This window comes from Gastrolobium bilobum, unplaced genomic scaffold, assembly GCF_033153095.1.
Source record: "Gastrolobium bilobum isolate Gb01-03AN ecotype WA unplaced genomic scaffold, APGP_CSIRO_Gbil_v1 utg159966, whole genome shotgun sequence".
NCBI lineage: Eukaryota > Viridiplantae > Streptophyta > Magnoliopsida > Fabales > Fabaceae > Gastrolobium > Gastrolobium bilobum.
In genome coordinates, this window is record NW_026899538.1 from 13,674 (window position 1) to 83,817 (window position 70,144).

The following is a 70,144-nucleotide window of genomic DNA, read 5'->3' on the forward strand; positions in this document are numbered from 1 at the left end:
AGAAAGAGACATCTCGAACAAGTTTAGTGGAAAGTGAGTAATATTAAATTTTCTTCTGTTTTGGCTTCATTTGTTAGTTATTGGTGAGTAAAACATGTACTCACTCTGCCCACTTTTTTTTTAATTTTTTTTTCTCTCTTCCCCATATCTTTTTTCATTTGGATTTGTGTGGGGAAGTGTTATTTTTGTTTTTGGAATTCTGCAAAAGGAATTTCCAATTATATTGATCTGGGATCTTTTTTGGCTTTCGTTTTCTGGGGCTAAGTTTTGATCATGATTTTTGTCTCCTCTACTATCTTTTTTATGTATTTCATATCCACAAGTATTTAGACACTGCCTTGTGTATAACTAGGACATGTTTTAGCAATCAATAACTAGGACATGTTTTAGCAATCAATAACCAGGACATGGTTATTGGTTATTTTGGATTAGTAAGGCTTGTTTTTAAGGGGTGCTATCAAAATTGTTTTATGAGGCTTTCCTTCTTATTTTGATGCTTACGATTATTATTCTCTGCTTTTGCACTTCTTCCTTAATTTTGTTTCACCTTATCATTTGACCAAAAATGGTACTAGTGGTAGCATGAAGCCTGAAACTTTTGATAGAAGCTTTGAGGTTATTAAACACATATATCCAATAATAAGAAATGTGTAAAAAAGCATGTGGAAATTGTACCGTATTGAAGTGTTGTTTGTACTTCTTCTCTATCTTCATCTGGCTGGGTGTTGAGGATGCTGAGTGTTTGCTTCGAGGGTGTTGAGGATCTCCTAGGTGGTGGTGGGTCCAAGTATGGAACGAGCATAAAGAGTTGATGCTGAGCTTGCCAATGCTGAAGGTACCTTAATTTAGTATATGTGTTAAATATTGATTTGATTAGTTTTTACCTAAGAAAAATTTCACTGATACAAAGTAAATTATTAATTATATTTTTATTTAATTTTTTTTGGGGTGTGTGTGTGAGTGCAGCCTGGTGGTACAAGCAAGAGTATATAATCAACGAGCTGAACATAAACTAGGTGATAACAACGCCGTGTCATGAGGAGATCTTGCCCACCAACTCATGGACTACGCGAAGGCCTTATGTACTGAAAGGCTACGCATATTCCGGTGAGTCAAAGGGTTTTTCGTGGAAACATTTTCTTTTATGTTTAACAGAGTACTATGTTCTTAATATTTCTTACCAAATAATAATAAATTAAATGTTTTATTTGTATAGTTAAATAATTGTTTCTTTTTAAGAAAGATTTTGCCTATAGAATCATTGGTAATGATAATAGAGCATTTTTGTCATATGCAGAGGAATAGTGCAAGCAGGAGAACCTTTATTGGCTAGCAAAGTTGAAAACAAAGTTTTGAATGACTCAGGTAACAACTTCAAAGAAGGAAGTAACACATCCATGCCTGAATTTAGAAGGAGCAGGTCTACCCCACGTGGAAAGTTTTTTGGTTTATCTTGAGGATTTCATGTTAAACAAACAGCAATAGTTTTTTTTAATATAAATTATTTATTTTTGTATAGGAACTACCTCTGATGCTGGAGTTCCATCTCACATAGTTTTATACAAACTTTTGAGGTCTTGAGGTTAATTTGTGCGACCATTCTCTTGTATTTGAGCATGCTTTGTAATTTAGAACTTCGTTTATCAATATATATTTCTTCAGTCATTGAGTTTTCTAGTCAACACTTTTTTATTGATAAAGTATTTACCATATTTTCCAAAGAAGTTGCTAATTAAAAAATTATATTAATTGAAACCACCAAAAAATTTAATTAAAAAAAAATGGGCTATCAAAAAAAAAATAGAATTACAAGATTTAGCGGTGGTTCTAAACCGTCGCTATTAATAAAAAATTATAAATAATTTTTTGTAATTGGTGGCGGTTTCTATACATTCAGCGTTGGCTGTATATTTAGCGTCGGTTATTTCAGCTGTTGCAGTAAACCGTCGCTAAATTATTCTACGTCGCCAGTTTCTGAGTCGGTTTTCAATTGGCCACTGAATATTTTAGTGGCGGTTTGAACCGCCGCTAAATCCAAAAAAACCGCCGCTAAATCCCACTTTTGGTGTAGTGTATGGCGTGTGTTGCTTTTGCTTTTTGTGGAAATTCTCATTTTTTGAAAGTTTCGGTTTTTTGAGAAACAATTATTAAAGTTTTGTGAATTTACTGTTGCATGAATTTGGAGATCCTGAAATGTGCCTAATTGTGGCTTTATTAGTGAATTAATTTCTGATTCCGCTTTAATGAGTGTATTACTATTATATTATTATTGTCTTTGTACAATTATGAGTTGGCTTCATTGTTTCCACACTTACATGGGCTTAGAGATCCGATATTTTAGATCTCATTTTCAAATTTGGCAATTTTTTTTTTGTAGATTACAAGGAATTGAACACAACACCCTACACTACACACACCGCACAACACCCTAAATTTTTTTTTAGTGTGAATTGGACCCAACTTTTGGTTTCACTTATTATTTTGAAATTTTTGTGATGTTGTGAATAACAATACTTCATGGCATTATTCACCTTAGTATGAATACTTATATTTATATTTGAACCCCACAGATGAGTTAGTATTAACATTTATTACTTATTAGTATGTGAGCATTAAGTATCATTTTTTGAATTTTATATTCACTGCACATGTGTCTGAAATTATTTATGTCACTTATATGAAATAGTTTTACATGGGTAGTAGGTCCCACAATTCGTAAACTTTGAATTTTTGCGGACATTTTTCGACTGTGCATCTTTTGTGAATACACTTTCAGAATAGTGTATTTTTAGAATCTTGGTGAATTATTTTATTCAATGCTAACGTGAATTATTTTTTTTAACTGATTTCCATTTTCGAAATATTTTGGATTGTTAGCTTGAATGGTTGAAGTTTTGCATCAATGGTGTTGTGAATCCAACCATTGAGCATCAAATTGCACATCTCCCAGGCGCGCCACTCTTCGGCATCATCCTCTCCTGGTTTCTTGACTGAACCGGTCACAAAACCCAATTTGTTTTTCGCCTTCAATGCGTTTTTCATGAGCTTGGCCCAGTTGTCATAGTTGGCCTCACCACGCAGCATGACAGTCGTTAACAAGAGACCTGGACTGTCGGATCCAGCCAAGTAAAATGGCGAACTAGGATCAGTTGTTTTGGACTTGCTGCCACCACCTGGTGCCATGTTAAATGAACCAGCTTTCGCACTGAAAGGGAATGCGGAAACGTGTATACTAGGATTGCTCTGATACCAAGATAGACTTGATACTTCAACTGTGTGTTTATCTCATTCATTGATAGCCTTTAAATAGGCGAACATACAATAAATGGTAACAACGTAACAGACTAAAACAAATAAATACTCTATCTAAACAGTCCTACGGTTACAAAGAATTCAAACAATATGCGTTACAAAGAATTCAAACCTACGGTTACAAAGAATTGAATTCAAACAATATACGTTAGATATAATCTCCAACAGATATAATTTCTTGGTATAAACATATACAAGGGTTGAAGTAATCCCTATATAAAATACTGTGATATAATGTGACGCAAAAGTATGCCCCTGGCACAAAATACACATCCACTACCAATCCTAATGCATAGTAACTGCTACTTAAGTTGCTTCCCTTTCTCTATATTACCGGAACGGCGGAACCATACAATACATGAATCGAAATCGCTAGACTTCAATTGCATGACTCCAAAATGCTAAGTCCGCTAAGGTCCTTTACTCCTTTTGTCACGCTGAAAAATAGTAGACAATAATTATAAGCTGCAAGATAATTGAGCCATGACAATGACCATTTAAGAGTTACAAAATTAGAATTATCATCATATTTGTTATGATAGTCTAAGCAAAACTATTAGAATGCAATACAATTTGATGAGTAAAACTATCACAATAAGTCAAAGGAAGCACTTTATATACTGAAAGACCTGATGCTTTCTGCCTCCGTGCGCTTAAGCGCCCAGATGGAGGCTTTAGCGCCCGATAACGCGCGCTTGAGCGCCCGCCTGTGATCAACACCCTCTTGTGTTGCTTCCAATTGTCATAACTTGGGCTACAGTGCTCCAAATGAGGAGCGGTTTGAAACCACGCGTAGCTAACGAAGAGATCTACAATATAGTAGAAGTTGTGAAATAAATAAGAAGTAAATTAATGGTTTAAAAATGGAATAAGAACATGATGTTAAGCTTGATTTATCTGATTCCGCAAAGTAATATGGTTATGATCACGCAATTGGATATTTTAAATTCGGCGTCGTTTGAAAAAGAAAAATTTATCCAGATTTTTAATTGAGTCAATGTGATTGTAACTGCGCCTAATATCATAATGCGATGTTAACAAACTGGTTCTAAAACGGGGTGTTACAATGTTGATAACATATACTCTGATATATGCATTTAATAAATAATGTGTCAGAGAATAAAATAAAAATTCTTATTTTTACCACTTTGTATTCCAGGAGAACAAATAAATCGATTTTATCAAATGTTATTTTCAATTATTTCTATTCTCAAGACTAAAAGACTAAACATAAAGGAAAAAATAAATAAAGAAAACTGTTTTTGGGAATGTTGTTATCCAAGATCATAAAATTCATACCTTCAAATGTGAATGTGTCCATTGCATTGAGGTGAACCACAGTAGCAACTATTACTCCCAACCTTGATAATTCTTCCCTTGCAGCAATTATAATTATAACTCAGCTCTCTACCAGCAGCTATGTCCTTTATAGCAAACAGCACTTTGTGGGGAATGCTCTTTTCATTGTGACCATAAAAAATATCATGGACATGGAGATTAGGAGAACAACTGTGATTTATAAATCTTCCAATATTACCACGTCTTGTTGCATCAATGAAGAAGCCCTTGCCATCACCTGCAAAAGCAGACTGCAATTGTTAAATGAAGTCCGAACACAAACCAGAGAAGATATCCATCATAAACATACCTATGTTAAATATATAGTCATCAACCACAAGCCTAGAACCCGCTTCTCTATTGTGATGAACTTCTCCAATGTACTCACACACAAAGCTTCCAGAGGGAACGAAAGATCGTGTTCTAACACCCCAACCCTTCAATTCTGTTTTGAAGATTTCCAATTGGAACTGAATACCACACTGACTTACCCGGTTGATGCAAGATTTGGAGCACTTACAAGAAGGGCCACACTCATATATAAGGGATGATTTCATTTGAGAATCAAGTCTTTTGTTACAGTCATAAGGTATTGTTCCACCATTCTTAACAATGCAGCCACATTTTTTAAAATCCACACATCCATCTACACAATCACATCCATGTAGAATTGGCTGGTTGAATCTCTCTGAATAAATGATATCGACTATGTAATCAAATGATGGAGGTATTTCAACACAATCTATTGATGTGACCAACCGAATAGGAAACTTTTCTTTCCCCTTTGACACATCATTCACACGGACAACATCCTTTTGGGCTGCACAACCTTTAGATTTGTTTCTCTTCATTGGAGTAGAACCTGCAAATCGCCCTGAACTGCTATCATTCTGCATAATCACATCCTTAAAGGAAACACAAGTTGCGGGTTGCTCTAAAATTCTATTCATTGTAAACTTGAACACAAGCTTTCCAAATTTTCCTCTCCCTTGTGTCATCTTCTCCACTAAATATAAGCCATCATAAATATAACGGCAGTTAGAATCGCTGTTACTAAATGTGTACATCCCATCAAATCTTGCACAAGCCTTCATCAATATAACCCTCACAGGACTTTTTGCATCCATGCTATTCTTCAAAGCAAGATTTCCTACTTCCAATTTCTGATCATGTGGCAAAACATTACTTGATTTACTTCTTACATCAGGGTTCCCTCCGTGACCTATATAAACCAAGGAACCGCAAGATTTTATAGCATTAGCATAGCGATGAGTTACAACAATGCTTGTGGCCAGTGAGTTTGTACCCTTCCCTATGTAATCAATACCACTTGAAAACTGACGATGGAGGCCAATAACATTGAGTTCAGCCCTGTATTGAAATTGGTCACCAACTTCAATTCCTTTGACATGTCCCACTTGCTTTTTAGTGTCCTCCCATTGATGCTTCTTCCGCATTAACATTGCTGCTTCAGTCAAGGCTTTTGTTTTTGGTTTCAAATGTCCAAGTTGTTCTGCTTCGTATTCACTCAAAAGTTTGCAAAACAAGTCCCTATACACCATCAATGCTTGTTTCACCTTTGTGCGTTCCTTGGAACAAGAAGCAGATAAAGGAAGAGGTTCCTCACACATGATTAATTGTGTGGTATGGGACCCTTGTTCATGCTTTGTCCTAAATGATTCCGAGCCATCCATTTTCAAACACCCTGTTTGCAAATAGAACATAAGCAGAAATACCCATCATCCAAAAAGTACAATTACATAGTGAAAAAGAGTTCAAAATACAGAAATACGGAGAAAAATCAACACTTGTATATATATGTGGTGAAAATATAGTGGGTTTTAGAAAATGAAAGAAAGTCACTTTTTGGAGAGAAAAAAAAAAAAAAAAAAGAATCCAACCAGAACATTCAAAAGAAATAAATAAATAGTGGGAAAAACATGGAAAGAACCATGAAAAAAAAATTAATACAATCAGCGGTGAAGTGCTGCAATATTTGTCTTAAAACCCATTAACAATTAAAGAAAAAGGTAATATAACATGAAACAAATCTCTGGAGAGTGTCACCCCAAAAACTCAAAATCCCAGACCCCCATGTTTGCGTTGTAGACTCAAGAGTCCCATACCTTACCATAAGTTACCCACCTTCAAAACATTGGAGTTTTTTTTTTTTTTTTTTTGTTATTATTGCTCGTTACGAAGAAAACTCAAAAAAAAAATATTCAAATCTGGTTACATGTTAACTCATTGTCATGCTACCCTCTGTAAATATAAAATTAAAAAAAAGTTATATTTACAACCTATTTTCGTTTACAACTTCTTACAATCATATCTTAACTGTTGATTTCCGTCAATCAACGGTTAAGATTTTCGCAAATTAAATTTATTAATTAATTATTAATTCACAATAAATGACAACCGTTGATTGACGAAAATCAGCGGTTAATATATGATTGTAAGAGTTTGTAAACTATTTGGATTGTAATATAACCCCTCCCTATAAAATTATGTTATTTTTAATAAAATTATATTATTTTTATATATATATATATATATTTTATTTAATTTTATTTTTATTTTAATCTTATAAAAAAGAAAAATGATAAAATATATTAAAATAATTTAATTTCATTAAAAATAATATAAAATTATGTCTTTTAAGATAACAAACACTAAACTCAAAAACAAAATATAAGTTATTTTGCATTGGAACAATAAAAATTTCTTTTTAACATTTTTTTATAAATAAAAAACAAATTCATTATTATAAAGGACAGGTTAGAGAGAAAAAAATAGTAAAGAGGTGAAATTTGGTTCTATTAGTCCCATAAATACTTGAGAATGGCATTTACTTGAGTAATAACTTTTATTTAAAAAAATTATATTTATTAATTTTTCATAAAAATTATATTTACTTAGGGTTTGGGATATAGAGATATAGGTGAACTCTGAAAGTTATTAAACATTGTGGTTTAACTAAGTAAAATTGGTTAATTATGGGTAGAGAGATCATTCACATCACAAAATCATATGGAACATGAACTTAATGATTTATAACTATGTTGGCCATAGAGATATCGGAACTAGTATACATGTATTGTTGGTGAGAGCCCTTGCATGCATTAGTGTTCTATTTACTGATTGGATGATTGTTGTAGCATTGTGACTGCATTACGTGAAACTGCAATAATGGAAAAATTGATCCCAATCTACTTTTGAAACTTGAAAATCTTATATTATTACTGCATTTTTTTAGTTAATTATTAATCTTAGCTTATTTTATTTCTTAATGGTTAAGTTAATCAAAAAATTATTATTGTTACTTATATTATTTCACTCATAGGCGTAACTTTACTTACTCTATGTGAGATCAATACTTGGACTCACACAACCACTTTATTACTTATTGATACGTGCACTTGCGTACTTGTGTGATTGATATAATTAATTACAAAATTGCACAACGAGTTTTTGGCGTCATTGCCGGGGATTATTTTAAATCTATTATCTTTTTGTGAAGTAATATTTAATCTATTCTTCTTTTTGTTCTTTTTAGGTATTCCAGCTAGTTTATGAACAACCCTCCAAACTAGCCAGAAGTTGAATTTGATCCAGAGATTGAAAGATCTTTTCTAGCAATGAGAAGAAGGTAGAGACAGAACAAAGTTGTAGCAGTACCCAGAACTGTAGACATGGAAGGAGAAGGATATTTTAATGAAAGTTTCCTTTGTAGGCCATGAACATAAAAGAGGGAAAAATTAAATTTTTTTATGCGGAAGAAGCAACCTTTGCCCACCCTTAATCATGTTTAACCCATGAATCATACAATAGACATGTTAGGATTTAAAGTAGATACCTTTATTCGGATTATTATCCCTGATCAAATGCGTTCTTGATTTATTCTTCAGACTTGAAGAGCACAAGTCCTCTGATGGAAATCCACACCACCTTGTTGTCTTGTAAGAGAAGAACACTTCTTCGAAGAGATTGGATAGTTCCTTTGGTTATTCCAAGAGAGAGATAGCAGCCACACTAATGTGTGTTTGGCTAAGGTTTCAGTGGAGAAAATTAGAGAAGAAGAAGAGATACAAAACTAAGGAAGAAGAGGGGCTATATATAGATGAGGCGACTCATTAACCTAAGACTAGGTCAAATCAGCGCCCTCATCAAATCCCAATCTTATTGGATAATTTCCTTAATTTTATCCAATCAAACCAATTGATTGGTTTCCCCAATTTCAGCCAATTAATTTAATTAATTGGTTTCCTTAATTTTATCCAATCAATCCAATTTATTGGTTTCCCAAATTTTAGCCAATTAATCTAATTAATTGGTTTCCTTAATTTTGTTCAATCAATCCAATTGATTTGTTTCCCTAATTTCAGCCAATTAATTTCATTAATTGGTTTTCTTAATTTTGGTGAATCAATCCAATTGATTTGTTTCCAATCAATTTAATTGATTTGTTTTCTTTATTTTCTCCATCTTCAATAAATCTAATTTAATGACTATTTTTAAATTCCAATTTTAAATTTGAAATTTAAAATTAAATTTAAATTAATTTTATTTAAATTCAAATTTCAAATTCGAAATTAGAATTCAAATTAATTTTATTAATTTAACATTTAAATTAATTTTATTAATTTAACATTTAAATTAATTAGGTTACATCATGGATCAAGTTCAACTTGACCCATGATGCCACCTACTCTCTCTTGGCCCAATATGTGGGCTTTTTCAACTTAGGCCCATTATGCCTTATTGGGCCCAAAACACATATGCTAGAATTCAAGACAACTTAAGGTGTTTGTGTGCGACCCATCAGGCCCAACATAGCCACTGACATAAATGGGCTTGGGCCCATTAGGCCCAATCCATCTAATGACAACACAGAGCACTGGCAATGCTTTAGAGAAGAAAGGGATGGGTCAGAAGCTGAGTTGCAGAGGGAGCCATGAACATGGACTCTTCCGTGCTGTGCAGCATGGGGACCTTGAAAGTGTTGCAACTTTGTTACAGACACACCCAACTCTTATGCATCACACCACTGTCTATGATAACCACTCTGCTCTTCATATTGCTGCTGCTAATGGCCAGATCCAGGTGGGCTTTTCTTCCCTCTCTTTTTTCTCGTTTCGTATTGTTTCTTGTCAATTTGTTTTGCTTACCCGATTGGGTATTCATTTTTGGGTCCTTACATTTTTCTTGTTTTTGTGGCAAGTTGCAGATTATATATAGGCTTTTGGATGGATCTGTGAATCCAGATGTGTTGAATCGCCAAGAGTAGGTAACTTTTTGCTGTTATTCCCATTATTGCTCATATTTTGGAATGGATGAATGTGGGTTCCACTTCAAAGTGTTCCTTTACTTATCCTTCATTGCATTGTGATCGATTCAGACTCCGCTTATGTTGGCAGTAATGCATGGAAAGATCGCCTGTGTGGAAAAGCTCCTTGAAGCTGGTGCTAATGTATGTCAAGTTTCCCCTCATGTTCATTCAGACTCACATTATTACCTAATGTGACTATTAACTAGGGTATGAAGTTGTGAATTGTTGCTCACATGTGCCTAATGATTATCCTGCTATCTATGATGAAAGTATTCTGCCTATGGAAATGTTATGATGGTAACTCTGTTATGAAAAGAAATGATGGCGTGGCAGTATGGCATCAAAAGTACATGAAGTATATGTTATGATGATGATGATATAAGCATGCACTTTACATCATACCGCATCTGTTTTTCTATTTTGTGTGTGACAGCATAGCATGGCATACGTGCATAAATTTCATGTTGCATTGGCTAGTAATAATATCTATATAAATATGCATACGATTGAGCACGCATCATATAGGCATACCTCGGAACCAGGGAAGGGGACACTTGGATTCAGTCCGCATAGGTCCACAGTTGGAATTCACCTTTATGGGGAGCCATTATGGAATATCCACTGTGATGGTGCGCGCACGATGGTGCTATGAGCGCAATGAAGGCATTATATACGCATTATGATGAATATGGCGTTATATGCGCACCATGATGATGACTAACAAACTGTATGAAATTTTAAATGTTGATGCGACTGCTTTATGATTTTGTGCCTAGTTAGTATTGCTGCATTACTGGTTTTGTTGCCACACTACTGAGATTTTTCTCACCCCTTTGGGTCTGCTATTTTTACAAAATGGCAGGAGGACGGAAGAGCATTGGAAGACATGATAATATGGATATTTGTTGTTATGTGCTGCTGTCTGGACTATTGCTGTTGTTGTTTATTTGATGAATGACTGTATTAAATTGAGTAGTTTGGCTTACTGTTGAATTATGATTTTATTACAGTTTTTAAGACTTTTGTGATCAACAAGTATTTTGAAAACAAATTCCTGAAACGTTTTGCGAAAATAATTTCTGAGGTTTTTGAATGCTGATTTTCTAAACAGATTTAACGAGCACTTTACGAGTTATATTTAGTGGGGCTACAGACCTCCGATTTGCTTATATTTTATATGCACGCGAAGCCCCACGTGTCTATTTTCAGATTATGTAAACGTTACAATGAAATTTTGAAAACTGGATTTTATACGAATTTTTCAAGACAGCAACGTCTTCCAAGAAAATAATAATTTCAGCAAGTTAAAAAATTTTAAAGTATACTCTGATTTTTATAAGTAAACCGATTTCAACTATGTGTTTTAATTAGGAACGTCAAACTGATTTTTCAGTACATAAAATGGTGACGAACGAACTCTAATTCCGCTTAGCAAACAACTCTCTTGGATGCATACAAGGGAGGGTGTTACACTTTGTCTCTCTCTTTAGGTATGAGAATCACCTCTCTCATATATGGAGTAATGTTCAGAACTTAAATTATGCTCTGATTGAAGGTATATCATCAGAAACGCGGAAGCGCATCGTACCGATGTGATGAGGAATGAAGAACACCGCTTTGATTACCTGAGATGAAGCAGCGAGTGTGACAATTTCTCACGTTCTGTTCTCCTCCTCAAGCCTCACGATCTGCAGCAACGCACCACGAACGGTCGCAATTCCGCTCTACGGTTGATCTTCCAGGCTATGACTCCAGGGGATCAGGTGGTCGTGTGGGCAACCGTTCAGATGATGAACATCTGCCTCTTAGGTGTGTTTCTGATGTCTGTAACCCTAAGAGGCACTAGAGAGAAAAGATAGTTTATATACTCTGCCCAATCCAAGACTAACCCTAAGCTTCATGGGTTGAAATTAGTCTTTTGGGCTCACTGTCACTAAAGCTATTGGGCTTAAGTGAAAAGAGCATATTAAACCCAACAATCTCCCACTTGCTCTTTTGGACACAAACTTGAGTTCATAAACTCAAGACTATGTAGCCCATAAGCCATCATCATCTGATTATACAACCCGTCCCTTGTCTCAAGCTAGCCTGGGGATCTACCATCTGTTATTAATCAAGGCTCCTGATAATCAACGAATGATTATCTAATTCGGTGCTACTCCACTAAAAGCCCGAACTTGAACTCCAAGATTAACAACACTTATAACATGAATATGCATCGCCCCTTTGTAGAATGTCTATAATTGATTGACAAGTTTTCTGTAACTCAATCAATTATTTATTCCCTTGACTATGATAGTTTCTCTAATGGATTACATGCATTGGCCAGTGTATTTAATATCCAAGTACCGAAACATATCAAGGGGACATATCCTACAAATTCCATGTTGTTTATCTCATAAATACCGATAATCAAATAATCTCACTCCCAAAATACCGAGTTATTGGCCGTCAATAGATCGAACCTCACCCGTTGGTAAATCAAAGAATGAAAACTATTTGATTACCTATTTATAATAAACTGAGGATTAAGAGCAATCACATAACTATAGTTAACTGGAGATTTAATACCTTATGATAGAAAAACAACCTTAATCAAATCTCTCCTTGATCCTTTCAATGTGAATGTTAATTCACACCAATATTTTACAATGATTCGAATAAAATCATTTCATAAAATATTGCAGCCTGAATAAAGTGCCCAACTTTATTTAACGGCTGTGACTCCATTCATCAATTGTGAGAACCTATGATCATGTCCTCCATGAACGTATCCATATGATCATATACTCCACAATTTGATCCGGACCTTTATGTTTGTAAATAGTGCGCAAAATAAATAAATAAAACCTTATTTATGAAATTCAGAAAATTATTTTATTGTTTCATCGTCTTACTCCAAGAGCGCAATGAAACCAATAACTCCCACTTGCTTAATGCAAGTCTGGGATCCTCCTAAGACCCAAAGAAGTAACATGCCTCTCGAACACAAGTTCAGGCAAACTCTTAGTAACTGGGTATGCAAGATCTACCTCTAATGCTATTTGAGTTTAGTGAAAAAGTCATAGCTCGAGGTTGATTTTCTTGAGTCAATATCCGCTTGAAATAACTGAATTTTTGAAAACTCAGCTTTTCAAGACTCCCACTAGAATATACCAGCATATAATCTCTCGTTCTCCAAAGATACTTTGAGTACATGCTTAACAATAATCTAGTATTCCTCTAGGTTCAAAATGGTACTATCTCACTACTGCCACTGCATGACAGATGTCTGGTTTAACGTCCAACATGATATGCGTGAGTCTACCTTTGCCAAAGCATAAGATATCTTGCTCATGCATTCTTCCTTCTTAGAAGTCTTTGGTCACTCCTTAGGAAGATGGATTCCACATATGAGAATTATAATTCTTCTCTTAGAATTCTCATGTTGAATTTTGACAAGAGTTTTGTCAATGTAAGTAGCCTGAGGTGATGTCAACAACTTATTCTTCCGGCCTCATAAGAGTTTTATACCAAGAATATAATTGGCTTCCCCAGTACTTCCATACCAAAACACTAACTTAGCCAACTCTTTATGCTTGATATTACCTCCACATTATTTCTAATAAGGAGCATATCATCTACATAAAGTACCAGAAAAGCTACTGTCTTCCGTTGTATCCTTTACATACAAATACACATCATTCATCAAGGTTCTCTCAAAATCAAAATTTTGATAACCTGATCAAAACTGATGTTTCAAGACCTGGATGCTTGCTTAAGTCTATGAAATAGACTTTCACAACTTGCATACCGTGTGTTCCTACCCATTTGCTATAAACCCTTTTGGTTGATGTATGTAGATATCCTGACATCCAACTCCCAAAATGAAATCTCATAATTAAGACTTATAGCAACTAAGAGAATCTGGATAGACTCAAGCATGGCGTCTGGCAAAAATTGCCTCCAACCTAGCTTTGAAGGTTTTCACCTTCCTGTCCATCATCTCTTTGCCTTTTATGTCCACATGCACCTTGTGGGTTTTACCCCTCTTAGTGTCTTTACTAGGACCGAACGGAGTTGAAATACAAGTATTTCATCTCATTGTTCATAGCTTGAGCAACGCTTGATCAATAACATCTTCTAGTGCATTATCATAACTAGTAGGATCAATATCACTCAACAAGAGACAACTTGAGAGTTAACAAGGTTCTCTCCTACTACGAATGTACTGCGCTAGACCTTGTGTATTTATAGGTAAAACAAAGAGTGAGTCAAATGATGGATCTTTAATTTCTTGAGGATCCGCTTATACTTGATATTGTTCCTTTACATGTGATACTAATATTTCTACTAGTTTCACTTATATATTATCATGTTGAATTTCCAATCATGGTTCTCTTGTTTGTTCACTTAGAGATATATCTATCCCCTCTTGAACAATCAAGGGAACAATGGATGAAGCTTCTAGAGATTCTGGAAATTCTTGATCTGAGATAAATCTCATCAAGAATAACCTAACTTAAGAGCTTATAATTTCTTATCTAGTCCTCCTTTAAGAAAATCATGTGAGTGCTCACTTAGATTATCTTGTCCTTAAGACTAAATAAGAAATCATCCCTAGTTCTCTTAAGGTAGCCAAAAGATATGCACTCTTCCATACAAGATTCCATCTCATGTGACTGCTGTTGTAGGACGTGTGCCGTAGCACCCTAAATCCGAATATGGTTTGAACTGGGCTTGCACCCTTTCCATAATTCTCTAGGTGTCTTTACAACAAACTTTGACGGAATCAAGTTAAGAAGGTACATTTCCTTCTCTTAGGCATCTCCCTTGAACAACATTGACAAAGATGAATCACTGAACATGATCTTCACCAAGTCTAGAAATGTTTGATTTTCACATACTGCAACTTCATTCAACTAACGCGTTCTTAGAGTTGACAGTTACAAAAACTATCCCCTCTTAAATCAGGTAAGACCTGAACTTACCAGACAGGTAGCCAACACTTTAGTCAGACCAAAGTGTTTTTGATTTGAACAGCTACATGCTTTTCTGCCTCAGACTAAACCTCTTGGAATTTCCAAAAGCTTTAGACTTATGACGCACTTGGTTCATCTGTCCAAATCCAGAGTAAACATTCATATAATGAAGTACTCATCACCTCTTCTGGTCTGAACGCTAATTGGTCCACATACATTAGTATGTACCAGTTCCAGTTGAATAGTTGCGCAAACCTTTTTGGCCCTTGTAGGATTGCTTGGCCACTTTACCTTCCAAATAGGACTAACATGTAGCTGTTAGTTAAAAGATTCTTGAACTTTCAGTATCTCTTTTAACTAAAACATATTTTCTACTTGAGATAATGTGATTCAATCACAAAGGCCAAAGTTATGTTTCATTTGAAACTTTTATTTCTTTGGTGAAAATCCTTGTTCATCATTCTTTTCATTCAACACAAAAATTTAGGGGGTATAGGACAAAGGTAATAAAGACTATTTAAACAATGTACCAGAAAAAACAAGACGAAGATGAACTTCGAAATGTAACTGAGGAATCAATTGCATTGTCAACCCATGTTTTAACCAAAACAACTAACAAAAATTGAATTCCTCTTGAAATCTGGAACAAATAAACAGTCACCCAAAACCATAGTCTTATTAATAACTTGTCCTACTGCAAATGCAGACACAAGTTCCCATTTTCAAGCTTAAAATATCTATGTCCATTGCTGACAGGTATGCCATGTTTGAACTACTACAAAGAGTAACAAACATAATCAATGATTCTTGAATCAATAATTAATTCACTGATCAGGCCTTGATATGCCCATGTCAGGTTCTTTTCATCACCTATGGGCAATTTTTCTTTCAGTATCCCTTCAGTCTGCACTTGAAGAACTTGCCTTGCGGCTTTTTCATAGCAACTGGTTTGACAACTGATAACCAAGTCATTTTGTTCTTTACCACCCTTGGGTTTCCCTTTGAATTTAACAAGACTCTTAGCAAAACCTGCACCGACTGCATTCTGTCTAGCAGAGCTGCTAGACGCATCAAACATGTCATTAAGAGTCTAAAGCATTTTTACTCCACTCTTAATCATGTACACACTTGCTTCTGCAAGTATTTGGAAAGACTGACAATAATATAGCAGCGAACTACCATATCTGCACTTTCCCAATCTGAGAAATGCATCTTAGTTTCCTTAGACGCATTCTCTGCAGGTTGCTATGGCCCTCGCATTGTCAGGACAAATTTTAGCTTCCATGTTTTAGAACAATATCAAAGATTTGCTTTTCACTTATTCATAGTTGGTACCATCTAGAGTTTTTCGACTCAAAATCATTCCTGATATATTTTCTGAAAAACATATAAAGCACACAATTACAAACAAATAATGCAATAAACAAACGAAGTGCAAGTAGATTCTCATAACTACTCTTGTTTATTGTTAACAATCCTTCAGTTTATCTTTACAAGGCTTACGATGGGCAAGTCACTTGTAAAAACCAAAATTGTTATTTGGGCCTTCAGTGCCATTGCCAGAGCCTCGATGAGAGGGTTAACAATTTTACCAAAGTTGAATGTAATTAACCATTGTTTAATTTCAAAATTATCCTTAGTGTCTAAGCATTGCCGACGATGGGCCGTACAATACTTTACTAAAATTTTGAAATTATTAAGATTTAATCTAGTGAAATCTGATTGTCCTTATCCGATGGGGCTTCAGCGATAACCATTTCACTAATAAACCCACAAATGGAGCCCGCAGGTTTTAAAATTAATTAATTTTTAAAACCTTCACCCATTCAACATTTTTGTTTGAGAATTTTCATAAGCCCTGTCAAATTCATTGTTTAATTTCAAAATTATCTTTAATAACTTAGTATTATCGACGATGGGCCGTACAATACATTATTAAAATTTTGAAATTATTAAGGCCCAACAAAATCCAATCATGCTAATCCGTTGGGGCCTCACATGATTATTTTATTGATAGGCCCACAATGCGCCTGGAGGTTAAATTAATTTCTTAATTTAAATCTCCTCCCATAATTATTTAGGTCCAATCTAATAAAATCCAATTATGCTTATTTGATGGGACTTCACATGATTATTTTATTAATGGTCCTTATAATGCGCTTGAAGGTTAAACTAATTTCTTAATTTAGATCTCCTTCCATTCAACATAAGCAATATTTTCCAATTTCCAAGAATTATTTAATTCAGAGTATCCTTTGTTTGATTTCAAAAACTACGTAAGCAAGAGCGCCGATGAACGTGCATCACTTAACTTATCTGAATTTTGAAATCATTAAGGTCCTAAAATCCGGTCATGATAGGCAGTGTGTGCTTCACACAATCATGATACATGATAGTGGTATGCAGCGTGTGTTTAACACATGACCATTTCAGTAGACCCACAAATTACTCGCAAAATAAAAGAATTCTCTTAGGAAATTTTCTTACTAATTTGGCTTGATTTTGAAATTCCAAAAATAATCAATTTGATTATTCTAGATTTTACCAAAATCATAATAATTAATTAAGTTTCAAAATTAATATAACCATTAATCTAGATTTTGTTTCCAAAATCATAATAATCATAATTTTATTTTACCGGAATATTTAAAATCAAAAACTACTTGCATATACTATCATACTAGTCGATAATGACATAATAGTAAATATGCATGTATGACATGTGATCATGCAGCAATATGGCACCTTCCTATCCTATATGACATGTTATCGCAAATATCATGTTAATCGCACATATAATTCATATCATTCAATAAAAGCATTAAATAATAAATCCTAACTACTTTAATCCATGGCCTTCCTATTTTAAAGAAAACTAAATTAAATTAAATTAAATTAAATAATACAACTTTGGAATTCGACTTTCGCCTAGCCCATAGTATCTGTCTCAAGCCCCTTTAGGGTTTCATGGGCCCAAAAGCCCAAAGACCCAATCCTTTGGCGAGAAACCCTAGGACGCGAAAGAGGAACCCTAACCGTCAGGTCTGCAGCGCCTTCACCCGAAGTCAAATTAGACCGAAACTCCAGGGGAAGGACCGCCACATAGAGGCGAGTGCACCGTCGCCGGAACCACACAAAAAGGTGGTCGGACGCTCCCACACTCTCCCATTCTTTGCCGGAGAGTGGCGGCCACTCTCAGCCTCTTGTGGAGGCGCGTGGCGAAATGTGGAGTCTCCAATGGCGGCGATCCACCCACTGTTTGGTTCGTCTTTTCGTCCTCTTTCCAACCATATATAGATCGTCCCGTTCTGAGATCGGTAAGTGCTCGAAAAGTCTCCGACAGTGCTGACTGCGCATCTTCCTCGCGATTTCTCGATCTTGAATTTTTACAAAATATTGAAAAATACACAAAAATTCCGAAAAATTAAAAAAAACAGCAAGGAGGAAACCTAATCATATGGGATTAGCCTCCTTGTTACAAATCGAGAAATACACGAGAGACCCTAACCATGGATTAAAGCATTTTTACCGATTAAAATCTAAAATTTTATGAAAATGAACTGTAAAGAATTAACATGAATATAAATAACAGATACAAAATAAAGGTGCCATATTTTCAAAATCACAAAAATAAATCAATAAATCAAAGCTGATCTAAATCCCCATCACAATCCGGCTCTGATACCAATTGAAGGTATATCATCAGAAACGCGGAAGCGCATCGTACCAATGTGATGAGGAATAAAGAACACCGCTTTGATTACCTGAGATGAAGCAGCGAGCGTGACAATTTCTCACGTTCTGTTCTCCTCCTCAAGCCTCACGATCTGCAGCAACGCACCACGAACGGTCGCAATTCCGCTCTACGGTTGATCTTCCAGGCTATGACTCCAGGGGATCAGGTGGTCGTGTGGGCAACCGTTCAGATGATGAACGTCTGCCTCTTAGGTGTGTTTCTGATGTCTGTAACCCTAGGAGGCACTAGAGAGAAAAGAGAGTTTATATACTCTGCCCAATCCAAGACTAACCCTAAGCTTCATGGGTTGAAATTAGTCTTTTGGGCTCACTTTCACTAAAGCTATTGGGCTTAAGTGAAAAGAGCATATTAAACCCAACACTGATGTGTATATATTCATTTTGTCAAATGAAAGTCACACTAAAAAAACTGTTATATATGTGCTAATTTCAAGAAGCAATAATACATAACTTGTGATGAGGGGCGATGATGTGCTTGTGTAGTGGCCGATGGAAACTAGGCGTCGACCAGTATTAAAATATAAATTAAAATAGCTGTAGAACTAAGAATTTACATATATGATCCATCAGTTCATTAAAAAAGAAAAGTCTTTGTCCTTTTAAATGACATAATTTGTGTCATTCTATTATCACAATTACAAAGAGATAGGACCCACACTTTTATACAATGTTATTAAACCCGACCCGATTATCGAATCGGTCGAGGTACTGAGTCATTGGATCACTGGTTCAACCGCATGACCTGGTAAATATATGTAAATTTATAATTTATATTAAAAAAATTATAAATATACTTAAATACCTGTAAAAAAATATATCAATTTTAAATATTTTAATATGAAAAATAAGGGAAAGGTTATACTTGCTACCTATTTTTTTTACTACCTCTTACTACCAAATCTTAACCGTTGATTTCTGTCAATCCAACGGTTATAATTTATTGGAAATTAATAATTAATTAATAAGTATGAATTAATAAATTATAACCGTTAGATTAACGAAAATCAATGGTTAAGATTTGGTAATAAGAGGTAGTAAGAAAAAGAGGTAGTAACTATAACCTCTCCCGAAAAATAATAAATTACATATCATTGTCCAACAAAAAGTAATCAAACATAATATTTGTTATACTAATGTTTCAGGTCCAGTAAACGACATCTCTAGCATAAATCAAATTAAAATTCCTACATATTGCATAACCAAGATAATATTAGTGTTGTAAGTACATAATCTATGTAAATTAATAAGCTACAAATCGCTCAAATATTTCAAAAGAAAACAAATCATTTGGTAATAAGAGGTAGTAAGAAAAAGAGGTAGTAACTATAACCTCTCCCGAAAAATAATAAATTACATATCATTGTCCAACAAAAAGTAATCAAACATAATATTTGTTATACTAATGTTTCAGGTTCAGTAAACGACATCTCTAGCATAAATCAAATTAAAATTCCTACATATTGCATAAACAAGATAATATTAGTGTTGTAAGTACATAATCTATGTAAATTAATAAGCTACAAATCGCTCAAATATTTCAAAAGAAAACAAATCGCTCAAATATTTCAGCCAATTAATTTAATTAATTGGTTTCCTTAATTTTATCCAATCAATCCAATTTATTGGTTTCCCAAATTTTAGCCAATTAATCTAATTAATTGGTTTCCTTAATTTTGTTCAATCAATCCAATTGATTTGTTTCCCTAATTTCAGCCAATTAATTTAATTAATTGGTTTCCATAATTTTGGTGAATCAATCCAATTGATTTGTTTCCAATCAATCTAATTGATTTGTTTTCTTTATTTTCTCCATCTTCAATAAATCTAATTTAATGACTATATTTAAATTCCAATTTTAAATTCAAAATTCAAAATTGGAATTTAAATTAATTTTATTTAAATTCAAATTTCAAATTCAAAATTAGAATTCAAATTAATTTTATTAATTTAACTATTAAATTAATTAGGGCTCATTATGTGGGCTTTTCCAATATGTGGGCTTTTCCAACTTAGGCTCATTATGCCTTATTGGGCCCAAAACACATATGTTAGAATTCAAGACAACTTAAGGTGTTTGTGTGCGAATGATAACACATATTTTGTTACACTTATTTATTACTCTTGGTTGGTATTTTTAAGTTTTATTTGAATTAAATTAAGGTCTTTTCGGTCAAATCAGAATTCTAGATTTTAATTGGGTTTAATTGATTTTCGTAATAATTTTCCAAATTTACACTTCTTTCGTATTTTGGCCATATCTCACTCTACAGATGTCTGATTAACTCCGTACTTATTGCGTTTTGCAGCTAACAGAAAGGGCTACAATTGCTATTTCAACTACTGAAGCCCATTTCGGACAAAAAGATGGTCAAAACCTGAGCCCAAGATGGATGTGTTTTGTTGGAAATTTATTTTTATGTTTGAACTTAAGTTATAATTTTTAACCCAATGTACATGAGGCCCAGATCTAATATTTCTGTTTTTTTCCTTTTATTTTGGGTTGGATTTGTAGAGCCCGAAGCCCAGCTTGATTAGGGGTAAAAATGGCGAGAGTAAGGACCTTGTGGATCATCTTTTTCGTTTGAATTTGAATTTTACAGTTTTGAAATTAAAAGAATTTTCGTCTTTTCTTTCTCCTCTTTTCTTTAATCAACCCAAGGGTTGAGGATTCCATGGTTGAATCCTGAGGACCTGCGCCTCATTTTGAACCAAATTCGTTTCTCTTTCCAACTCGGTTTGACATTGCGCGATTGTGGGTGTTCAATCTGAGATATGTGATTGCGTTCTTAGGAAAGAGATTAACCATTGGATTTAATGGTTAGGTTGATTAACCCAATGAACTCAAGTCGAAGGGGTTGATACTCCGCGATTGCGTGAGTAGACGTATTCGACCAAACGCTAAGCGATCTCTTAGAGAGGGTTCTCAATTGGAAATAAGATTTCTGATTCAATTGAGATCAATCACGATTTGGTAATTATTTGTCCAATGATGGATATCTTTGGAATCCTAATTCTTGGGTTGATTGCTTTTAATTTGATTATTCTTTTTTTTTTCATTTCCGTTTAAATTTACAATCATATTCATACCCCCATTTTAGTTTTCGTTTTTCTTTAATTTCTGTTTCTCCTTATTTTCTCCTTTTATTTAGTTTCCATTTTTATTTGGTTTCCGTTTTCATTTGGCTTCCATTTTTATTTTTATTTTTATAATTGAGCGATTGAGTTCATTGCAAACTCCTTGAGAGACGACTCAGGTTGACGCTTTACTACAAAATTTTAATAAACCTGATTTAATTAATTTGTGCGAGTTCGACAGCTCGTGTCAAATTTGGCGCCGTTGCCGGGGAGTTTGCATCGTTCTCTATCGTTCTATACCCTCTTCCTCCTTTTGTTTCTATTGTGCAGAAAATTAATCATAGGGAGTGGTGTGATAAGCAGACTGAGAGGATCTTCACATGTGGATGGACATTGCTTCAAGCCTTTTTATGAGGGACTCCAGCAGCAGCTTGTGGAGGCACAAATCAGGCTCACTGATGCCACTTACCTTCCCTAAGGAGGATAGAGAGCCTTCTTTTCCTTTTTCTTTATTTCCTTTTTCTTTGCATTTTTTTTTATTTATTTCAACTTTAATTGTCAATAAGCAGATTTTCCTTTTCTTTCTGATAATTGTTGAGTTATACATGGAATGAACTTGGACATATTTATTTTGATAGATTATTCGGATCATGCTTAATTCTTGACTTTTGGATTATATTACTTGTTGACTGATATTGTTATGCTGATTGCGTAATTTGATTTTACCCTTGTGAGATTTTGGGCCTGTATGAATGGATTACATCTTTTGCCATTCTCTCTTTCTTGTGTGTTTCTGCTCATGATCTTTATTCTCTAGAACTTGATCTTGTTCTTTTTGAAACCGCATTTTTCATTTACATGCATGAATATGATAGAGACATTTTTTCTTTTATTTTTCCCTTTATCCAGATAGCCATCCCTTACATTATTATCCCTTGGTGAGCCCCTTTGAGCCTTTATATCCTTTGTTTCGTAAGCCACATTACTAGCCTAAGTGAAAAACTAATTAATTCCACACCCTGGAGATTTACTGAGCATTGGTTTTCACTGTGATATTGTGTTTAAGTGTGGGGGTTTGCCCAAGACGTGCAAAAATTTAAGTGTGAGGGGTGACCATCTGATTTTTTTTTTTACTGTATTGATTAAAAAAAAGCAAAAAAAAAGTAAAAAAAAACAACAAAAAAGTAAAAAAAAAAACAAAAAAAAAAAAGAGAAAAAGCAAAAAATAAAAAAATAATACTTTTCATTATCTTTGTTTTATTTTCTTAGTGTCGTTCTTAACTTTTGCTCTTGTAGATTTCTGGGGTGTTTAACATTCTTTTCCATATTCTATACATACCTTCACCTCAGCCCCATTACAACCCTGCATAAAACCCTCTTGATTTGTGCATGCATGTGTTAGTAGCAGTGGAGAAGTAGAATTTGAGCAAGCCTATGGTAGAATAATTTTTTTGAGTAGATTTGAGTGATACACTGATTACTTGATACACTTGAGAGAAAAATATTGAGAGCATCCTATAAGGAACAATTTTCGGTAATTGGCATATACAGTTGAAATTAACAGGTCTTGTGATTTGAGATTAGGGAATTTTTTCCTGATTGGTTAATCTATTGAAGACTTGTGATCTATGTATATTTTCTGTATACTTGGTAATTGTTAGAAGGGATTGGTTGATCTTAGTCTTTACTTTCTATTTTAGTTTTTGCCCAGGAGTGCAAAAAGATAAGTGTGGGGGAATTTGATAACACATATTTTGTTACACTTATTTATTACTCTTGGTTGGTATTTTTAGGTTTTATTTGAATTAAATTAAGGTCTTTTGGGTCAAATCAGAATTCTAGATTTTAATTGGGTTTAATTGATTTTCGTAATAATTTTCCAGATTTACACTACTTTCGTATTTTGGCCATATCTCACTCTACAGATGTCAGATTAAATCTTTTCTTGTTGCGTTTTGTAGCTAATAGGAAGGGCTACAATTGCTATTTCAACTACTAAAGCCCAATTCGGACAAAAAGATGGTCGAAACCTGAGCCCAAGATGGATGTGTTTTGCTGGAAATTTATTTTTATGTTTGAACTTAAGTTATAATTTTGAACCCAATGTACATGAGGGCCAGAGCCAATATTTCTGTTTTGTTTCCTTTTATTTTGGGTTGGATTTGTAGAGCCCGAAGCCCAGCTTGATTAGGGGTTAAAAGGGCGAGAGTAGGGACCTTGTGGATCATCTTTTTCGTTTGAATTTGAATTTTACAATTTTGAAATTAAGAGAATTTTCGTCTTTTCTCTCTCCTCTTTTCTTTAATCAACCCAAGGGTTGACGATTCCATGGTTGAATCCTGAGGACCTGGGCCTCATTTTGAACCAAATTCGTTTCTCTTTCCAACTCGGTTTGACATCGCGCGATTGTGGGTGTTCAATCTGAGATATGCGATTGCGTTCTTAGGAAAGAGATTAACCATTGGATTTAATGATTAGGTTGATTAACCCAATGAACTCAAGTCGAACGGGTTGATACTCCGCGATTGCGTGAGTAGACGTGCCGTATTCGACCAAACGCTAAGCGATCGCTTAGAAAGGGTTCTCAATTGGAAATAAGGTTTTTGATTCAATTGAGATCAATCACGATTTGGTAATTATTTGTCCAATGATGGATATCTTTGGAATCCTAATTCTTGGGTTGATTGCTTTTAATTTGATTATTCTTTTTTTTTCATTTTCGTTTAAATTTACAATCATATTCAAACCCCCCATTTTAGTTTCTGTTTCTCCTTATTTTCTCCTTTTATTTAGTTTCCATTTTTATTTGGTTTCCGTTTTCATTTGGCTTCCATTTTTATTTTTATTTTTATTTTTATAATTGAGCGATTGAGTTCATTGCAAACTCCTTGAGAGACGACTCAGGTTGACGCTTTACTACAAAATTTTAATAAACCTGATTTAATTAATTTATGCGAGTTCGACGGCTCGTGTCAGCGACCCATTAGGCCCAACATAGCCACTGACATAAATGAGCTTGGGCCCATTAGGCCCAATCCATCTAATGACAACACAGAGCACTAGCAATGCTTTGTTGTCCCAGAGCTAGTTGAGTTCATCGAATGATCAACCTGTTATACCTATTTGGTTACCGTGTGAATTGTCCCTTAATCTCGGTTATCCATCCCATTGACCTAGGTCAAGGAAAACGTATCAACCCATGCAGTCTAGGGTTAGCTTTTGCTGAAACAAGAAATCTTCATTTACGGACTCTAAATAGCGGGCCATCTCATGACTCATTTACTATGCATAGATTCCCGAGTCCCGTAAATGTCATCCTGGTTTCACCGGTCTACGGATAACCTAATCTCTCACAGAGATTGACGAATTCCTTTAGCTTGTCACACTAGCCCTGAGTCCTTAGGGCATGCCCAAGATTATACCTACGAGTCTCCATTTTTCAGGCAGACAAGATATACAATCAGAGCAAGCCTTCCAGAGCACAGGTCTATACGACAACGTTAGGTCTAAGGAAAGACACACCCAAATAATAAGAGACATTACCTATTGATACTATCTGTGAGATTTCCTTGTAGTGTCTCTTTGTGGGTCAGTTCAGTGCGAGCTATTCTCCAATAGGTCCACCCACGAGTCAACTAAGACATCTTCATGTCTGTAGCTCACGAGGACTCTACCTTGCATCTCCATGCAAGTAGCTGAGTCGTGCTAGTCTTACCCGAGATCACCAATGCCCATTATCGGTATCTCTAGACTAGGAACATATTTCTGGCATTGGACGTGTGGTGTCATTGAGCCCTCATGATCGTGATCCTTATCACAAATCCTCAATGTGACACCCATTCCATTCCAAGGGCTTTATCCAGTTACTCATATTCAATATTTGAGACATGCAATATGAAACAAGATAAATAATGCTTTTATTTATAAAATATATTCATAACAAATAAAGAAGTACATGGGTCCATCTGACTCTCAGATTGTTTCTAGGACACCTATGTACTATCAGTTAATGGGGATGAACTTAATAGAGCAGAGATGCCTATTAGAGCACATGGAGTCCCCACACTCAACAATCTCCACTCGAGGATTGTACAACCTGACGTTGCAACAACAAATTTTGAGCTGAAACCTGTTATGTTCAGCATGCTACAAACAATTGGCCAGTTTAATGGAATTCCAAGTGAAGACCTGCATCTACAGTTGAAGTACTTCATGGACGTGGCAAATAACTTCAAGATGCAATGAGTTACATCTAATGCATTAAAGCTAAAGCTATTCCCTTATTCCTTAACCAATAGGGCTAAGACTTGGTTAAGCACTTTAGCCTCTAATTCAATCAGAAGATGGAATGATATGGCTGAGAAATTCATAGCCAAATTCTTTCCTCCAGTCAAGGTAGCTCAATTAAGGAATGAGATCACATCTTTCCAACAGAAAGAAGGAGAATCATTGTATGAAAGCTTGGACAGATTCAAAAAACTGCTTCAGAAATGCCCCAACCATTGCATACCTGAATGGCTTCAGATGGAAACCTTCTACAATGGGCTGAATGAGCAAACCCGTGGAATAACAGATGCATCTTCTGGAGGATCCCTCTTGGACAAGATATTTACAAAAGCTTACTGGATTCTAGAAAGCATGGCAAAAAAAATTATCAATGGCCATCCGAGAGGACAAATGCATAGCAAAAAGCTGTAGGAGTACTGGAGCTTGATGCTATATCTTTACTGGCAGCACATATATCCTCTTTGAATAATACTATTAAAAATTTGAATTTGAGCATTGATGTTAAAGCATAGCCACAACAAGCACATCCAATTTCTAATATTCCTCATGCTATAACATGTGTTTTCTGTAGTGGTCCTCATATTTATGATGATTGCCCTCAAAATCCTCAATCTGCCTTTTTTTTTAGGAAATTACAACAGGAACAATCAATATTCAAATTCCTACAATCAAGGATGGAAGAACAGTAATAACGTGCCTTATTCTCAAGGGCAACAACAAGGGTCAGACTATGTTCCAGCATAGCAGATGCAAAGACCATTATTCCAGTAGCAGCAGCAGCAGCAACAATTCCAACAACCCAGACAGCAAGCTGATAACTCTAGCTCGTTGGAGAATATGCTAAAAGACTTCATTGCAAAGAAAGATCTATTTTTCAGAGCCAATCAGCATCAATAAAGAACTTGGAAAACCAAGTGGGGCAGTTAGCTGATGCCATGAGGAGCAGACCCATGGGTACACTGCCTAGTAACACTGAGAATCCAAGAAGAGATGGAAGCGAGCAAATCAAAGCTATAGCGCTGCGGAGTGGGAAAGCAGTAGATGAGCAAGACCATATAAAGGATTATCACAAGATGAAGGAGTAAGAAGGCTAGAATATAGGAGAGAAGATTGTTGTGGAAGAAGATATTGGAGATTAACTGGTTGAAACTCAAACCAAAAGTCCAAATTAGACTGCTGCAGCAAAGAAGCAGCATTGTCAACCTGTTGACAAAACAAGTAGACCACCACCTCCTTTCCCTCAAAGGCTTCACAAGCATAAAGATGATAACCAATTCAAGAGATTCATGGATGTGCTGAAGCAATTTCATATCAATGTTCCATTGGTGCAGGCTCTTGAGCAAATGATTAGCTACTCAAAGTTCATGAAAGACATATTGCCTAGAAAAAAGGGAGTTAAAGAGTATGAGACTGTGGCTCTCACCCAAGAAAGTAACAGGTTCTTGAATAAGTTACCACCTAAATTGAAAGATCCAAGGATTTTCACAATCCCTTGTTCCATTGGTAACACCTACATTGGTCAAGCACTATGTGATCTTGTTGCATCCATTAACTTCATGCCCAAGAGTATTTTAACCAAGTTGGGAATTGGAGAGGCACGTCCAACCACTGTCACCTTACAGCTTGCTGAAAGATCCATCACTTACCCTGAAGGAAAGATTGAAAATGTATTAGTAAGGGTGGATAAATTTATATTCCCTGCTGACTTCATTGTTCTCGACTTTCAAGCAAATAGAGAGGTACCTCTTCTTTTGGGAAGACCATTCTTAGCTACTGGCATAACTCTTATTGATATTGAAAAAAGGAGATTTGACCATGAGAGTCAACGATGAGCAAGTAACCTTTAATGTGTTAAATGCTATGAAATATCCAAGATGGAGGAATGTTCTGCCATAGAAGATGCTGATAAACCACTGCTACAACAGTATAAACTAGAAATTGAAAAGGAGCAACTGGAGATTGCCATAGAAAAAGAAGGTGCAATTGATGAAGAAGAGGTAGAAGCATGTCTAGCCTAGATAGATGCCTAACCAGTAATACCATTCAAGGAAAGACATTATGAGTCATTGAATCTGCAAGAAAGGAAAACACAGCTACCAAAGCCATCAATAGAAGAACCACTAGTGCTGGAACTCAAGCCACTGCCTGATCATTTGAGATATTCATACTTGGGAGAGAATGATACTCTGCTCGTGATAATTTTATCTCTTTTGACCAAGATGCAAGTGGAGCAGTTGCTAGAAGTCTTAAAGAAGCACAAAATAGCCTTGGGGTGGAGTATTGCTGATATAAAAGGAATATGCCCCTCACTTTGTATGCATAAAATTTTGATAGAGGAAGGCTACAACAATACTATATAACATCAGAGAAGGTTGAATCTTATGATGAAAGAGGTTGTGAAGAAAAAGTTATAAAATGGCTAGATGCAGGAGTAATATACCTATTTCAGATAGCCAATTGGTGAGTCCAGTCCAATATGTCCCTAAAAAAGGATGAATTACAATGGTAGAAAATGTAAATAATGAATTAATTTCTACAAGGACTGTAACCGGATGGATAATCTGCATGGATTATAGAAAGCTCAATGATGTAACAAGGAAGGATCATTTCCCTTTGCCATTTATTGATAAGATGTTGGATAAGCTTGCGAGAAAAGAGTTTTATTGCTTCTTAGATGGGTATTCAGGCTATAACCAGATTGCTATATCTCCTGAAGACCAAGGCAAGACTACATTCACATGTCCTTATGGTACTTTTTCATTTAGAAGGATGCCATTTGGACTGTGTAATGCTCCAGCAACCTTCCAGCCTTGTATGATGGATATATTCACAGATATGGTGGAAGATTTTGTGGATATTTTCATGGATGATTTCTCAATTTTTGGGGAGTCATTTGATTCATGTCGTGCCAACCTATAGGATGTACATTAGAGATATAAAGAGACTAATCTTATACTCAATTAGGAGAAATGTCATTTCATGGTTAAAGAAGGTATAGTCTTGGGCCATAAGATATCAAGGGGAGGACTTAAAGTGGATAAAGCTAAAGTATCAGTAATTGAGAAATTATCCATGCCCATTAATGTGAAAGGAATTAATGAAGAAATATGGTGTAATTCATAAAGTAGACACTGCATACCATCCACAGACCAATGGCCAAGCTGAAGTCTCAAACAGAGAAATCAAGCAAATCCTTCAGAAAACAGTTAATTCTAATAAGAAGGATTGGAGCAAGAGACTTGAAGATGCTTTGTGGGCGTACAGGACTGCCTACAAGACTCCAATTGGGATGTCCCCTTACCGACTTGTTTATGGAAAAGCATGTCATCTTCTGGTAGAGTTGGAGCATCAAGCATATTGGGCTGTGAAGCAATGCAATATGGATCTCATCCAGTCAGGAGTGGAGAGGAAACTACAGCTGCAATAATTAGAAGAACTGAGATTGGATGCTTATAAGAGTTCCAGGATATATAAAGAGAAAACAAAGGCATTCCATGACAAGTAGATCTTGAGGAAAGAATTTGTAGTAGGCCAGAATATTCTACTGTTTAATTCCCGTCTTAAGCTCATGCCTGGTAAGTTTAGATCAAGATGGAATGGCCCATTTGTCATTACTAATGTCTTTCTTTATGGTGCAGTTGAATTAAAAGACAAATAGGCTAGGAGAACATTTACTATGAATGGGCATCGTTTGAAGCCCTTCTATGAAGGAACACAACATCAGCCTGAGGATACAGAGATGGAAGTAGAGATCAGGCTGCTTGATGCTGTTTATTCTCTTTAGGGAGTTCAAGGAGTTCTCTTCCCTCTTTTCATTTCTTTTTGTTATTTGCATTTTCTTCTTTCTTTTAGTTTTTAATTTTCATAGGTAGATTTTTCTTTTCTTTCTGGTAATTATTGAGTGGTACATAGAGTAGACTTAGATCACAGTGTTTGATAGCATAGTCTGTTGGGCTCTGATCTCGATTCTTGGATTGTAATACCTGTTGATTGATGTTGTGTTGTTGCTTGCATGATTTGGTTGACCCTTGTGAGGTTTTGAGCATGTATACATGGCATACATCTTCTGGCCATTCTTTCTTTCCTGTGTGCTTCTACTCTTGATCTTTGTTCTCTAGAACTTGCTCCGGTTCTTTTTGAAACTGCATTTTTCATTTACATGCATGAATATGATTGAGGCATTCATTTTTTTTACTTTTTTTTTTTTTTGATAACATATCATTTTTTTTACTTACTTTAGTCAGATAGTCATCCCTTACATTATTATCCCTTGGTGAGCCCCTTTAAGCCTTTACATCCTTTTTTCTTAAGCCAAATTACAAACCTAAGTGAAAAATCAATTAATTCTACACCCTGGAGATTTACTGAGCATTGATTTCACTGTGATGTTGTGTTTAAGTATGGGGGTTTGCCCGAGACGTGCAAAAAATTTAAGTGTAGGGGTGACCATCTGATTAAAAAAAAATGTGTTTATTTCTTTCTTTTCATTATCTTTGTTTTATTTCCTTAGTGTAGTTCTTAATTTTGCTCTTGTAGATTTCTGGGGTGTTTAACCTTGTTTTCCATATTTCATCCATACCTTCACCTCAGCCCCATTACAACTCTGCATAAAGTCCTCTTGATTTGTGCATGCATGTGTTAGTAGCAATGGAGAAGTAGAACTCGAGCAAGCCTATGGTAGAATAATTTTCTTGAGTAGATTTGAGTGATACATTGATTACCTGATACACTTAAGAGAAAAAAAAATTGAGAGCATCCTGTAAGGAACCATTTTCTGTAATTGGCATGTGTAGTTGAAATTAACAGGTTTTGTGATTTGAGATTAGGGAATTTCTGTCCTGATTGGTTTATCTCTTGAAGACTTGTGATCTTTGTGTATTTTCTGTATGCTTGTAATTGTTAGAAATGATTGGTTGCTCTTAGTCATTACTTTCTGTTTTAGTTTTTGCCCATGAGTGCAAAAAGATAAGTGTGGGGAAATTTGATAACGCATATTTTGTTACACTTGTTTATTACTCTTGGTTAATATTTTTAGAATTTATTTGAGTTAAATAAAGGTCTTTTAGGTCAAATCAGAATTCTAAATTTTAATTGATTTTCATTAGAATTTTCTAAATTTACACTACTTTTGTATTTTAGCCATATCTCACTCTACAGATGTTCGATTGACTCCATTCTTGTTGCTTTTTTCAGCTAACAGAAAGGGATACAATCTCTATTTCAGCCACAGAATCCCAATTCGGATGGGAAGATGGTCTAAACCTGAACTCAAGATGACGTGTTTTTGTTGGAATTTTATTTTGACGTTTGAACTTGTAAATTAGATTAGAACCCAATGATTTTAGGGCCCAAGGCTATGTTTTAATGTTTTATTTTATTTTGTTTTATTAAGTTTTATTTTATGCATGAGCCGAAGTGTTGGAACCCTAACCCGTTCTGAATGTGAGTTATTTAAGGGAAACATTAGGAAACCCTACGGCAGTCAGATTTTTGGATTAAACAATTGTTTTTAGTTTTTCTTTGGAATTCGAAATTCAAACTCTTTTCTTTTCATCTTCTTCTTCTCTTTTTATTTTATTTTAAACGATTCTTAATCTCGCGATGCTAGGCTAAACACCTTTAATCAATCTAAGGATTAAAGGTTCGTTAGTTTATTTCATTTGATCTGTTTTAACCTTTTAAATCAATTTCATTTTTTCCAATTCAGATTGAAAATCATGCGATTGTAGGTATTCAAATTGAATGATGCGATTGCATTTTATAAAGGAAAATTGATCATTAGATCTAATTGTCAGATTAATTAACCCAATTAACATAAGCTGAACAAGTTTAAACTACTGCGATTGCATAGTTTAAATACTGTATTTGTAACACCCCGTGTATACCCGGTTTGTTAACATGTCATCGTATTAAGCCACGCTTAATAAAAAATGCAGAATATTTTTTTCTTTTCAATTATGACGTCATTATCATTACCAAGTTGAATTACTTAATTCATTTCCAAAACATTGCATGTATGTAAATTGCAAATAGACAGCTAACTGAATTACCTCAATACATAAATATCTGCGAGTATCTAAGTCACAGAGCTACAACACGTAGACCGGACATAATCCTGATACCATTATACAACTCGAATCTAAAAGCATAAAGTCAAGTCAATGTGGCATGGACAATCCCCACGCTCACCAAATAAGTCACAAACCCAACAAGTCTCAACAACAACATCATAATAATAAAGGCAGTAAATCAGAACAACAGCCAGTCATATCAGCATAACATCAAACACCTCAACTCAGCTCCAGCCTCCTGCCGCCCGAGGTCTCAACCCCAGGGTAACTGAACCAGAAATATGTGCCCCAAATGTGGGGTGAGATCTCTAAACATAAATCTCAGTAAGACAAAGGGTCCTCAAGGATCTTCCACCCCAAGATCACTTACATGTGCAATATAAGTTCCAAAAACACTTTAACAGTATAAGTTCCAAAATCAGTGCAATGCAGCAGATAATCATGTCATGTGTGTTATAACTAATCTTCTGGCCAGAGAGATGCAGGAATACGTCTATTACCCACACAGTACGCGCTCATGTCGTACCTGCCCATAGGATCACATCTTGTCTAGGCGAACACCACATACATATCATAAGGCATTAGCACTTAACAGCTCAATAGCATTTCAATAAAATAATACATGAAAACTCATCATGCATATAAACCATCCCCCCATGGGATATGGTTGATCAACAATGGCTAAACCGAGGACACGAAAGCTTACCTTACAAGCTAACTATCCAAGCCAAGAGTCCACATAAGCTCAAAGTCCACACACAGCATAATCACAATCTGTTTGGACCAATAATAATATCAATATACATACTCTACCAGAAAACGACATAAAGACATTGTTTGGACCAATATCAATATACTCTGTGTGTGTATACTCTGCGTATGTATACTCTGCATATGTTTGGACCAATATCAATAGATTCTGGTAGTGCTAATATCAATATTAATCACTTAGATTCTGACTTAGGTTATTTATTACAAAAGTCCACATTAACTAACCATGGGTCCACAAACCCAAAATAGCATTCTGTATGAACAGTACCGTTACTGTTCTCGAAAACTTAGAATATCTGGATATATGTCAGCGCCATATTCGGATATCCATATTCGGATATCTCAAGACCCCATATCCGGATATCATATCCGGATATCCATATCCGTATATCCATAGGTGGATATCATATCCGGATAACATATCTGGATAACATATCCGGATATTTCGCGACAGAATGCAATTCTTCATTTCGCGAGATATCCTTCCTAAAGGTTGCTCTTTTAGCGATTCCAAAAGCTTAAACATGCTTTTTTAGGTGTGTTTAACCTTACCCAACCTCAAGTTATTAACTTTAGCTTATTACGTGCATCAAGGCTTTATTTTTAACCATTAAACTCATGCTCGAGGTTGATGAAACTTACTCAAGCTTAAAACAGAGCCAATGGTGCTCTTGGAGCTCACTTGTAGCTCCCCAAGGTTAGACTACTCCAAGGCCACGAAAATATATAGTAAGGTTGACCCTTTCACCACAAAGTTCAACACTTGAAGCTACCACAACCAAGGAAAATGCCTCCTCCACTATAACTCAGAACCACAGCCCAAAGAACTCCCCAAACAGAGACCCAAGGTTCAGAAACAAAGTCTCTAATCCACCCCCAAGGCTTTATCTCACACGCCCAAGGAGGTTTGATGAAGGAACCAAGAGGAAAGGTGGTCTCTTGGCTCACAAGTGCAAGGAGGAAGGTGGTGGCTGATGGAGGTAGCAAGCTTCAGCAAGGGTCACGTAGAATAAGAGTATGGTCTAGGGTTTGGGCCAAACATGCATATTTATAGTGTTTTAAGTATTAAGCACACATTATTAGCACTAATATCTACGCTTAGCATTTAAATCCCAAACATAGGATTCTGAACCTACTCATTTTTCTAAGACTTGTCATATTTTTATTTTATTTTTCACAGCACCTTTCCGGTACGCGCTTTTACATAGCCAGTATCAGTCCTGGCACCAGTTCTCATTATTTCGGCTTGAAACTTGTTTTACAAGTCCTATATATTATTCTAGGAATGTTCATGCACTTATTATAATTTTCCGGGATACTTCATCGGTACGCATTTATACCGAGGAGCAGAACCGGTATCTGCACTTTTCGTTCGAAAAGCGACTTTCAGCATTATTAATCACTTACCATAATTATTTAAGCCTTCTCATAATTATTAGGGTCAATTATAGAATTATTTCGTAATTCCTATATTTGATTAATTAATTTCCTAAATTAACGGTGCAGGTTCTTACATTCACCCCACCTTTTTAAGGATTTTTTCCTCAAAATCAGAAACATACCTGTCTCGGAAGTTGGGGTACTGCCGGAGAAGCTCGTCCTCTCGCTCCTAGGTACACTCCTCAGGAGTTCTTCCTGTCCATTGCACTTTGACCATCAAAATGATCTTCTCCTCAGCTGCTTCTCGCCTCGATCGAGAATCTTGAGAGGTCTGACGGAAGTTTTCAAGTTCTCCCGAACCTCCACATCATCCGGTTGCACCACGTGCGAGGGATCCGCTACATACTTCCGCAGCTGAGACACGTGAAACACGTGGATGTTGGCCAAGTTCAGAGGAAAGACAAGTCGGTAGGCAACAGGTCCTACTCTACCAAGTATATGGTAGGGCCCAATGAATCACGGGCTCAGCTTCCTCAATCTGAGTGCCCGACCAACACCAGTGACAGGTGAAAGTCTCACAAACACGTGATCACCCTCACTGAACTCCAGTGGAAGATGCTTGACATCGTAATAACTCTTTTGGCGATTCTGCGCCTGCTTCAGCTCCTCTCTGATCAACTGGATCTGCTGAGTAGTATCTTGGACAAAGTCCAAACCAAACAACTCCTTATCCCCAACCTCGGACCAGCAGGTAGGAGTCCGACACCTCCTACCATACAACGCCTCGTAGGGTTCCATGCCCAGGCTAGCATGGAAACTGTTGTTGTAAGAAAACTCAACCAATGGCAGGTACTTATCCCATGCTGAACCCTGCTCCAAAGTGCAAGCCCTCAACATGTCCTCCAATGTCTGGATGGTCCTCTTAGTCTGTCCATCAGTCTGAGGGTGATAGGCGGTACTCAATCTCAACTGCGTACCAAAAGCCTCCTGAAGCGCCTCCTAGAACTGAGATGTGAACTTCGGGTCCCTATCACTGATGATACTCTCAGGCACCCCGTGAAGCCTCACAATCTCGCGAACATAAAGTCGGGCCAACTGCTCAGCAGTGAAGCTCACCTTCACCGGAAGAAAGTGGGCACACTTTGTTAATCTGTCCACAATGATCCAGATAGAGTCGCAACCAGCTTGAGTCTTCGACAATCCCACCACGAAAACCATGGAAATGATCTCCTATTTCCATTCCGGAACCTCAAGAGGTTGAAGCTTACTAGATGACTTCTGGTGTTCTATCTTCACCTTCTGGAAAACCAAGCACTTGGACACATAGACAGCTGTCCTTCTTCATGCCCGGTAACCAATAATTCCTCTTCAAGTCCTGGTACATCTTCGTAGCACCAGGGTGGACAGTAAACTGGCCCTTATGAGCCTCTGTCATCACCTCAACAGTCAAAGGACCTCGAGGAACCACAATCCTCTTCTGAAATGTCAACAATCCATCCTCATTCCAAGACACACCGTCCTGGTTCTTCACATAGTCTAGGCATTCTCTCTACACTTGCGCCTCTTTGATCTTTTCCATGAGCTCATTCTCAACTTGCACGATTTCCATTTCGAGATGTGCACCCCGAACAACGAGGTCACCGTCAAATCTCGAAACTACTCAATAATATCGTAATCACCCATAGTCAAACTGGATAGACTCACGGATTTCTGACTCAAAGCATCAGCTACCACATTGGCCTTGCCAAGATGGTACTTCAACTCGAAGTCGTATTCCTTCAGATACTCCATCCATCTCCTCTATCTCATGTTCAGCTCTTTCTAATCAAACAAATATTTCAAGCTCTTGTGATCACTGAACACGGCAAACTTCATGCCAAAAAGATGATGCCTCCAAATCTTGAAAGCAAACACAATAGCAACCAATTCCAAATCATAAGTCGAGTAGTTCTCCTCATGAGGCTTCAACTACCTCGAAGCATAGGCAACCACTTTTCCCAACTGCATCAACACACAGCCCAGCCCCTTTCCGGAGGCGTCGGTGTACAACTCAACTTCCTCAGCAGGATCAGGAAGGACCAACACAGGTGCAGTAGTCAGTCTCTCCTTCAACTCCTGAAAACATTCCTCACACTCGTGAGTCCACACAAATGGAGTCTCCTTCCGGGTAAGGCGAGTCATTGGCAGAACCAACATACGAACCTCCGGTAGTAACCTGCCAAACCCAGAAAACTCCTCACTTCGGTAACCGTCTTGGGCTTCTCCCAATCTAGCACGATCTCTATGTTGTTCGGATCTACTGCAACTTCCTCTACAGAAATCACATGCCCAAGGAACTTCACAGACTGGAGCCAAAACTCACATTTCGAAGGCTTAGCATAAAGCTTTTTCTCCTTCAGCACTTGCAACACAATCCTCAAGTGCTCGACATGCTCCTCCTCTGTCTTGGAGTAAATCAAAATGTCGTCAATGAAGACGATCACAAATTGATCCAGGTACGACTGGAAAATCCTATTCATGTAATCCATGAACACTGCGAGTGCATTAGTGAGTCCAAAAGGAATCACCAAATACTCATAATGACCGTATCTCGAACGAAAGGCGGTCTTAGGGACATCCTCCGGCTTCACCCGAATCTGATGGTATCTGGACCGGAGATCTATCTTTGAATACACACAAGCTCCCTTAAGCTGATCCAACAGATCATCAATTCGAGGAAGGGGATACTTGTTCTTGATTGCCACCTTGTTGAGTTTTCTGTAATCGGTGCACAATCGCATTGTCCCATCTTTCTTTTTCACAAAGATGACCGGTGCTCCCCATGGAGACACATTCGGTCGATTGAAGTCTTTCGCCGAAAGATCTTCAATATGCTTCTTCAGCTCAACCAACTCTGGTGGCGACATCCGATATGGAGCTAATGAAATATGCCCCACACCAGGCAACAAGTCTATGGAGAACTCTATCTCCCGCTGTGGCGGAAACTCAGGAATCTCCTCGGGAAACACTTCGAGGAATTCTCTCACCACAGGAATGCCATCGATATCCTCCTGTGACCCACTCACCAAACCTCCCAACATGACATATCTAAATGTCCCTACTCTCAAGGCGAGGAACTGGCTGTGGAATCACCCGGAGACATCACAACTCGCTTGGCGCAACAGTCAATCATCACACAATTCTTGGACAACCAATCCATGCCAAGGATGATCTCCAAGTTAGCCATCGGCAATCCAATCAGATCTACCAAAAAATCACGATCATCCCACTAAAACACGACATCTTGATGAACAGTGGAGGTAACACACTTTTCTCCGGTGGCGGTAGTCACCCGCAACGGTGGAGAAAGCACAACAATGGGCAACTCAAGCCCCACAGCAATCGGGGTTGGAATAAATGAATGCGTAGCCCCAGAGTCAAACAAGACATCAACCGAAGATCCACCAATGGAAACAGTACCTCTGACAAGGTTCGAAGCTCGGTTCAACTGCTGGCAATCCAATGTATAGACACGGCCGGTAGCAGGTGGCACTGCAGGTGCCGTTGTAGGTGGCAGAGGAATCATTTGAAGTGAAACTGCCTGAACCGCTGCAGCTCTCGCCGTAGATGACAGACAATCCCTAGAATAGTGGCCTGCCTGGCCACACTAAAAGCAGATCAACTGGCCCGTAGCACACGGCCCCACATGAACCTTCCCACATCTCGTGCATCTGGGAGCAGGAGGTCTCGCTGTACTCCCCTGAGTGGGAGTCCTCTTAAACTGATTTGGCGCTTGCCTAGCCTCCAACTGCTTCCCTTTGCCCTTGCCAGTAAACTTCTTGTCCCCCCAGGAAGTGGAACTACCAGTTCCCTTCGTCTCAGCAATCTTAGCCCTCTTGGCCTTACTCGTAATACAGACATCCTTGATGTCCCGACACTGTTGTACCAGTGTCCCAAAATCTCTCGATGCAGCACCAGCAATCCTGTATGTGATCTCCTCATTAAGTCCCCTGCGGAACTTAGCAGCCAAGAATGTCGGAGTAGGCATAGCCATCCGAAAGTGCGCAAACTTTACCAGCTCATTAAACTTAGCCAGGTACTCATCAACAGACATCGAGCCCTGCACTAATCTGTCAAATTCCCCCTGCTTCCTCTCCTGCGCATCACAAGGGAAGTACCCGCCCAAAAAGTAGTCCTCGAAGAATGGCCATGTCATCACATGACCCTGCATCTCATAGGCGTGAGAGGTGTTCATCCACCACTCATGTGCATCGCCCTCCAACATATATGTGGCGAACATCAACTTCTGCGGGTCGGTACACTGCATAACCCGAAAGATCTTCTCAAACGCCTGTAGCCATCTCGCCGCAGCAATAGGATCATAAGATCCATTAAAGAAAGGTGGCTTATGCTTGCGAAAAGCATTAAGCCGACAGTCTATCACGTCACGATCCTCAGCAGGCTCCAAGTAGGGTTCCATCACCCTAGTAAGAAGAGTGACACCCTCAACGTGACTCAGGCTCTCGTCCTGAAGACTGGGTGGAGGCGGTGGTGGCGGTGGCGGTGGCGGTGGAGGTGGAGGTGGAGGTGGTGGTGGAGGTGGTGGTGGTGAAAACTGACCCTCGTTGCGGCCAGCCTGCATTTCCTCTAACATGACCCTCATCATAGTTATGTTCGCCAGTCTGTTCGCCTCAAGAACATCTTCCGTGGCCTTCCGATTTGCCTCTCGAACGGCATCCATCATTGCCAAGTTGGTCAATCTAGCGGCCTCCTGATCGGCTAGTCTAGCCGCCTGCATCTCAGCTAATGCAGTCAGGACAGGATTCGGCTGATCCTCGTTCATCTCTAGGTTTCTCCTAGGTATTACCATAACTCTGCACAAGTTACACAAAGAATGAGTTGATCAGGCCCACGTAATGTGGTCACACATGTATCATCATAGCAAAATCCATCAGAGGAAACACAAGAGACAGACTCGCAACCAAACATCCTAAGTTATTGCAATACATACAGGCTTTTCCCAAGAAAGTGCTCTGATACCATAAAATGTAACACCTCGTGTATACCCGGTTTGTTAACATGTCATCGTATTAAGCCACGCTTAATTAAAAATGCAGAATATCTTTTTCTTTTCAATTATGACGTCATTATCATTACCAAGTTGAATTACTTAATTCATTTCCAAAACATTGCTTGTATGTAAATTGCAAATAGACAGCTAACTGAATTACCTCAATACATAAATATCTGTGAGTATCTAAGTCACAGAGCTACAACACGTAGACCGAATATAATCTTGATACCATTATACAACTCGAATCTAAAAGCATAAAGTCAAGTCAATGTGGCAAGACAATCCCCATGCTCACCAAATAAGGCACAAGCCTAACAAGTCTCAACAACAACATCATAATAATAAAGGTAGTAAATCAGAATAACAGCTAGTCATATCAGCATAACATCTAACACCTCAACTAAGCTCTGGCCTCCTGCCGCCCGAGGTCTCAACCCCAGCGTTACCTGAACCTGAAATATGTGCCCCAAACGTGGGATGAGATCTCTAAACAGAAATCTCAGTAAGACAAGGGGGGTTGTTGCTACTCACGGCAAGTGCACCGATCGTACAAGTAATATATGATTAAGTAAGAGATCGTTCCCACGAGGATTACGGTTCAAGCACTAATTCACTATCGCAAACTTAGTTGGACAATCGAAAGTGTATTTGGAAACAGGATTTGAATTGCAAAATTAAAATATTAAATATTAAGCTAATTACTTGCAACAATTAAAGACAAGAAATTAAAGATGTGATTTAACTAATAAAATAAAAATGTAGCTAGGGGTTCGATTTCATTTAATCTCCTTATTACGTTTGAATTCCTTCTTAATGTTAATTTTCCTTAGTATCAATCTAATCAATTCTTTCGCATGTTATTAGAGCTCAATCCCTTGTTACTCTAAAACCTTTACAATATTGGAAGAACCCTAGTTCCTCGGTTATTCCCCAAGCATGCAAGCATTAAGTTCAAGAATCTTAAAGATTACGCAAACCCTATGTCTATCCCTAGAATCATAGGGTTTACGATGAAGTTATCAAATATGGATCACACACCAACATTCCTATTGTCATGCATTCACCGATGATCATTATATAAGATTCAAGCCTATATAAAGCATTAAAAACAGATAACTTCATTCATGATATAAAGGAAAATTAACACAGCGAATTGTTCAAAACATAATAAATTGACTAAAATCCATCTAACCCTAACTACTTAAAGAACTAGCCGGACATAGCAAAATCAAGAACAAAAGAAAATAGAAAGGCTCCCCCAAACTCCATAGGTGATTGGTGGATCTTCAAAATCTCCAGTGAACACTTGACGTTGATCTGTCTCCGCCGCTCACGAACATGAATCTGATGTTCCTCCGCGTTCCTTCAGCCTCCAAGCACCCAAAAGTTGTTTTGCAATGTAAAAGTTCTCTATTTCTGGTCCCCAATGGTGTTTTAAATAGGTCAAGAGTTCGTATTGCAGTAGAAAACTTGAATGGGCCTAAGTTGGACTTGTCTGGGCGCTTAAGCTTGTGAATGGGGGCTTAAGCTCCCACTTCTAACAACTTGATAAGATCTTCAATCTTATTGTTTTCACCTTGATTCATCTTCTTTTCTGATTTGATCTCTCTTTATCTAAATCTTCATATTTGAATAATTTGTTATCAAATCCCTTTAAAAATAACAATATATTAATTAGTTCCAACAGTCAGATAATGTTCATGATTATCATTTTAAAACCCTAATTTTTGACTTGTTCAACTAGATAATTCATATTATTTTAGTCCATTAAACAAGATAAACTAAAGGTTTATCAAACAATTCCCAGATTTGAACATTGCTGTCCTCAGCAATTAATTAGAATAAAACTATGGGAAAGTTTGGAGACGGCTAGTCATGCTTGATGAATAACAGGCAGAAAACTGATCAATAATGAGATATCAAAGTATTCAGACTTATTAAAAATCAATGACACATCAATTTCAAGCAAACAGTCATAATTCACCAGTCATAAAATCATAACATGCGTTCTCAAAAGAAAGAGTAGTACAATTTAATTTCCACAACACCCTCTCACTGGATTTTTATTTATTCACTCACATTCAGTGTTTAAGGGTATGTGTTTCACTCTTACTTCACTAAATTAACACTACCATAAGCTTGTTTATATTCTCACTCTCCACAGTCTTACTAGTATACAAAGTCAATCAAGAGGTCTTTGTTAAGGTTGTGACGTGGCTTAGGTAAAAGGAAAGGAATCATCTGGGTAAGTGGCTTAAGATAACTGATCAAAATTCAACTTCAAAGAGGAACTAGTTTAACTGTTCAACATATAGTAAACAGATTTCTCTTATTTTCCTCCTCTTTTCTTCTTCCACTTATTCATATAATATAAGTCTTTTATTTCTTTTCCTTCTTCCTTTTGTTTTTCTTTTTCTGTTTTTGTACAGATAAACAATTCAACCTTTTTCTTTTCATTTCCTTTTTCCACCACTTTGTGGCAATTTCCCTCTTTTCACCTTTTTCTCCCATACACTTAGAGTTTGATTTTCTCTTTTTGTTTCAATCCTATCCAGTTCCTCATTTAATTTTGAAAATTAATCAGTTCAGATGAGGATGTGTATGGAATGGCTATTCATAATGTACTGTCAATGAACAAACAGGCCTCGGCTCAAAAGGGCTTAATCTAAGAATAAACCTTTAGGGTGGCTATTTGGCTATCTAGCTTTTAAAAAGAACTGCCTCTATCATTTCAACAATTGTATACTACAGACCATTTCAAAGAGAAACAAAACAAGTTCTAGAGTGATTCAACAGTAAAGTTCACACCACAAAAAAATTCTGTTTAGGCTCAAAAGCTTACGGCTAAGGATGTGAGACTTATTTTTCCACTCTCTCTTTGATTACTCTAGTTATTCTTCTCTTATTCCAGTGAACTATGAAGCATGCTTGATTGACGCTCATTTATGTACGAAAATAAAATTTATTTACATCATTATACTCTTGATATCAACTATCAACCAATTTCATGTAATTATTCATTATGCATCCATATCAAGCACAATGGAAAATCTCTTAAGATCCACTAATTATTTATTGACTAAGATGGAAGGGGTCTTAAAAATAATTTAAAAAAAAAAACTTAAATATTAAACTAACTAATATATATGAAGACCTTAAAATAAACTAATACTAAATCAAAATAATATATTTAAAATCATATAATATGAAAATAATATTGAGAAACTCCCCTGAAAAACTGCATTTGTAATTTGGATATTTCTGTGTACTCCGTGTAATCAAGAGTTTCTTCTTCCGACCATGTGAAGTTTATGGTCTGATGAATTGCATGGTACCCATCCCCAGATTTAAATCTTGCTGTCCTCAGCAATAAACTTAAATCTAAAATAATCCTAAGCAAGAAATCAGAAAAATTTGATACTGTACTCTGCACACATGTCACAGATAAAAAAACTACGTCAGCATGTCATATCCCAAAAAAAAAAATCATAGTCACGTCAAGATCAGTCTCAATATACATCTCATATCAACATGAACTAAAATCAACAAAAGAAAAAAAATCTAAACATTGAGACAATGGTCAATCCTCATCAATTTCAGTAGTGGGTGCAATATCATTTCTATCAGCATCCTGTGTAGTGTCTGCAACCATATCAGCATTAGTATTTGAGTATCCAACATGTTTGCAAAGTTAGTGCAATTTCCACATAACAATTCCCAGATTTATATTCAGATGCATCTGAAAATAATGATGAGTATATGGAACTGAAATACTTTAACAGTATGCATAATGTCAAAGATGAACGCGCTTAAGCGCGCTGAGGCAGTGAGAAATTGGATAAAATTTTATTTAACGCGCTTAAGCGCGCTAAGGCCGAGAGAAATTTCACTTTTTTGGGGGCTTAAGCCTCCTTTAAGGGCTTAAGCTCTCAATACTTAGAAAATTTTCTCCATATTTTCCTATTCCTTGCATTCATCTCTACTGTGTATTCTTCCACCTCAATAATTCTGCTCAATATCATACACAAAACATATAAATGAATAAGAGTTGCGTACCTGTGTATGCTTTAATCCCACTTACACCTGAAAGTCCATCTCAACAGAATTTGATCATTAACCTCAATGTTTTTATTTTTTTGATTTTTATGATATGACTAAAATAAACTATGCTAAGAATAATTAAAATAAGCTAAACTAAATTTAAAATACTATACTAAAATGTTGGAAAATAAAAAATATAGTTGGGTTGCCTCCCACAAGCGCTTGTTTTACGTCACGAGCCTGACGTACCTCTTTTATGTTCATGGTGGTTCAAAGCATGGGCTTGGTGATGACCAAGCTCTATCATTCAGAAATGGTGTCCTCCCATAGTACTCTTGTGCATATGAGTGAGATGAAGTAGGCTCAATAGCTTTGAATTTTGTGTTTACGTGTTTTCCTTGCTCCTGAGCTTCTCCATTTTAACCTTTGGCTTACTTTCTTGAGAAGAATTCTCTTTGTGCTCTTCTTCTCCTTTCTTTTCACTAATATAGTAGACTTGATCTTCCGGTTGAATTATAGGTGAGGGAACTTCTTTATCAAAGAACTTGAAAATTGCTTGCTCCCCGTCTACCCGTAAGATCAACTCGCCTTTCGGTACATCAATCAGCGCTCCTGAGGTTGCCAAGAAAGGTCTTCCGAAGATCATAGGAATAGTAAAATTTTCCTCTATATCAAGGATGACAAAATCAACAGGAATGATGAATTTGTCAACCTTTACCAGTATGTCCTCAATAATGCCATAAGCTTGCTTTGTAGAGCAGTCAGCCAGTTGAACTATTGTCTTGGTTGGCCTTACTTCAGTGATCCCCAGTTTCTTCATCATAAATAGTGGCATCACGTTGATGCTGGCACCGAGATCACATAGAACATTTTTCACTTCCATATTGCCTATGTTGCATGGAATGCTGAATCTTCCTGGATCTTTAAGCTTTGGAGGCAACTTTTTCTGGATAATGGCACTGCATTCCTCTGTCAGCGTCACCGTCTCACATTCTTGTAGCTTACGCTTTCGTGATAGAAGATCTTTCATGAACTTTGCGTAATTGGGCATGTTCTCCAAGGCCTCAGTAAACGGGATATTGATTTGCAGCTTCTTGAAAATGTCAAGGAATTTGGAATACTGCTGCTTTTTGATTTCCTCTCTGAACCTCTGCGGATATGGAATCTTTGCATAAGGTGAGAGCTTCAATGGCTTTTCTTGCCTTTCTTGAGCTTTCTTTTTCTCCCATTTGAACTCTTTCTTCTCAGGAACAGTTTTCTCTGCAGCAAATTCTTTGGCAACTTCCTTTTCTTTTTCCTTTTCAGTTGCAATATCATCATCTTTCTTTTTCTCAACTGAAGGCTTTACCACAGGTTCAATGTCTTTCTCACTCATAGTAGTAATCGCATTGCAGTGTTCCCTACTTGGATTTGGAATAGTGTTACCTGGAAAAGTTCCTTGAACTCTTTCAGTGAACTGCTTTGATAGCTGGCCAATCTGAGTTTCAAGATTCCGGATAGAAGTTTCTTGATTCCGGAATGAGGCCCTTGTCTCTTGCATAAAGGCTGAAGTGTCTTCTCTAAAATTATTGGAACTTTGAATGTAGTGTGATGTGGTCTTGGATAGTTGTGCAAAGGCCTTTTCCCATTCTGATTGTTGAGGAGGTTGCTGTTGCACTGGCATAGGAGGATTCAGCTGATGGTTCGAACTGTAACTAAATCCCGGGTGTTGATTTTGATTTTTATTTCTCCACCCTTGATTCTGATTATTGCCGTATTGGTTCCTCCCTGGATTATATGGAGCTTTTTGATCATGCCAAATTCCATTAACATCTGCAGTTTCGGGTGCCTTGCAGTCATCAGTAGCATGAGCACCTGCACAAATATCACAAACAATAGAAGAAGTATTAACAGAAGCTATTGGAGTATTAACAGAAGAAACTTGAAAATCAGAAAATTGCTTCGTGAGAGCATCTAGTTGTTGTTGCTGTTTCTTATTAAACTGTAGAATCTGATCATTCTGGGCCAGGATAGCATCATAGCCATCAAGCTTCATAATCCCCGCTCTTCTCTGTGGTACGGGAGCATTATCATACTCCTGAGAGGCTAAAGACTCTAATAATTCCAAGGCTTCCTCTGGAGTTTTTGTTTTCAAGGACCCTTGATGCAGCATTCACCAATGTTCTTGTGTTGGGCTTCATCCCTTGGAAGAAAGTTCTCGCTTGTTCCCAGGCTTCAATGCCATGTTGGGGAAACTTCCTGAGTAGTCCTTTGAATCTTTCACATGCTTCATATAGAGATTCACTTTCTTTTTGTTCAAAAGAAGTGATATCAGCCTTGAGCTTTGCCATTTTCGAAGATGAGAAAAATTTGTCTAAGAATTTGGTTGCCAAGTCATCCCAGTGAGTGATGCTTCCTTGAGGTAACGATTGCAACCATCCTCTTGCTTCGTCTTTAAGTGAACATGGGAACAATCTGAGCAAAATAGCATCCCGAGACACCCCATTCATCTTCAAGGTATCACAATATAACAAGAAGTTTTCCAGATGGATGTAAGGGTCTTCCGTGCTTCCTCCGGCAAATTGGTCTTTCTGAATTAATTGTAAAAGTGCCAGCTTGAGTTCGAAGTTGTTAGCATCCACGTTTGGTCTAACAATACTCGCCGTCTGTGGAACTCGAGCAGGAGTCATGTAATCTCCCAACGTTCTCGGAGGTGGTGGAGGTGCATTGTTGTCTCCCATTGCTTCTTCTCTTGGTTCTGTTGAGCTTGAAGCATCTTTCTCTTGTTGTCTTCTTTCTTTAGCAAGTTTTATGTTTCTTTTTGCTGTTTTCTCTATCTCCGGGTCAAATTGCAAGGAATCGGTGTCAACGGTACCTCGCATAAACCAGAAAAATAGATTATATAAAATAAGAAAATAAAACTGAATTTAAATAATAGAAATTTAAATAACAGAAAATAAGGTCCAATCTAAAGAATTAATAGCTACTATTAATGTTGAAATAGTAATCCCCGGCAACGGCGCCAAAAACTTGTTGCTACTCACGGCAAGTGCACCGATCGTACAAGTAATATATGATTAAGTAAGAGATCGTTCCCACGAGGATTACGGTTCAAGCACTAATTCACTATCGCAAACTTAGTTGGACAATCGAAAGTGTATTTGGAAACAGGATTTGAATTGCAAAATTAAAATATTAAAAATTAAGCTAATTACTTGCAAGAATTAAAGACAAGAAATTAAAGATGTGATTTAACTAATAAAATAAAAACGTAGCTAGGGGTTCGATTTCATTTAATCTCCTTATTACGTTTGAATTCCTTCTTAATGTTAATTGTCCTTAGTATCAATCTAATCAATTCTTTCGCATGTTATTAGAGCTCAATCCCTTGTTACTCTAAAACCTTTACAATATTGGAAGAACCCTAGTTCCCCGGTTATTCCCCAAGCATGCAAGCATTAAATTCAAGAATCTTAAAGATTACGCAAACCCTATGTCTATCCCTAGAATCATAACGTTTACGATGAAGTTATCAGATATGGATCACACACCAACATTCCTATTGTCATGCATTCACCGATGATCATTATATAAGATTCAAGCCTATATAAAGCATTAAAAACAGATAACTTCATTCATGATATAAAGGAAAATTAACACAGCGAATTGTTCAAAACATAATAAATTGACTAAAATCCATTTAACCCTAACTACTTAAAGAACTAGCCGGACATAGCAAAATCAAGAACAAAAGAAAATAGAAAAGCTCCCCCAAACTCCATAAGTGATTGGTGGATCTTCAATATCTCCAGTGAACACTTGACGTTGATCCGTCTCCGCCGCTCACGAACATGAATCTGATGTTTCTCCGCGTTCCTTCAGCCTCCAAGCACTCAAGAGTTGTTTAGCAATGTAAAAGTTATGTATTTCTGGTCCCCAATGGTGTTTAAATAGGTCAAGAGTTCGTATTGCAGTAGAAAACTTGAATGGACCTAAGTTGGACTTGTCTGGGCGCTTAAGCTTGTGAATGGGGGCTTAAGCTCCCACTTCTAACAACTTGATAAGATCTTCAATCTTATTGTTTTCACCTTGATTCATCTTCTTTTCTGATTTGATCTCTCTTTATCTAAATCTTCATATTTGAATCATTTGTTATCAAATCCCTTTAAAAATAACAAATATATTAATTAGTTCCAACAATCAGATAATGTTCATGATTATCATTTTAAAACCCTAATTTTTGACTTGTTCAACTAGATAATTCATATTATTTTAGTCCATTAAACAAGATAAACTAAAGGTTTATCATGCAGCCCTAGCGCCAAATGGGGCAAAATGTTCCTTCATCACATTATTCATGCACATGCCCTTGACATGTATTGTGAGATGTGAATAAATCTTAAGTGGGACCTAGATTCAGTACATTCCACTAATAAGAGTATTATACATCAGAGGAAGAGAGAAAATTTGGCAGAGTGGAGAGAATTTTGACTTATATGTAATGTTTCTATTGGTGGGATGCACTGAATCTTTGGTGCAAGAGTAGTACTAAAATTTTATTTGTGAGACACTCTCTCACGTTATAATGGGACTGATAGGATAAAAATAGTTAGACTCATCTTTTCGAATCTTTTTTCCTAATAAATATCACACTCTTCCATTGAGGAGTCATCTTTTACACATCACTCCCCATTGTTATTATTATGTTGTAATCCAGCATCAAACACAGCAATCGTGCCATTTATGTCCCATTATTCTCAACTTTTGCTTGAGACTTCATCGGTAATTTCACAATTGAGCTTCAATTCATATTATTGCATCAGTAAATCACTGTTATATTGAGATACTTTAGCCTTAATCGGAAATAGCTCTACTTCCCAATCTCAAACACATCAGGAGCTAATTGCATTTTTGTCTTAGAACTTGTAGTGCTACTTTTAAACTGCCTCTTATAATATTAGTTTTATCGTAAGTTTAAACTCTTTAACATTGCATAAGTCATTTAATCTCCGAACTCAAAGTAACTTGGTGCTTGAATTTGAAAGTGAGTACTGACCTAATTTCTTAATTGACCTCAAGAACATATGAAAGGAAAAAAAATTATAGATATATACTCTGTTTATGCATTCCATATTTTTCTTAAACTAAATAAGAAAAGAAAAGAAAATTAAAAATCATCCACCGATGGAGTGAATCGTGTATTCGATGATAGAAAGCATAACAAGTATTAGAAGGGAAATCAAATTATGATAGCTCAGTTGGCACATGAGAAATGAGTAGGTGAAAGTAAGAGTATATGTTCGATCTTTTTTAGTACTATCTTTAAAAAGAAACTTAAGATCTTAATTTTAGACTAGCACCGAACAGAATTAACTGCTATGGTACATGTGATTCATGAAGAAAAAAAAAAAAAACTATTAAAAGGGAAAAATCACATTGGTCCACAACATTGAGGAGCTTTTATGACAAGCATATGTAGTCCTACTTTGTTAATTTCTGAAAAATGGAGGAGCTTTATGATCATATGAAGGTAGTGAAACATCGTTTTCCATATCCACCAATTCTGACAGTGCTCTCTGAGTCTCACAGAATGTCAATGCCATCTCGTGTCTCCAACTAAAGCAGCCATCTAGACCAGTCAATTAGCCAACCCCACCCTAATACTCAGTTCGTGAACTAAAGACATAGCTATCACTTTGGAATATCCTAGTCCTAAGTCCTACTCCATCCATCACATTACTGTGCCATGTTCGTGAGACATCATCTTTGCATCAATGCAATGCCTTGCAGTTGCAGTTGCAATTCCAATTCAGAAGTCACATAATTGCCTGTGTTGATACATAATATAATATAAAATTATTAATATGAATTAAATTTTTGGATTAAAATAAATTTTTAACCTAATACTAAAAAATTTATAATCAAGGGATTAGATTTGAATGCTAGAATCGCTGCTTTGGCGTTGTTATCGGTGAGCCTTTGCCTTACAACGAATTATAAATTTATAATATAATTCAAAAGAGAGGACAAAATTTACCTTAAGGGGCGTTTGTTATTGGGTTTATTTTCGATTCCCCGGAAAAGCATGTTTAGATAAATACCAAATCCATGTTTGGTAGAGAAAAAAGAAAAAATTCCAGACACCAAACGTTTCCGGGAAAATCAAGTTATGCGCAATTTGTTGCACAGTATCCAAAAGTAAAATGCCATAAATTGGATGGAATGTTTTGTTGTCTGGGAAACTAGAGATTGAGGTGTCAATTAATAGACAAAATTAACCTTTACAAAAGCAGTAAACAGATTGGTACAATTTAAAGTGGGGTTATTTTTGTAAAATAACCTCACTTTCCCACTAATATTTTTTTTTTTTTTTTGATAACATTAAGGGGCGAAGCCCCAAACAAAAACAAACTAACAACCAGAAACAAAAAATAACTATCCAGGGTCTATATCCCTACAAGAGGAGATTCCCTGAAGATCGTGATCAAATAACTGAGCAAGGTGAAACGGCATAACTCTATGACTCCAGAATCCAGTATCTTTGTGAAGAGCAGACTTGGCTAACCAATCAGCACAGGAATTAGCTTCTCTTGGAATATGAGAAAGCGTTACCTCCCAATCCTGACCGATGAGTGCTTGTATCTTAGCCACTATACGAGGCTGACAAGCTGCATTGCAATCAGCAAGCAAAGAGAATACTTCAGAAGCATCTCCTTCTAGTTCCACCTTCTTAAATCCCAGTTGCCAAACCAATTCCAGACCTTTTAGAGTTCCCCAAAGCTCCGCCATTAAAGGAGTGCAAGCACCAATATGATACTCAAAGCCTCCCAACCAAGAGCCATCATCAGATCTGATAATCCCACCACAAGCAGCCACCTCAGTATTCCTTTCAACTGCCCCATCAATATTAATCTTCACCCAATTTAACCTTGGAGGTTTCCATAAACTCATACGAGTTGGATGAATGCTAGTAGTAGCCATAGCCTTCCTACCCATGCAGTTACGAACTTCCTCTATATACATAGCAATTATGTGCGTTCCATGGGTTGGATTCTTGAAGTTAGTATCATGGACACTTTTGTTCCTCCATCCCCAAATGAACCAACAAGAGATAAAAAAGACATCACGCCAATCATCTGAATTACTTTGATTCCAAGCTTTTGAGATATTATTTTCAACCCAATCTCTAAGATCCAAGCTGTAGAATAAGCTTTGCCGATTAGCTGAAACCAGAGAATTCCAAACACTTCTAGCATGCTTACAATCTCTTAGAACATGGAGGTTTGTTTCCAACTCACCAGGACATATTTTACAATGACCAGATTCCCCACTCCATCTAGATGTGCGGTCTTTAGTAAGAAGGCGGCCATGCATTATGATCCACATACAAGATTTAACACGTTGAGGCCCATGCCATTTCCATATGGTAGTCCAAGAATTTTTCAACGGCATGAGAGGGAAACCAAGCATGTTATAATACGCGGTTTTAACTAAAGAGCAGCCAACCTTTTGATTTCTCCAAATAATGCGGTCATTTCCATCCGATGCGCTAGGAATGAGAGCAGCTTGGATCCTTGCAACAGCTTGATCATTGAGATATTGACGAATATAGGGAAAGTTCCATTGACCAGAATTGCTGTTCACGAAGGCACTAACAGGGAGATTCAACTCCAAACCAGTTGGAGTACGAGTAGCCAGAGAGGCAAGACACTCAGTTAAACCCAACCAATTGTCTGTCCAAAATAATGCATCATTACCGTCTCCAATCTCCCATTGCATTGCTTGAAGAAAAGATGGTCAAACACTACACAGATTTTTCCAGAAGTATGAGTCATATGCTTTATGATTTACTTCCCTCCGAAGATCCAAACCTCTCTTATATTTACTTGTTACAACTCGAACCCACAACGAATCGGGCGAAGTAAGTATCGTCCATGCAAGCTTGTGAAAGAAAGCCATATTTTGGACACGAAGGTTAATCACCCCTAAGCCACCCATGCTCTTAGGCTTGCAAATATTATCCCATGCAACCAGATGAGATCTCCGTTGACCATTTTTATCACCCCAAATAAAGGCACGCTGCAACTTCTCTATTTCATCACAAATGGCTACAGGAAGCAGACTGTGTTGCATTTGAAATATAGGAGTTGCTGAAATAACGGAGTTGGAAAGTGTAATTCGACCGGCAAAAGATAAGACCTGGTTACTCCAACCAGATAACTTGTGCCTAATTCTTGCAACAACATCAGCATAATGGTCTTTGGTTACTCGACCATGTTTCATCATTGACCCAAGATATCTCCCTATATTGTGAGTTTGCTTGAAGCCACACACATTTGTGATATCATCTGCAATGTGAGCATCTGTATTTTTCGAGAAAAAAATACTAGATTTCGGAATACTAACCTTTAGGCCAGACATTGAACTAAAAGTCTCCAAGCAATCCACTATAACTTTGATTTGATCTAGAGAAGCTTCTGCAAACAACATCAAATCATCAGCAAACATCAGATGGGCTATCTTAGGACCTTTTGATCCCACGGAGATTGGCTTCCATCTCTTATTGTCAACCGCATCTTGAATGAGATGAGACAATTTTTCCATGGCTAGAACAAAAATGTAGGGAGATAAAGGATCACCCTGACGAACTCCTCTTGAAGGAAGGAAATCACCTGCAATGGCTCCATTCCAAAGCACTGAGACCTTATCAGAGTTGATACAATTCATTATAATATTTGTGAACCAGTGTGGGATTTGAATTTCATCCAAAATTTTACGAACAAACTCCCAATTTAACATATCATAAGCCTTTTCCAAGTCGATTTTAATTGCCATGAAACATTTTCTTCCTCTCATTCTACGCATTGAATGGATCAGCTCTTGGGTGATGATGATGTTGTCCTGGATATGTCGTTTAGGAACAAAACTAGCTTGGAAGGGAGACACCATCTCTTCCATTAGGGGCTTCATTCTGTTAACCAGAATTTTACTGAGGATTTTATAAATGACATTGCACAAAGAGATTGGTCTGAGCTGCTTAGCACTTTCAGGTCTCTTTACTTTTGGAATGAGGACCAGAAGAGTCGAGTTCACAAGGTGAATCAGATTGGGATTCTGAAACATCATGTTAACATCCTTAATAACATTAGTCTTAATAAGACTCCAATTCTTATGAAAAAAGGCAGCTGGAAAACCATCTTCCCCTGGAGCTTTTGACCCATTGATACTAAAAACAGCTTTTGAAATTTCGTCATCCGAAAGATTACGAGTCAGATTAGATAGCAGATCATCGTGCAGAAGGGGCCAAGTAGTCTTTGATTTCACCCAATCTCGATTAAGGACTTCCTCACTAAACAAGTTGCTATAGAAATCTGTTACCAATTGATGAAGTTGTCTAGCTTCCTTCACCCAAATCCCATCAGAATTTTTTAACTCAAGAATCCTATTCGAACTTCTTCGAGTAGCTGTTTTAATGTGATAGAATTTGGTGTTTCTATCCCCATCATTTATCCATTTCACCCTGGCTTTTTGAAACCATAAGATCTCTTCTTGTATGAGAACCGCATCAAGGTCCTTCCTAACCTCCTTTTCTCTAGATTGGAGAGATAAGTTGGTATGATAATCAACATGATTCTGAATTTCTGCAATACTATGCAATAGGTTAGTCTTCCTATTGAAAATGTTGCCAAAGACTATCTTGTTCCATCTTTTTAAATTTGGAGTCAGATCATGCAGATTCGTTCTAGTGTCTTTCACAACATTCCAGCTCCTAGCCAGAAACTGAGTAAAGTTATAATGCTCCATCCAAGCAATCTCAAAGCGAAAGGGACGATTTTTCCAACCTGTGTCCAAGTTAGACAAGTAGACCAAAATGGGACTATGATCAGAATAAATCCGTGGAAGTACCTTAACGCCAGCATCAGTAAAGGTAGTCTTCCAACTTGCATTAGCACAGGCTCGGTCCAGCCTCTTAAAAACACGATCAAGATGAAGAAACTTCGGACCCTTCCATGTAAACCAAGGACCTGATCCTCCAAGATCCAGCAGCTTGCAATTATGAAGAACATTTGCAAAATTGGAACATCTGTTTAAGTTAACTCTACAGCCACCTTTCTTCTCATCCCGATTTGCTATTTCATTAAAATCCCCAGCCACCAACCACGGCCCATTACAATGGAGACTAATGTTTAGCAGATCATCCCATAGCTCCTTTCTATTTTCTTCCCTAGGACTCGCATAAACTGCCGTGCAAGAAAAGGAAGGAACATGAAAATTCTGAACTTTAAAATGAACAAACTGTTTTGTGTGATTAACAATTTCAACGAGACCAGTCTCATCATTCCAGAGGATCCAAATACCCCCTGAGTAACCTTCTGCCTCTTGAACAAAAGCATGCTTAAACCCAGATTTTCGGATAATGTCAGCAGCTTTTTGACCACTACACCGAGGTTCTAGAATCACTATAATACTAGGCTTATATTTCCTAGTAAACAGAAAAAGCGATTTTTGAAACTGGGGTTTCACTGCTCCCCTACAGTTCCAGAAGAATAAATTCATTAAAAACTATGTTGAACGCAAGACTCCAAGGTTCTTGCATCCTTCATTCTTGAAATATCTTCCTGGTGAACTCTGTCCACCTCCATGCACGTAGAGATGGTTGAGGTTTCAGGATTTTGGATGTCGCTGCTGTTGTCAACTGATATATCAGGACCAGTTTTATGAAATGTGTCATATAACTGCTCTTGATTCTGGTTCAAAGTGCTATCTGCTTTCATCCCATTTTCCTGATCATGTTGATTTGCTTGCATAGGACTAACCGCCATGGGAGTAGCAATTGATGGAGATGGTGGAACGGGAGTATGATCTTCACGATTTTCACTCTGGACTGGACACCTCTTACCCGTGCTTGAAGAATGAGCCGCATGCATAGTAGGAACCGTTGATTTAGTCCTAGGGGTATCTTTGGACTTTTTGGATTTAGTCCATATTTTCTGAGGAATTTCAAAGTGAGGGGCCCCCATATGAGGAGTAACAGAATTAATTATTTGATTATGATCCTCCTCATTAATAGGTCCAGCTGTTAAGATTGCAAACCGTGATTGCGTAATTTCCTCCTTATCACCATGATTATCTCCATGATTATCGCTGGTCATAACTCCCTTATTACCATGATTACCATGATTATCGCTGGTCATAACTCCCTTATTACCATGATTACCATGATTATCGCTGGTCATAACTCTCTTATCACCATGATTATCTCCATGATTATCGCTGGTCATAACTCCCTTATCATTATTCCTTTGTAACTTTTTTGAACCAGCGCCTGGCTGGACTGCACCGGCCGTCTGAGGAGGTTGCCGGCTCCTGCGTTGACGGTTAACAACCATCCAAGGTCCCAATCCTTTGCTTCGATGGAATTCTGAGTTGCCAGGTTCCTCTTGATGAATTTGATCGTCATTATGAATATCGGATGAACTGCGTTGCTTTGGAGCAGCTGAACAATTCTCGGTGCTATGTCCATATTTCCCACAACCAAAACAAATGAGCCCTAATCCTTCATACTCAATTTGTTTGGTAAATCCTTCCAGCACATAATCACCCTTTAATGGCTGAGATAGGTCCAGTTCCACACATATTCTTGCAAACCGTCCTCTTACATGAGCATTTGTATTGCTGTCTACCTTGATCATCTTGCCTAACCAGTTTCCAATCCTTCTAAAAAAAGCTTCATCATAGAATTCAATGGGAATATCCGGTAGACGAATCCAAGCAGCAATCTTAGCAATTCCAGCACTATTAGGTCTGAAAGTTGGTTCCCACTTCCTCAACGATAAATAATGACCCAAAACAATCCATGGACCACCGTTCAACGCAAAATTGAGATCATCCTTCTCACTAAACTGGACTACGAAAAAGTCATTACCAATATCAGTGACATTGATTTTGCCTTTTCTAGCCCATAAGACATTTATTTTTTTTCTTCATAAACTCCACCCCAATTTTCTTCCCAAGGAGTTTAACAATCAGAGCTTTCTCCCAAGGTTTCCTCATTCTCTTCCTTGCTCTTTTGGTGCAACTAAAATAAGTAAAGTAAAGTAAATCATAAAATCCTGAGAAAATTTTAACATACTAAATATCTTTTACTAACATTCCAGACTAAATATATTTCATACTACATTTCAGTAATAATTATTTCCCGAATTTAAAAAAAAAATTCCTCTGTCAAACGCTCCCTAAAAAAATAATAGGAAAAGAATACATCGTGCAACCACGTGGACAGTTTGGTTCTTATGATTCTTGCTATGATCCACTAATTCCTGATTTCCTGGTTTCGTTGAGTCATACAGACATACACGACTTCTTGGTTTGTGATTTTTAATTTTAACAAAACTCTTTAAATTAAATTTACAAAAAAAACTCTTTAAATTAAAAAATGTTTAAATTTTTTTATAATAATAAAAATTATAAAAAAAAACTAAAAAAAAAATTATTTTTGTGTACTTTAATAACTACACTTATAAACTTACACTTTAAAAAGTTACAGTCTAATTAAGCGCTAGATCCTGTAGGAAATTAAGTATGAGTGGAAAAGTGGGCTTATGAGTAAAGTAGACCGGATGTGCTTTTTTTTATAGTTAAAAGTTATTTTTTTTAGAAAAAAAAAATATTTCTACTATAAAATCTGTTTGGAAACAAAAGCCACAAAAAAATCAAAAACCTAATTTTATTTTTAAGCTAAAAATTTTAGCTTCTGAAAATAATAAAAATTAATATTAAATATTTTTTTTTCAAAACCCAAATATTTTTTTAAAAATTTAAATAACTTTAACTTTTGTAAAAAATACTTCTAAAATATACAAAGCATGAAAAACACTTTTTTCATAAGTGCATTCAAAGGGGCCGTAAGACTTGTACGAACAGAACAAAATAAAAAAAAATTATAAACCTAATGTATTAATAAGGTTTTTAAGATTTCATAAATATTGGAGTGACTTCTATTGCCAATATCATACTATATTTGTTTTTTTTTTTTCTCTAATTTTAAAAATGCAATCTTCTTTAGTTAATTATATTCATTTCTGGAATTTGATAAATTGAATGCTTACATAAATTTCAAAATAAAAAGAAAATGCTTCCTTCTCTTACTGGTGCGATGCGACAACATAATTTGCTATCGGTCCCATATATTATTCATTAACGAAGCCACTATGTCCTCTGACATTTGAACTGTGAACGTTTCTCTTTCTTTTGGTTAGGACCATCATGGTATTTTTCCTGGTCAACATCTATCGGACCAAGGTTGTATTTCCAAACCTAATTATGTTATATTATGACGTTTGAACCGCAACTGAAAATACTTTTGTTAAAGTGATTTTTTTTATTTTTATTTTTTTTTGTAAATAAGTGATTTTTGATATATATTCTTTTTCAAAGTACTAATTTTAAATTTTGAGAAAAGGGAATTACTTTTCTCATGTTACATAAACAAAATATTCTCTCCTACACTCATATTTTTCAAATGGGTCCCACAAGATTTTTTCTCTCTCACCTTTAACTTTTTTCTCTCTTCTACTTTTTGTTTGAGCATGAGATAGTACTTCTCTTATTCAACATAAGAGAAGTATTACCCTTGAGAAAAACACTAAAATAACCTTTAAAACCTTAACACAATAAGTTTATGAAAAATGTTATATTTACAAACTCTTACAAATTATACTATATCTGACCGGTAATACTCTATAGACATAGTGTAGTTTATAAGTTTGTAGACGGATCTTTCCCCTAAATTTATAATATGATTTTATATTTTTTCTCTTGTGATTAACTAAGAGTTTGTGATAACTTTATGCGAAGCTTCGCATTTTAAATTTTAATTATCAATAATCATGAATGTAGTGTCTTGGTAATTCAAAAAATTTAAATTAAATCCAATAAACTTCTAAAATAAAATACTATGTATTATATTATTTCTATATAAATTTTTGTGTACATTTTATATCGATAAATTTTCTTTCTATATAAACTAGTTACATACTCGTCATTAGGGGTATAAATAGGTTGCGCTGAGTTTTGACTTAAATAAGTCAGACTTCTGTAAAATACTTTAGGTCTGACTTGATCTGTTAGCTTTGTGTAGATCCAAATTACAGGTCTGACCAGACCTATATTTAAATAACAAAAATCTAGGCCTATGAGCATGTTTAATCTTATTAGATATTTAATAATTAAAATAATATTACTTTATTATTTTAAATGATTAAAATAATAATTTTATTTATTTTATTTAAAAAAAATAATATGATATAGCCATATAAAAAACTTAAACCTACTTTTTTAAATAAACTTTTTTAAAAGCCTAAGTCTTTTTATTTGACTATATATGATAGGCTTAATCTAACGTGATATAAGTTGAGTTGTAAGCCCATGTTAGACTGTCTCTTGCATTTATACCCTTACTTGTCATGTTATGCAATATAAACTTAATAAAAAAAATAAAAAAAAAGGAATTAAATACATTGAAAGGGCTATACTCTGGCATTTTTACCTAAAAATTGCTCTGAAATATAATAGTTTAATAATATGACAAGAGAGATTGGACTTACAACTAATTTTCTCTTACAACCTTTTACAATTATTACATAATGTTATTTTATAACCGTTTATTTAATTTTGATACAATACGATAAAAAAAAAAAAAATGATTGTAAGAGAAAATTCATCGTATAATCTCCCCCGCACCACTAGGATTAGCCTAGTGGTATTGGGTGTGTGTAGTGTGTATTAGGTTGCAAGTTCGGTAATATTAAAAAAAAAAATCGTATAATCTCCCCCTACTTAATAAGGGGTCCAATTTAAAGCATCAGTAGGCCAAAGGTTTTCTTTCTTCTTGTGCCGTTTTAAAAATTGAGCCGAAGCTATGTATGTATATATATCTAGGCCTCTAGCGAAAGTTAGTAGTTATATGCTACCATGCAAATTGAGGAAATGTAAAATATGGCAGAAAGCTTTACAATTAGTCAGTTAAGATCTCCATCTCATTTCTGAACAAGGTTGGTTCAGGAATTAGCACTTCTTTCCACTTATTTCATTAAATTCATCCAACAGTAGATTGAGTAACATATAGTGACACTTGAGAGAGTCTTTATTTCAATCAAATGTTTCACACCCCAAACTCTGCACTCAGAAATGCTTCTCATAAATCTGAGTTCTGACTTTGCCACAAGAAGGTAGCATTAGCATTCTCATCACTGCAGTAAAGGCAAGGATGTTGCTCAAATCCTTGTCCTTGTAGGATCTTCCTTGCCATCATCACAACCTCTCTATTGCTTAGCTTACTCGGGTTATCCTTTAACACCATCTGAACTGCATTGCTAAATGCTCCATATGCCTTTCCCCCACCCATATTTGGGTTCATGTCTGCAGAGGTTTCATCAGCTTGGCAACCACTTAACAGAATCCCCTCATCAGGCCTCAAAGGTTCGAACAAATCAAGATCAAGCAATGGCAACCTAAACCTCAAACTGGCTTCGGAGCCAAAGAACTCTAGCATATGAGTCCCAATGTCTGTGGTGTTTATTTTTGTTAATGATGAGAGGTGTTGCATTATGGACTCGAAGGGTATTGTCTTGGGGCTATAACTTTGTTTCAATGTGGTATTTTTGGAAACCACTGAGGATGGTCCAATCTGTTCCTTCTCTTTGTCAATGAGGCCACCACTATGGCATGAGTCTGAGAGAATTGTGAAGCTTGCTTCCTTTGGCAGCCGATTCACTAGTTGCCTGAAGTCCAAATCTATATGAAAAATGACAATAGAAGTAAAAGCATTAGTTATATATAATGTTCCCAATGTTAAGAGGGTTATCACAGAGTTGAATTTAACTAGGATTTTGTTCATTAGAATTTGAATTCAAGAATAACATCATAGCCACTTTAAATGACGATTGACATACACAAAACAACAACTTGTTTAGTGAGATCTTGACAGGTGAATCTCATTGTATATTAAAACTATTACTAATTACTAAGAAATCCATCAAGAATATGTCAAGCCACCAACAACCATTTGTTCTAGTGGTAAGGAGCTTGTTCTCCTGGACCAAGACTTGAGTTCTACTCCTTGACCAAGACTTGAGTTCTAGCCTTGAGAATGAAAAAAATGATATTGAAAAAATTGTCCACTATATGGATTCGACAGTACTTGAACCGGACCAGAGTTACGTGAATAAATTAGAGTTATGGCGATGGACTTACTATGCAAATGTTTCTCTTGAGGCATAAAAAAGAATGTTCTCAAGTGTATATTTTGATTGTGTGATTTTGCACAATCTGATTAAAGAGGGAAGTTATACAAACCAGTGATGAGATTGAAGTCACAAGGCAAAATAGCTTCCTCTTGGTGGAAGGGATGGCCATGTTTCTTGGAAGGGATCCTGGTTCCATGTCCACTATAGTGAAAATAGAGCACATCCCCTGCTTCAGCTCGATCAACCATGCGTGCTAGTGCATGCTTAATGTTGGCACCAGTTGGCATAGCTGATGAAGAGCCAGGTGCATCAATGAGGAGCTCAATGTTTTTGGGATCAAACCCAAAGTTTTTCACTAGCATGTCCCGCATGGCTAACACATCGTTTATGCAGCCATGCAATTCGTTGGAAGTGTTTGGGTAATTGCACCCAACCAAAACAGCTAGCCTCTTTTTCTGTCCCTCCATTTCAGTCACTTCAAAGATTTGAACTCTGAAAGCAAGTTTATCAAAAGTTTTCTTGATGTGCTTACAGGTGATTGACTCAGTCAGTTTCATCCAATGGATCAACTTTATAGTTCTTGGGGGAGTATTTGCATTCCCTTTGAATTCGGTACAAGCAACCTTCTGCTTCATTTGTATTGGCTTTCAAGCTAGGGAACTTCTATTTTTTAATATATTAAAGCATATTCCTTGTAAAGGACTTTGCTCAACAACCAATAATTAGAGCTTTAAATTGTTACTTGTGAAGCGATATTATAGTATTTATTTTGTTGCAAGAATCAGTAATTAAGTAATTTACCCAATAAAATTACAGATTCTAACTCTTGCATCTCAGGTTCTAATCTCATTAGATAAATGGGATGTAAAACGAATGGACTTTTTTTTTATGTGAAAATGATTATTTATATTGAATTACTCTTTTATGAAGTTCCATTTGAAAGCAAAGAAGTATGACCTGATTAACTTGGAGTTTTGACGTACTCCAGAGTCTTGGAGGTTTGATCCAAGTCTAAGCAATATCTCAATAGCGCCTTCACGTATGAGAATCACAATAAACACTTGAAAATGATATCTCACCTGAATATATGAAGAAACGCATACAATCAGCTAAAGCTACGGTCATTTGTCCATAGGTCAGCTCATAATTCCAGACTAGTTCAAAGTCAAACTAAGCCTTGTTAGCATATTTTGTTTGAACAAATTAATTAATTGAGTTTTTTCTTTTCTTGTTCATCACAAACTCCAGTGACTTCTAGTTCTAGGCCTTCAAACCCTTGCGTGCAAGTAAACTTCGTACAATTTGCGCATTGCTCCCACCGGCCATCCACCGTTTATGTTGTAGTTTATAAAACAAAGACAAAATGAAAATTGATAAAGGAAAAAAGGAAAAAAAAAAAAAAAAAAAGAGGGGGGGGGGGGGGGGGGGGGGGAGCATCAGATTAGAACACGATAAGTGCTTTTCTTACAAGTGACGGGCACTACACAAGTTCCCCGTTGAAATTAACATTCTAACTTGTAACATCAAGTCTCATTCATTGTGTTTGAAATGTTTAAAATATGAAATGAATATGATTTGATTTAGGAATCAATTCTCATATTTAAAATTATTCAAAATATTTGAATCGATTTCTAAATCAATTTCCATGCTTAGAACAACTAAGAGATTAATGCAATCAATATTAAGGGAAAAATTGACAATATGACTAAATTCATACCCGTGCACCTTATATTCTAAAGGATTTCAGAGTCAAATCAATTCATTTTATAACTTTCCATAAAGATAATTTCATTCATAAAGTAAATCTCAAAATGTGTAATTCCAAATCAAATACACACTTTGGGTAAGTTGGAAGGTAAAAAAGAATTCCAAAGACATAAAATATAAGAATTCAATACTACGAGCATTCTGAAGCACAAACCATAAAAAGCATTCATATAAACAACAGATGCTGATCCTTTAATCCTCTATTAGCTGAATTGGTTTTTCATCCATCTAAAGAAATCAACACCAATAAAAGAACAAATCATACGGCTAACAAAATTGAATGGTCAGCATTTCTATGGCTAATCAATCAGGCTAACCGAATATATTCGTGCACGCATACTTGAATAAAGTTTAAATAAGATATACATACAGCTCAGATCGTAAATTCTGCGCTCTTGTTTGGGCACTAGCCCACTATGTTCCAAGGCCGAAATAGAGTGTAAGAAATAAGAGTAAAGAAATAAAAACCCTATACTATAGATTTATATTGAACAAACACCAACATGGTTCTTTCAATGAAGGGTAATAAAATAGATACTTGTAGAATCGCCAAGATGTACAATGCATATGGTTTGTTCTTAGAAAAAAAATTGCAACAAATTCAACATTTTCCTATGCCAACAACTCAGCAGATAAAAAGATTGGCTCATAAAAAAGAATCATTCTTAGGAATTTGATGCTAACTACAACAAAATACTGAGCAACTTGTGGATAAGAAAATAATATTCTTGTAATAATAGACTAAGGCCATATATTGTACCTCCTTTCGTTCTTTCTTTTTTGTACCCTATAAAAACCTCACATTCACCGAGTTTGCAACTAAGCTCTGTACATATATAGACAACTAAAAGGTTAAAATATTCTCACGCTGTGCAGCAATATCGTACCAATATTAACTTAGATTTCATCAAGAGGAAAATGATGGGAAAATCTTTGAAGAGCAACCAGCTTAAAGGTCTTTCCAAACATTAAAGTCAGTACTTGAGGCATTGTAGTTTATAATATTGTCTTGGCATCCTATAAAGAACATACTGCGAATCGGATCTATGTTCACTAAAGCATGTGCCTTATGCATGGGGCTGGCAGCAACAGCAATCTCATCTCCACCAATGGTCACTTCAGCATAACCATTATCAGTTACCTCGCTGTTCTCCAACTGCAAACAGGTTGCAAGTCATGAATAAGAAATTCATGCAAAAATATAAATGTTATCGATACAGAGATAAGCTCAATATTTTGACTGTGCTAGTCAATCGGAATATAGTTCTGCCTTCATTATAAAAGGGCACTCTAGTGCTATAAAGCTCATGCTCTCTGCACAGGGTGCAAGGAAGGGTCCATACTTATGCCTTACCTTATATTTGCAAGAGTTTCATTACATGAATCAAACCTATGACTTTCGGGCCACATGGCAACCTATGAAGCACAGATTCTAACACGGCGTTTCCCGACACCGTACGTCGATACGTTAATTCAAAAATATTAATATTTCGATACGTTCCAACACATCTTAGTATTAAATAATATTTTTAATATAATGAATAATAGTTATTAAAATTGTATTTTCATTAAAATAATAAGTTTTTTGAATCTAAATTCAATCCATATTAATATATGAACTATGTTAGTTCAAGTCCAATTTTGTTAGCCCAAGCCCAATTCATTCCCAAAGAAAGACTCTTAATCAAATTAGGTTAATATGAAGTAAAAAACCTAACTTTCCTTCCCCTTCACCTCCTCATCTGCCCGCCATCATAATACTTCCTCCCTCTCTCTTTCCCTTTCTCTCACAGGCACAGCCAGTTGTATTCTCTCCTTTCCTCTCTCTTTCTCACACGTATAGAAGACAAGAACAGAATCGCCGGCAACCAAGGTTCCTCATACGTTGACCGTATCGGATTTCGTTGACCCATCCGATACGGCAATATCCGTGTCCCCAACGTATCGGTATCGGACGTGTGTCCAATACGTTATTGCATTGCAAAATTAAACGAAGGAATAGCTTTCAGCATGAAGTACAATCCATAAATTGTTTACTTGAGACAAAATGATTTTTGACCAAAAAGCAATGGAACTACTGCAGCCCCAGCATTAGCAACACCAATCCCCTTCCCCCTCTTTCACCTAGGTTAGAGCTTCAGACATTTGAGAATTGTGGCTGCAACGAATTACATCATAGTATCACACTAACAAGTGATAAGCACTCTTTTACTCTCTACAAAACCTTGCTATTCTTTGTAAATGCAAGAAAGAAAGAATAATAGTATAGATAAAAAGGAGTAACCAAACAGCAGTTACAAATCTTCCTGTCTTAAAATATCAATTGAACATAAATCCAAAAAACCTACTACTTTCAAGAACCGATGAGAGATATAAATTATTAGGTTCAAGTGTGAGAATAAGCATTCAGAATTAATTGTATGGGAAAAGAAAATAAAAAATAGGGGGAAATATATCTGAATGGAAGATTCCCTAGAAAGAATTTGATTAGATATATAAGATGGGAAAGGCAAAGGAGCTTACTCTAAACCTGGTTGTAGCCCCCCAAATGACGAAAGTCTCATTACAATCATGGTGTCTGTGATTTCCTCTTAACTTGCCAGGTCGAACTTCTCCAACATGAAGAGAAGCACAGGTCACAGCTCCACCTGCGGAGGAGAGAAGCACAATTCCCCCAATTCAAAAGAAAGAACCACACACAACATTGAATTGAATTGAAATGAAATAAAATGAAATGAAACGAATAGTACCAGAAATGCCAGAAGCAAGGGCGAGAGAGAGAGGGTCGAGCAACCAGCCACGGTTGTCTTTGGCAATCTGGGAAGAGGTGAACCTGACGAGATTGGCCTTCATGTCATCCTTGGTGGTGGTGGTCTTCCACTCGGGGAGAGGCTGCGAAGCGCGTTGCATTCGAATGGAGAACCACGCGAGTAAGAGGATTATGGTGAGGACGAATGGCAGAGACTGGGGCCTCTGCAGGAACGACGCCACCAGAGAGGGCCGGATCTGCTGTAATATCGCCGGATTCTCCGAAGTTGTAGGGTTGTTTATGTACACGATTCTTCTCGGCGTCATTGTGTTGCTGCTCCTCTCTGTTTGTACTCTCATCCACTTATCTCTCTCTCTCTCTCTCTCTCCCTCTCTGTGCTTCGATTTGGAACTCACTGCGTGCTACCTAGTGTTTATCTTTTTCTTTTCTTTTTTCTCTTTATTTGTTCAGGTGTATTTTCTATAAAACCAAATTACACCACATAACAAGGGTTTTTGACCCTTTTGTCCCTAATTAAATAATTAATAACCAATTTGCCTCTTCCCCAGAATTATCCACCATCCTGCCCTCATTTAGTTGATTATGTTGCACTTTTAATCGACTAAATGGGCTAAACTCATAAATTATGAAACGCGAATTTTAGTCGACTAAAAACTCACCTTAATCGACTAAATTGTTTGCACTTTTAGTCGACTAAGCACATTATTTAGTCGACTAAATGTCGCAGATCAGGTTTTTTAAAAATCCCCCCATTTCGCGAAGGGGGTTATTTTCAAACCCTAATCGACTAAAAGGCTGCATTCTGTCCCCTCTCTCCAACCAAGTCCGAATCTCAACCCTTGAAGGTGCGATTGAAGCTTCCTTGGTTCACACTTGCGAAATCGACATTTAGGTAACGTATTCTGACTTGCATTTGGTTTTAAGTTTAGTTTTTTTTTTGGTTTTCTTCATGCATTTGATTTATGTTTGCGGTTTTGTGGATTTAGGTTAGGGGTAGGGTGCTAAGTTTGTTGTGAGGGTGAGGGTTAGGGTTGATGTGGTGCCTTAGGCTTAGGGTTAGGGTTATGTTAGGGTTAGGGTTAGGGTTAGGGTTTACGTTGCTGTTTTGTTTGGGTTGTAGTGTTTAGGGTTAGGAATGGGTTTTTGTGTTCTGTTTTAGGGTGTAGGGTTAGGGTTGAGGGTTAGGGTTTCTGTTTCTGTTTTAGGGTTAGGGATTGGGTTTCTGATTTCTGTTTTATTTTAGGATTAGGTTTTGTTTTTTATATTGAATTTTAAATTTTTTGATATTGTTATTGTTCATTGATTTTTGTTTCCACTTGCATTGTAGGTACAGTTGTTCCCATGGCTGGCCGTAGAAGATCGTCTAGCACTGGAAATGAGAGACGACAAAAGCTACAACAAGACCATCCGTCTTCGTCAAGGCCACAAGAGGAAGACCCCGCTGTTGTGGACCTCCCATTCGGATACTTGTTCGAGAATGACCCGGTGGTTCATGAATCTTTTGTCCGTGACTTTGTTAACCGATCGATTTGTGGGGCCAAATCACTTGTTACAGCCTTTTTTGAACAAGAAGGTTTTAACATTGTGAGGTGGTTGGAGGAATCACATCTTAGGACCTTGGCTGAACTGTCGTGTTCATATTCTGAGCTGCATGTACGGGCCTTCTACCATAATCTCAGCTACCATCACGGTGAGCTGAGGTCTAGGGTCTGCGGGGTGGACATCATCATGACGGCTCCGGTATGGTTGGAGTTACTGGGGTATGACTTTGATTCTGCACAGACTGTGGAATATGACGCAGACAGCGGGACCATACTTCCAGGATATACACGCGGTGATGCCGTGCAGGAGCAGAGGAGAGTCTGTGGGCAACACATTGCCTATACGGTGGGGTTGCTTACTGTGGAGTCCCGCATACTACACTATGTCATCACCCACATTTTGTTTCCGCGAGCGTTCAATCATTCCAGGGTGTTGGAGCATGACATTCCCATCATGTGGGCTATCCGACATGGTACTTCGGTGAACTGGAGGCACTACGTGTGTTGGATGATGTATAAGGCCAAACACAAGGGTGCACTTCCATTTGCTTGTCTTGTTCAAAGGATATTGGAGCATTTTGATGTTCCCATGGGTAATGTGACCTTGAAGAAGACCACAGGGTATAATCATAAGTTTGGAAAACGTCTACTGGAGCAGTGCAAGATGACAAAGAACCCCCAAACAGGAGTGTGGCAGTTCACAGGTGCGGCTGATGTTGAGGTTCCTGATGTTGCTCCAGTTGTAGACATGGTTGACCCCGAGGTGGAGGATGATGATGACGATGATGATGAGGGTGACCAGCAGGAGATAGTTGAGCCTGAGGGTGGGTTTTCATTACGTGATGTCATGAAGGGCATAAACGCCACGCTGAAGAAAATAGGAAAAATGGCGCTGAAACACAAAAAATGGAGGAAGAGTCACGTGCAGAAGGGAAATGAAAGATTTAGACATATACAGGGACGGTTCAAGGGTGTTGAAGATAGGCTTGCTCGTCTAGAGCTTGGACGAGGATAGCAGATTGAGGATGTTGCAGGGCAGGGGGCTGATGTGTCAGATGAGGATGACGAGGAGACGGCGTCCGAGGAGGATGAGGATTAGATTTAGGGTTTATGTTTCTATTTTACGTTTCTAGTGTATGTTGTTATGTAATTGACTTCGGTCTTCCTATTTTACATTTGTAGCTTATGTAATATTATGGTTATGAAATGAACTATTTGATGTTCCCATCATGTTGTGAACCGTTTACGTAATTATTGTTGTTTTCTTGTTTACCAAATGAAGGAACAAATATCTTTTACCTTCATGTTTTCAATTTGTGTCTAATCACAGTCCAACGGGTCTAAAATGTCCAATGAAATTCAGAACAGGTGACCTTAACAGAGTTAAAATAAGAACACAAGTTTCGGATACCCTTAATTATTGCATTTATGCAGTACATGCACATTCGTGGTTTATAACCTGTACAATACTATTTTGTACCTGAAAGTGTGTTCCCCAAGTCATTATATGCGTGTACATTGATATTCGATCGGTTCCGTGCCAAAAAAAATCGTGCAAAACAGAATGGGGTGTCAAAACCAGTTATTTAGTCGAGCAACCCGTACTGGTTTAGTCGACTAAACTGTGTAGTCGACTAAATTAGTACGGGTTGCTCGACTAAATAACTAGTTTTGACACCCCATTCTGTTTTGCACGTTTTTTTTTGGCACGGAACCGATCGAATATCAATGTACACGCATATAATGACTTGGGGAACACACTTTCAGGTACAAAATAGTATTGTACAGGATTCGTATGCGATTGGGTACGTATTACCCCAAACCGTTTGTTTACGCTCCCCGAAACTTGGTGATTTCATTTTTTGGTAATATTAGTATTAGTTATGAGTTTCAATCTATCAATATGGACCAATGTTAGATAATGGACTTAGAAATGAAATGTCAAATTACATAATGAGTTAAACAGTAACACAAAGTAACATCACAATGTCTTACAAAAATTACATGAACTCTTACAAAAGACCTTAAATACATGCACAACATTGCTTCAGCTAGGATTAATCCTCATAGGACATGTACGTTTATTGTGACCAATTTGCTTGCAGGTGCTGCATCTAGTTTGACTGCTTTTGGGTTGGGACTCAACCCAATCCATTTCATTCTGTATCCTTGAAGACTTCGGTCTTCCTTGTGCACGAACCAAAGATGCATTTGGGATTAATGTTGGACCATCTATTTCTGGGATCAACAACTCATTACCCATTGGAAACCAATGTGCAGCATAGACCTTCTCAATTTGTGTAATTGAGAACACAGGATCGACATAGTCATAGTGGTTCAATTTTTCAACCTTGCACACCGCTAGCACATGAATGCAAGGAAATCGTCTAGCTGTGAACCGTCCACATTGACATTTACGATTTAGCAAGTCAACCCTCATAATGTCGTCGGCATCATGCGTAGATTGATTGTAGGCATCCTCAACTTCAAACAACTGCAAGTCTCTATCAAAAACACGGACACGAAGACTGACAGTTAACTGATCATTCTTTTGTAAGAAGTCCTCAACCTTTTTTGCAATTCTCCAGCCTTTGTCCTTTACTTTTTGGATCTTTTCACGCCTCTTCACAAAATACTCAACAAGTCTACTTTGCGTCATCTTGACCAATGCCGTTACTGGCAAATTACGTGCACCCCGTAGGACCTTATTGATACACTCAGATAGGTTTGTCGTCATATGACCAAACCTTCGGCCCTCCTCATCATAAGACCTACACCATTTCTCTTTGGGAATCTGATCTATCCATGAGGCTACTTGTGGGTTACTGTCGACAAATTCTTGAAATCTTAAATCAAAGTGAATCTTCGAACACATGTAACCTGCAAAAAATGAACCCAAATTGCAATGAGTTATACATAAACAACATTACATACAACATGTACAAAATTCATGTAAATAGGTTACCTAGTTTCATCAGCGTTTTCTTCAGTTCCACGTCCCTAAACTTAGTGTTGAAGTTGCTTCCAATGTGACGAAGACAAAACACGTGATACGCAAATGGAGGCTGCCAACCGGCATGATCCTTCACAGCCCTGATGATGCTGGGGTGACGATCGGATATTAGACAGATACCATGCCTACGTGTGACATGGAAACGCATCTGGCTAAGAAACCACAACCAATCATCCAATCTCTCACCCGGTGGAACAATGGCAAACGCAATAGGCAGAATGAATCCATCACCATCCTGTGACGTAGCAATCAAGAGGGTACCTTTGTATTTCCCGTACAGGTGCGTGCCATCAATTTGGATTATGGGTTTACAATATTTGAAAGCCTCAATGCACTGGTGAAAAGTCCAAAATACCCTGCGAAAGACAGCCTTATCGATGTAGACTCGTCGTTCGTCACAACACTGATCCGTATCAATCTTGAACACAGAACCAGGATTTATCTGTGTCATGTAGTTCAGCCAACCAGGTAAGATGGCATATGATTTTTCCCAGTCGCCAAACAACTTCACAATGGCCTTCATTTTAGCCTTCCAAGCCTTCCTATAAGATATGTTGTATCCATACAAACTTTGTACCCTCTCCTGAATAAGAACTGGTTTCGTGGATGGATCTTCTTTTAACATACCTACACAAAATTCGAAGTCAACACAATCAATAAATATACCGAAAAATTAAACCATAAACAAAAATGAATGTAATACATACTTATAATGGCTGCACAGATTACATCAGAATCCAGCTGTCTATGGTCCCGAGTAAGGCCTTGGTTTAGGCAGGTGTGTTTTTTACCCCACTTACTAACAACCCAACTATTTCCATTCTTGGGCAACATAGCCCGCACGTACCAGGGACAACCATCATTATGGTGTCGACACGGCATAACCTGGGAACTCAAGTTTCCTGAACTAATATAGCGTCAAAATTCCCCTCTACGTCCATATCTGAGGTGTCACCCAGCGGAATAACACTCTCGGGTTCACCATCGTCTTTACTGTCCATATCCTCGTCATACCCATCCTCATCCTTGTCTATTTCCCTCAGTGGTATCTGACTTAAGACAGGTGCAGGTGCAGATAAATCGACCACTCTGTCTTCTTGACTTTGACTTCTTCAATGCACAGGTGCAGATGAAGATTGACCACAGTCTATTTCAACATATATCTCAATAAAGTTTTGAAATTTTCGGTCCACAATTGCATCTATGACACAATCCACATCTTCATCGTCACATATATCATTACCAATGTAGAATATAGCATCCTTACCAACTGTAGACTCTACCCTGGCGATCATCCGTTGAACGCCATGGCTCCCGTGTAGCCCCAATTTTTGGTTAATCCTCCCCTTCAGCTCATTGGACGTAGTGCCCCGTTTGATTTTCAACATTTTCGTTTTTCCTTCAAATTGAACACCGTTGGGGCCTTCATAATGCTTTCCATCATAGTAAATCA

The 70,144-nt window shown here is 36.9% G+C and overlaps 5 protein-coding genes, 1 long non-coding RNA gene and 1 other non-coding gene across 10 annotated transcripts in view; 2 read left to right on the forward strand and 5 right to left on the reverse strand.

The window, feature by feature from the left end:
* LOC133291229 (uncharacterized) overlaps positions 1–1,659 on the forward strand; it is a 3,759-nt gene extending 2,100 nt beyond the window's left edge. For 2 of the 4 annotated variants that reach the window (XR_009748775.1, XR_009748778.1), the window contains 3 exons: positions 1–835; positions 967–1,107; positions 1,298–1,507. The exon at positions 1–835 is cut by the window's left edge. This is a non-coding gene — a long non-coding RNA (uncharacterized LOC133291229). The other 2 variants (XR_009748776.1, XR_009748777.1) reach the window with 2 other exon arrangements.
* Positions 1,660–4,613: 2,954 nt separating this feature from the next.
* On the reverse strand, positions 4,614–6,281 carry LOC133291232 (histone-lysine N-methyltransferase, H3 lysine-9 specific SUVH5-like). Its single transcript, XM_061489452.1, has 2 exons — positions 4,961–6,281; positions 4,614–4,888 (listed from the first exon to the last, which is right to left on the reverse strand). Exons 1-2 carry the CDS (start codon positions 6,279–6,281, stop codon positions 4,614–4,616), a joined length of 1,596 nt encoding a protein of 531 aa, XP_061345436.1.
* Positions 6,282–42,913: 36,632 nt separating this feature from the next.
* On the reverse strand, positions 42,914–45,526 carry LOC133291233 (uncharacterized). Its single transcript, XM_061489453.1, has 2 exons — positions 43,963–45,526; positions 42,914–42,975 (listed from the first exon to the last, which is right to left on the reverse strand). Exons 1-2 carry the CDS (start codon positions 45,524–45,526, stop codon positions 42,914–42,916), a joined length of 1,626 nt encoding a protein of 541 aa, XP_061345437.1.
* A 24-nt stretch (positions 45,527–45,550) lies between these two features.
* Positions 45,551–55,534, reverse strand: LOC133291235 (uncharacterized). Its single transcript, XM_061489454.1, has 8 exons — positions 55,530–55,534; positions 55,351–55,432; positions 54,674–55,256; positions 53,935–54,484; positions 53,668–53,884; positions 52,873–53,400; positions 45,744–46,019; positions 45,551–45,640 (listed from the first exon to the last, which is right to left on the reverse strand). Exons 1-8 carry the CDS (start codon positions 55,532–55,534, stop codon positions 45,551–45,553), a joined length of 2,331 nt encoding a protein of 776 aa, XP_061345438.1.
* On the forward strand, positions 45,592–45,698 carry LOC133291236 (small nucleolar RNA R71). Its single transcript, XR_009748779.1, has one exon. It is a non-coding gene; the product is annotated as a small nucleolar RNA R71 (small nucleolar RNA).
* A 2,994-nt stretch (positions 55,535–58,528) lies between the features above and the next one.
* On the reverse strand, positions 58,529–60,139 carry LOC133291227 (metacaspase-9). The gene is made up of 2 exons (XM_061489447.1): positions 59,710–60,139; positions 58,529–59,148 (listed from the first exon to the last, which is right to left on the reverse strand). Exons 1-2 carry the CDS (start codon positions 60,065–60,067, stop codon positions 58,550–58,552), a joined length of 957 nt encoding a protein of 318 aa, XP_061345431.1. The 5' UTR covers positions 60,068–60,139; the 3' UTR covers positions 58,529–58,549.
* A 1,874-nt stretch (positions 60,140–62,013) lies between these two features.
* LOC133291228 (uncharacterized) lies at positions 62,014–64,528 on the reverse strand. Its single transcript, XM_061489448.1, has 3 exons — positions 64,118–64,528; positions 63,891–64,015; positions 62,014–62,523 (listed from the first exon to the last, which is right to left on the reverse strand). The coding sequence occupies exons 1-3, from the start codon at positions 64,473–64,475 to the stop codon at positions 62,317–62,319; spliced, it is 690 nt and encodes a 229-aa protein (XP_061345432.1). The 5' UTR covers positions 64,476–64,528; the 3' UTR covers positions 62,014–62,316.
* Between the last annotated feature and the right edge of the window lie 5,616 nt (positions 64,529–70,144).

Excerpts from the sequence above, each read along its gene's own strand:
- LOC133291232 (XM_061489452.1), bottom strand. The coding sequence starts at position 6,281 with ATGTGTGAGGAACCTCTTCCTTTATCTGCTTCTTGTTCCAAGGAACGC. Across the intron at positions 4,889-4,960 it reads TGACTATATATTTAACATAG|GTGATGGCAAGGGCTTCTTC; the intron begins GTATGTTTATGA and ends CTGCTTTTGCAG.
- LOC133291233 (XM_061489453.1), bottom strand. The coding sequence starts at position 45,526 with ATGCTGCATCAAGGGTCCTTGAAAACAAAAACTCCAGAGGAAGCCTTG. Across the intron at positions 42,976-43,962 it reads GCTGATTGATGTACCGAAAG|ACACTACACAGGATGCTGAT; the intron begins GCGAGTTGATCT and ends ATATGGTTGCAG.
- LOC133291235 (XM_061489454.1), bottom strand. Across the intron at positions 54,485-54,673 it reads TGCAGTCCAGCCAGGCGCTG|ATAATCATGGTGATAAGGAG; the intron begins GTTCAAAAAAGT and ends ATAATCATGGAG. Across the intron at positions 53,885-53,934 it reads AAGGATGCAAGAACCTTGGA|GGGAGCAGTGAAACCCCAGT; the intron begins GTCTTGCGTTCA and ends CTGGAACTGTAG.
- LOC133291227 (XM_061489447.1), bottom strand. The coding sequence starts at position 60,067 with ATGGAGGGACAGAAAAAGAGGCTAGCTGTTTTGGTTGGGTGCAATTAC. Across the intron at positions 59,149-59,709 it reads TGACTTCAATCTCATCACTG|ATTTGGACTTCAGGCAACTA; the intron begins GTTTGTATAACT and ends TTTTTCATATAG.
- LOC133291228 (XM_061489448.1), bottom strand. The coding sequence starts at position 64,475 with ATGAGAGTACAAACAGAGAGGAGCAGCAACACAATGACGCCGAGAAGA. Across the intron at positions 64,016-64,117 it reads CCTTGCTTCTGGCATTTCTG|GTGGAGCTGTGACCTGTGCT; the intron begins GTACTATTCGTT and ends TCTCCTCCGCAG. Across the intron at positions 62,524-63,890 it reads GGGCTACAACCAGGTTTAGA|TTGGAGAACAGCGAGGTAAC; the intron begins GTAAGCTCCTTT and ends ACCTGTTTGCAG.